Here is a 72089-nt window from a genome sequence, read left to right as displayed (position 1 = left end):
ATGAACAATTATGAAACGTGATAGCACTTGGATTATAGTCAATTTTATTAGCGTGAACCATCTGTAATTAGAAACTAATTAATTAGAACCCTGCCATGAGTCCAGTAGTGCCACTGTGGTGCAAGTTTGTTGATATTTTCACCCTTAACCCCACTTTCCAGGGGGTTAAAATAATGTAATTTGAAATGACTGAATTGAAATTAAACTTTTCACCAGGTGCATGGATTACTAGTTGTTCTCTTTAGAAAGACGTTTAAAAAAATTAACTAAAAAACAAAAAAACCCAGGCCATACTTTATTGAGAAACACAATAGAATGTAAAATGTCAGGTGTCAGATATTCTTTAGTGTAGCTCCAGAACAAAAGCAATTGATATGTGAAAAATAGTTCTTCAGGGAATAATAAATAAAAATAAAACCTTACACTTAGATAGTACACTTTATATGAGGCTCCCAAAATATTTTAGAAAGATAGTTAAGTATTATCTCTGTTTTAGAAATCATAGAGTAATAGAAGATAAGGGTTGGAAGAGACATCAGGAGGTCATCTAGTCCCAACCTCTGCTCAAAGCAGGACCAACACCAACTAAATCATCCTACCCAGGACTTTGTCAAGCCGGGCCTTAAAAACCTCAAAGGAAGGAGATTCCACCACCTCTCTAGGTAACCCATTCCACTGCTTCACCACTCTCCTAATAAAATAGTTTTTCCTAATATCCAATCTAGACCTCCTGAATTGCAACTTGAGACCACTGCTTCTTGTTCTGTCATCTGCCACCACTGAGAACCGTAGATCCATCCTCTTTGGAGCCACCCTTCAGGTAATTGAAGGTAGCTTTTAACTCCTCCCTCACTCTTCTCTTCTGCAGACTAAATAACCCCAGTTCCCTCAGCCTCTCCTCTTAAGTCGTATGCCCCTGCCCCCTAATCATTTTTGTTGTGCTGTGCTGGACTCTCTCCAATTTATCCATATCTTTTCTGAAGTGGGGGCCCAAACCTGGACACAATATTACAGATGTGGCCTCATCAGTACCGAATAGAAGAGAATCATCACTTCCGTCGATCTGCTGGAAATGCTCCTACAAATGCAGCCCAATATACCTTTAGCCTTCTTGGCAACAAGAGCACACTGTTGACTCATAGCCAGCTTCTCGTCCATTGTAATCCCCAGGTCCTTTTCTGCAGAACTACCGCTTAACCAGTCGGTCCGCAGGCTGTAGCACTATATGAGATTCTTTCATCCTAAGTGCAGGACTCTGCACTTGTCCTTGCTGAACCTCATCAGATTTCTTTTGCTCCAATCCTTCAATTTGTCTAGATCACTCTGGACTCTATCCCTGCCCTCTGGAATATCTACCTTTCCCCCCAGCATAGTGTTATCCGCAAACTTGATGAGGGTGCATTCCGTCCCATCATCCAAATCATTAATGAAGATGTTGAACAAAACCAGTCCCAGGAAAAACCCTTGGGGCACTCCGCTTGATACCAGCTCCCAACTAGACATCAAGCCATTGATCACTACCCATTGAGCCCGATGATCTAGCCAGCTTTCTATTCACCTTATAATCCATTCATCCAATCCATACTTTTTTAACTTGCAGGCAAGAATACTGTGGGAGACCATGTCAAAAGCTTTGCTAAAATCAAAATATTTCATGTCCACTGCTTTCTCCATATTCACAGAGCCTTATCTCCATAACTCATCATAGAAGGCAATCAGGTTGATCAGGTATGATTTAGCCTTGATGAATCCATGTTGACTGTTCCTGGTCACCTTCCTCTCCTCCAAGTGCTTCAAAATGGATTCCTTGACAACCTGCTGCATGATTTTTCCAGAGACTGAGGTGAGGCTGACTGGTCTGTAATTCCCTGGATTCTCTTTCTTCCCTTTTTTAAAGGTGGGCACTATCTTTTCTTTTTTTCCAATTGTCTGGGACCTCCCCCAGTTGCCACAAGTTTTCAAAGATAATGGCTAATGGCTCTGCAATCACATCAGCCAACTCCCTCAGCACCCTTGGACGCATTGCATCAGGCCCGATGGATTTGTGCATGTCCAGCTTTTCTAAATATTCCTTAATCTGTTCTTTCACCACTGAGGGCTGCTCACCTCCTCCCCATACTGTGCTGCCCAGTGCAGCAGTCTGGGAGATGATCTTGTTGGTGAAGAAATGGGGAAATATAATGCAGTATTCCTTAAAGGTTATTTATTAGTTGCATTTACTATTTACAAATAAATGGATTACACTTTAAAAGTATTTATTGCATCTGAAGAGGTTTTGTACTTTCCATGGTGTTTTTTTTTCCCAATAAGAATTCTGGGCGTGCTGTACATTGTAATATGCTTACTATGTAAGACTTTAAGTAGTAATATTGGCACTATTTCAGAGAATATTTAAACATGTGCATAAATTGAAACCTATCTCTATTCAGTAAAGTGCTTAAGAATTAGCTTTAACCCTATTTACTTCAGTGGGACGTAGCCAATACATAAGAATACATTTAAGTTCTTTACTAAATAGGGCTACATTAAAGTGAATTTAGCACATGCTTAAGTACTTTGCTGAAATCAGGGCCAGGTGAGGAATAGATCTTAGCAGCAGATTTACATTTGATGATGCCAAAATTACCAGAGTTTGGTCAAAAAATGGTAGAAACCTCAGGAGTTTAACTGAGTTAGAGATTTATGCATTTATGAATGATGTAAATCATAATAAAAGTATTAAGAGAAGTGTCACAGGAGTGGCTGTCTGTGACACTGAAATCGAAAATAGACATGGAACTGGAAAAATCCTAACTCCAACCAAAACTGTAGCTGGAATATTGTGTAGGAAATACCATGTTTTAAAAATTAAATTTAAGAAAAATGAAAAAGTACTTCTTAAAAACAATTTTATTTAAGAGGTCTGAATCTAAATAAGAAAATTCTACACTCAGGTTACCACTCAATCCTTATCTCATTTGGTTTATGTGATATAGTTTATGTAATATGGAACAGACACTACAGGATATGGCTAATAAAATCCTGAGGTTGGCCCATATCAGCCGACTTGAGTTTGTGGACCTCTCCCTGAGAGGCTATAAAATCACAATGTAGATGTACGGACTTGGACAGAAGCCTGGGCTCTGGAACCCTGGGATGGGGGAGAGTCCCAGAGCTCTGGTTCTGGCCCAAGCCCAAGCATCTACACTACAGTTCTATAGCCCCATATCCAAGAGTCTGAGTCATCTGGTTGTGTATGTTTTATTGCAATCTGACATTCCCTGTGTTCTACACAAGCATATAGTCTTTGGAGGCTTTTGCAGGCTTCGCAGACAAAAGGGGATGAGTTAACTTCCTTTTCTTGTGAGTGAAAGTTATTTCAGGTTTTGCCTGCATAGGGACTATAAGATGGAGCTCACAAGGTATCTTATTTCCTCAGTTGCTACATGTAAGAGGGGGGAGTCGGCTTCGCATCATTCTAGCATGTAGTAGTTTAATTAACCCTTAACACATTATTATTTTCTTCTGGAATAACAAAAAAAAACATAGTATTTTGAAATTATATGGTCTTTGAATATAACACACAGTCCACTGAAGTCTATGGAAAGACTTCCATTGTGTCAATGGGCTTTATATTAGGCCATTTACTTCTAGTAATGTTTGACTAACATAACAACAAAAAGTACAAAATTTACCATACCTCAAAATAACTTTGTTGCCCTTTGTCCTGTCATCTGACCAGTCCAAGCCATTTGCAGTTAGCAATCATAGCACATCAAGCAATCTCGTTATCAAGCTCCCACAAGCTGTTTGTGTCTCAGCCCAATGAGGATGCAGACCTTTTGGGTCCTGGGGGTCCTTCTCCTCTCTAGAGCCTCCAAAATAATAATAGAGCTACATTTTAACATTCTATCCCACTATCAAATGAGAATGGAAAACATGCGTTATCCCATCCCATCACCAAATTTCTTGCTTGAATAAAATGAAATGGAATTAAAAACACAGAATTTTATTTTTCTGTATTGTTTCATTAACAAAAATAACACTAATGTCAGCATTGCAGTAGTAAAAGTGGTGTGTATGAGAAAGAAAGACATGAATCATTCTCATTTTCCACATATATGTATAATGAGAAGGCTGATATTCATAGACATAAGTGGGACATTTCTTTAATGAATGGTTTTAATATGTTATTTTCTCTTATGAAATCTATTCTTATCTCTGAGTAACTGTTCAGTCCTTTGAAACAACTGGGCACAGACAGCAGCACGTGGGATAAAATAAAATATTAGATAAAGCACTTGCTGTTAAATGCTTGGTTTGGGAATTCCTCTTACTTTGCTGTCCTGCTTGTTCAGAGCATTTTGACAGTAACTTTTAACCAATTTAACAATTGCTTTGTCATTAAATCTTACTTTGGTGCTCATCATTTGGGCCAATTTAATAAGAACCTTGTTCCAAATTGAGGTACAGAACAGGTGTAACAATACAATCAATCCCAAACTTATACAAGGAAAAAATACAGTCACACAAGGAAAACCAAAATGAATTATTCCACCTTTTGTTTATTTGAGACTATTGAACCCTTATTGCATGGCTGTGAAGTATTTTCTTTTTTGGCAGTGGTAGATGATTTCAGATTCTTATGAGATTGATGCTTCCTAATTTTATGGGGAGAGTAAATGATAGACTGGCTTTGTAAATGAAATCCCATGCTGCTACTTTCTACAGTTCAGAATCATCATGTTAGATTAAACAGCATTGTGTTGTTGCCTTTTATTAATTATGATGCTGCCTGCAGCTTCTATGATTGTTTTGTTCCAAGGGTACTGTTATGTGGAAGAACAGCTTCTTTCAAAAAAAAGCCCATCATTCTGAAAGCAGCTCATTAACTTCAGCCTTTCTCTCAGTTTGCTATGACAGACTTCCCTAACTAACTTTAGATGTGAGGTAATAAAGTTTTATCACTTTTCACAGCAATTCGAGACAGTTCATCATGCACTCTACTTGCAGACAGCATTCTGAATAGGAGTGAACACATAAGCAACCCTTTGCATACTAGATGCCCACAAAACTCAAACCATAATGAGGAAACTAACTTCCATCAAGAGTCACAAATTCTGACATTATATGCAGATTACTTTTTTGAGTGTTCCTGGATTGGAAGGTCAGAAATCCCATCTCCTAGCCTAACCATTCCTCTCTGCAAATCTCTTCTTTAGAATTGGGATTCTTCACATCTCGTGCTGATGAAATCTCTGCAGGAGGTTTTATATGAAATAGTCCAGTAGACGTAATGATGCATTCATGTAGCTTCAGCAATAGATACTCTTCCCAAGGGTATAGAGTAGCAGAGGTTAATGTGTAATTAGCTGTGAATGTAGCAGCATTTACTGTGTGAGACCAAAACACTCCTCCACTCTTATTCATTTAGAATAGTCCATTACTACAGAAAGCCCATGGCAGAGGACTAGATTGTACCTGTTGTTAATTAAGTATCCCAACATGGATGTCTTAGGTTTCCCAAGATCCTTTGTCCAGGCATGAGGACATTGAGCAGTGGTTGTGTTTCTGGCATTCCTCCATCCCTGAAGAAGGGGGTAAGGATGGGGCAGGGAAGGTCAAGGAGTGGACAGAACCCTGACTTCACCACAATAAGTCAGCCAGCAGAGACAGCCAGTGCAAGATGGGGAATACTCCACTCCTGGGAAAGGTCTGTGGCCAATCATTCCCCTTATAGCAAGTAGTGGAGAAATTTGGGAAGAACTGTGGCTTTCTAATTTCTCAAGAGCATTACTTTGACAAATTTAGCACTTGTAATTTGATTTTGCTTCAGATATTTTCCCAAGGCTCTAAATCTGGTGCAGAAAAGAATCCAGAGAGTTTGGATTATTTTTGTAAATAACACATGGTGCAAATATTCCTTCCCTACCAAATTGGCATCACTACAAAATGCTGCTAGGTTTCCAAGTTATACGACAACTTTCTGGTGGTTGGAAATAGAGATCCTTACCCTCTAGGAATATAAAATATTCATTACTAATCAGGATAAGGGAAAGCCGTTATACTGAGTTTACAATGCATAGTGTAACTTGCTCAGGGTGCTAGTGTGTATGCCAGGAGGACAAAATGTATGATATAGTATTTTCAAATTGTTTGTGATCCCATTTAGTCTGGAATAGATCTGCATGCCCTATGCCTGTGTGAAATCCCTTTTTTATTTTCAATCTGTTCCTTTTAACAAAATGTGTACTCAGTAGGAAAACTAGCTTGATCATTCCTTACATGATCCTAATTTGAATAGATAGGAAACATCCCTTTGTAAGTCTTTTGAAGTGTGTTGGGTTTTTTCCCTCTTCATTAGTAGAATATTGTCAAACACTATAATTTTGCACCACATTATCTCCCTGGCCTTTTATCCTCTCTTCTCTTTGTTTAAAGATGTTTCTCCACGCTCTGAAACCAAAAATCATAAATAAAGATGTATCCGTAGGAAAACATTTTCTTTTGAACAAGTATATACAGCTGTCATATAATATATCAAAACTAAAATGTCTTGCAAGCATTATAGCACAACCACCATTCTCTCTATTACCAGGGTATACCTTGATTCTATATCTTTTCTAAATGAAGTTACTGCATTCAGGTTCATCTGCATGCTCTGTTGCTATGCATTATCTATCCCTCACTGTTACAGGGAAAAAAAAAACAACCTTGAAAATGTGAACTGTAAAAACATTCAAAAGCCAGAAGCTAAATAAAAAGAATCCTATATTTATTTTTAAAATCTCATGATTTTTAACCCAATCTCATGACTTTTGATGATCTGATTCTTGATTTTTGAACACTTGTAATTGGGAAAACTGCAATAATTGCTGGGTATAACCCCTGCAATTTGGGGGAAATCTTTTGTAATCACAACATTTCACATCCATTTATTGTGTGTACTTTATAACTCCCTTTAGCATGGTGTCTGAGTACCACAAATGACTGTCCAAGGTTACACAGATAGTCTCTGTCTCCATCTTGGCTCCCTGACACCTTCTCTTCCACCCCTCATCACTCACAGAGCCCTTTCAGCACAATCCAGAGTCTGCATGAGGATGGCAGGAGTTGAGCAGAGTGGAGCTGAGCTGCGACAGGGCAAAGTCAGATAGGGAAACAAACACATCATTCCCTTTCAGCCCCATTAAAGTAACTTGGAAAAGTCAACACAGCTCTAACCTCTATTAAGTGACCACCAAACACACCAGGATTCCTGAGAGCTGCTGCAGTTAAGGAAGATTCCACGATAAGGTGGCTCCAACAGAACCTATATACAAAGGAGCAAGGATGGGGGCTATTAGGGGGCTAGAATCAATATAGGGGTATATGACTTCCTTATGAAAGGATCTGGCTTCCCACATGGCTCATGGGATCCACCAGGTTTGGAAGCAGATTTTTCTCCAAGTAGGTTGATGACGGGACAAATGCTAGGGAGGTCATCTGTATAAAGGGATTCCTTGGTGAGGTTTTCATGTAAAAAGTCATCTTCTACCACTTTTCATGCAGGATTTGACAATCTGGTCATCTGAATTTATTCACTTTGCCCACTCTCTGCTTCATTGTGTCACTCTAATGCCCTGAATTTTCTGTCTCTCTCTCTTTATTTGGCAGATCCTCCTCCAAGCAGACCATAAACCCAACATGAGCTTGAGTGTTCTTTTGAACCCACCATATTTGAGGGATTTCAAGATTAAGCTAAATGTGTTTGCCCATTCTTCACTCATTCTGTTTGCCCATTGCTCATTTATTCCACTTGATGCCAGCTGTAATCATCTGAAGTAGTGTTCCTAAAGGTCTAATATAAACAGATCTATCCATTTCTTATAATTACATTAATTTTGCTGACAACTCCAGAAACATTATGTTGTGACTTTAAGATGCTTTGCCCTTTTCAGAACATTCCCATAAATGTGTTTTCTTTTTCCTACACAATTATCCATGCACCACATGGCTGCCTCCAGGCTGCTACAAGAATATGTAAATTAGTTCTTTCTTGAGTCATGCATACATGAGGCAGGCAAAATAAAAAAAAAAAAATCCTGGAACAATAAGATCTGATCAGATGTGCTAAAAGGGATGGGCCCAAACTGTAAAAATCAGATCTAGGTGTGAGTTTGAGAGTTGACACCTGCTTCCTTCCTCCCAAAGTTCAGGGATGATTGGATTTGGGGGTTCTAGTTTGGCCTTTTAGACAGCTTTGCCCTAATTACAAGGTTTGAGCACAGTTTGGTGCCTGGATTTTTAACACTCTGAAAAGTTTGAAGATATTTGGATTCAGGATTCTTTTTCTGACTCATCCTATAATTAATAAGGATCCAACCATGTCCTCAGTTACTTGATGCAACTTTTACTGACCTCAGCTGGAGTTGCACCTGTGTAAATGTGCTCTGAACTGGACCCTTTATAGCATTTATATTGGATATTTGATTTGTTTGTTATATATCACCAGCTGAATACTTTATGAGTTTCTCCCTCAGTTCTACTTTCTTGCCTTATCAATGTCTCACAGACAAAAAACAAAACAAGACAAGACCAGACCAGACCAAAGAATAGCAATATACATCCAAGCAGAAAAAAAAAATATTGTGAGATTTTCAGAAACAGATTCCTTAAATATGAAATCAGATTATATAATCTAAGTAATTTGCAACTGTAAATGTCAGCTAATGATCACACACATCAATCCTTCACTACTTCCTTCATCAGTTGCATGGGCTATATCATATAGTCATATAGGCTGACTTCGCCACTTATCTCCAAGTTGCTGCAATAATGAACAGCACTATCCTTCAAACCAACTCACTTCTTGTGGGGTAAGAAGGGAAGCTCTCAGTAAGTTTCTTCAGCCCCTGCTATACACTTAGCTAACACAGAGCTAAAGGAGGTTTTTGATATCTTTGAAATTCTTAGATTTTTCGTTATGAGGGTAAGTTTTTAGACTTCACATTTCTACAGAAAAATTAAATGGTATACCAGCGCGTGAATATAATCTAACTGGGACAGGTATTGTGTCTGTGTGTGTTTTTGTACAGCGCCTATTGGCTCAGACCCTTACTGGGGCCCAAGGGAAGTGCTGATTTAATAAAGAAAAGGAAATTTGCTGCAGAAGAAGTGTACATGTGTGTTTTCTTGTACATAAAGATCAGACTGATAAAGGTCATTCTGATTTGAAGTATTACATGTAAAAAAAACAATATAATAAGAATGAACAAAAGTAAAGTCTCCACAAGGAAGCACACAGTGTGAGACTCCTGTCTGATGGTTTGTCATGAATTGAACTCAGAATGGCCACTCATATTTACAGCCTCAAATTCAAAGGTGCAGTAAATAATTCACTGGCTTAACATTTCCATAACAAAATATGGCACATAATTCAGCTTCTAGTAGCATTTAGAAAGAAGCGGCTATTTAAACCTTTGCTTTTGAACCTAAGTACCTTTGCTTTTGAACACTATAGCTATGTGTGCACTACAGAGCTTATAGCAGTGCAGCTGCACCAATGCAGCTGCACTGCTGTAATATCTCTCATATAGCTGCTTTATGCAGACAGGAAAGAGCTCTCCCGTTGACACAATTAATCCACCCCCAACAAGCGGGGGTAGCTATGTCAGCAGGAAAAGCTCTCCCGCTAACATAAAGTGGTGCACACTACTGCTTATGCCAGAGTAATTTATGTTGCTTGGGGTGGTGGAATATTCACACCCCTTAGAAATATAAGCAGTAGTGTAGACATAGCCTAAGTCTCTTAAATTGGGCAAGGTGAATATAGCAAACAGCATTTGTGAGCATTCATTCTGTTAAAATCCAAGCATACACTCTGATGAGATTTGTGATTGTATATATATAATTTTTTGGTTTACAAGAATGTTCTTGGACAGCATAATTGGTGGAACTCTATCAGTGTAAAACTAGCGTAAATGAGATCAGATTCAGACCCTGTATATACCTACCCATGCTTACCATCCACACTTAGTCACACTCAGCTGTTTGCTCCCAGTCACTGAATCATCCAGCTACTCATGCACAGTCAGCATTCTCTTGGTCTGCTAGCGCTATTGCATCTGGGGCTGGAGGAAAGTATTGCATTGAAATGTAGGCTATACAGGGGGGTTAAGATGGGATCAGTGGGATTGTTTAAAAGCCGTTTCTGTGATGGATGGTGGTGTCAGCTGCTGAGAGGAAGACTGGGCATAAGGCCTGAAGAGAAGCTGTTGAAGACAAGCTCTGCAGATAGCATAGTAAGTGAGTCTGGGGGAACACTTACCATCAAAACTATTTTTCAGTAGAAATATGGGTTTAAATTTGTTTTCTGTTGAAAAAATGTCATTTTTTATCAATATATTTTGGCTAAAACCCAAAAGATCTTTTTCTGAAAGCCCATGGAAAATTTCAACAGAAACTAAAGTAATTTTTGTAAATTTTTGACAAAAACAACAACATGGAAAATTTGATTATGGATTCGTCCTAATCATCATTCGGTTTCCCCACAGCTGCCAAGCAGTAAGAGGAATAACTGCACTCACATACACAAAAAAACACCAACATAGAGGCTATGTGGCAGGATCTGCTCAAGTCCACACACAGGTGTCAGGCCTTTTCGTTGGCAAAACACCCGCTGCAGTTTATATACAACTTTAGTTTTCACCACCTTTGTACATTATATAGCCTTACATCTACCATCCTAGGAAGCCTTCAATTCCTGAGCAAGTGGGGAAGAGCAATAAAGAAATCACAATCAATTAATGAGGTCTGTTGTCGAGTAATTAATTAGAACTACAGTGACCAGAGTGCTGGCTGTTGCCCAGAACTCTGTCACAGGACACTTCTGTACAAAAGCTCACCACAACACCACTACAAGCACTGGAAGCCAGAATGTCTGGGCTGGAATGGAGCCTTTCCTTGTGCAGCCCTCACTCACACACTCCAATGAATCCTGCAGTAATTGGTTAAGATGAAAGTGAGATTAGGACTGGAATTACAATTGTGGAAATTAGTATCTTCTTACTACAGATCTGCTCTCAGTTTCATCTTTTGATATATTATATATAATCTGTTTACTTTTGATATTCTGTTACTTTTATTAGCATTAGCACTACCGAACCAGAGACACATTCAGCAAGAGCGCACTCTCTGCCCTTTAATTTTTGTGCATTAGCAAAATTATGTAAATTCCCAAGTTGCAACTCTTGCAGTTTTATTGTGAGTGTCACAATATTTACTTGGAGGGGTTAAGCCCCAGCTTCTGGGATCATGTTACTACTTGAGAATCTCAACTTTCTCTCTGTGAGTGTGAGTGTGTGTGTGTGTTGTGAATGCAGAGAAGAGTTTAAAAATGTGAACTCTAAAGGCTCCAAACACCAGAAAACAAATACACTATATATTGGGGGGAGGGGTATATAGGGGGGAAATCTTCTACATTTCATAATTTTTAAGCCACTCTCATGACTTTTTGGAGCCTGACTTATCACTTTTAAACACTTGGCTAGAGTGAAATTCCAGTTATGGAAGCTCCATTTCTGGTGAGAATGCATGAGTTACAAAGCCCACAGCTTGTCTTTCAGATGCCAAATTGAGCTTGGAGTGTCAGAGTTTAAAAGTAACCCGCATCTTAATACTTGTAAATTTAACAAGTTTGATATGAAAGCCACTGAGAAACAATAGAAACCTATAAAACTGTATTTACAAAATCATTTTTTCAGGGTATAGCTCCACACTGGAATACAATAAATAGAAGTCCATAAACCCTATTTCCATAACCCCATAAATCTTATTCTCAAGAGTTGCATTTAATAACAGATTTTGTTTGTATTATGTATGCACTATTGAAGCTAACAAACTATGAAACTGAAGTTTTGCATGCAGAAGCCAATTTTACTTAAATCTCCTCAGATAATAACTGATAGATGAACTCACTCCTTCCACAAAAAAATAATGATGATCCTTTTTTTTTCCTTCCATTTTTCTTCTGTTTGTGTATCTGACTAGGGGAAAAAAAAACATTCTAGTATTTTACCCAGGGTTTTTTTTGTCCTTAAACATTAAAGAATAAATGTTTTTTTTCTGTTTGTGCAGGGCATATATATTATATTATATGGTGCAGCTTCATTTTCAAGCTTATGAGTGTACTTCCCACACTCGGATCAATGTCCTAGAGGCTTATCACTTTTCTGTTGGGTATTGTAATGGTGTTGGATGTTCCCCTCACCAGTAAGGTACTTTGAAGGAAAGAAAAAAAATATCTGGCTTGCTCTAAAGAGAGTGTAAGAGGTCATGGCTGACTGCTGGGGCCTTGTTAGGGAAAAGGTATTTAAAGGAAATATTTCATCTATGAGTGAGACCTTTGGGCTCTGGGAGGAGTAAGCTTTGCCTTGGTAGAGAAGACCTCTCCGTCCATAGGGTCTCGGGGCTAACTGCACAAAGTGTTAGAGAGCCTGGATCTGATGCTGATCTTTGCTTACATCAGAGTAATTCAGCTCCACTGAAGTAACACTGCATTGGAATAAAAACTGGACCCTCTATGTTTAATGTGTTCGGAACTCAGAAGATTATTAATACAACATCCCAAGGGGAGCAAAGAGAGTTCTTTGGAAGGTAAATATTGTGGGAGGAAGGAATAAGTCTGTTTATTATCAACAAATGTGTTTGTCACTGTGTGAGGCAGTCCCACTAGGGCTGCCTCAGTGTGCAATCATTGCATAGTTCTTAAAATATTGTAGGACTACAAAATGAAATGCCCTAACCATTTATTTTGCATTTTGTTGCTAGTTAAAGAAACACATGACCAAGTATCTGTAAAATTTTCAGTTGTTTGACAAAGGTACTGTGTAATTAATAACTGCCATGGGTGAGTTGGTTTTCTTGGATATCCGCATTCTAAAAGGGAAGGAAAACACTTCTAGTGTCTCCTGCAATAGAATCACATGGAGCAAAATAAAGCCAATCAGCAATTGTTTCAACAGTATTGATTATTAAAATGCAGTTTGAAAATAATAACTAGATTTTTCAAGTCTAAATGCCTAACTAAGGAAATGGTTTGACTTAGAATACAAATTGATAAAACACTGGTCTCGACAACATCAAGTTTGAAAATATGTAGTCAGTTTTATTTTGGGGTGTTTTTTGTACCCTTTCTCAATCCTTGCAATTTATGTCCTTTTCCATGGGTAAATATTGAGGTTGAGAGGTCGTCTGTGTGTGTAGATTGACATAGCTGCCTTTTAAAAAGAGCATCAACTTATTTAGCTTCTCTTTATGCCAAAACAGCTTGATCAATGCCCCAGAATAAGGATATCATCAGAGATCTAGGAGATATAGACAGTAATTGCTACTATACTGGCAGGCTGTAGACTTAGCACCAATCACTGGTCCTGTAGAGTCCACAAAACTTTGGCTATTGTATTTTTTCCTTTTAAATTTCACAGTAATGAAAATGTAAATTTCACAGAAAATATCCTGAGATAGTTGGAATACAGAGCATTTCCCCCAGTCAGATTAAATCATTTTTAGAGCAAGGTAGGCTTTTGGCCAATATCCTTGAGTGTCACCTTTAGCATTTTCTAGTTGAGACCCCAGGCAGGCACTGTTGGCTTTGGATAACATCAAATACTATTAAAATGCTAAAAGGAAGCAAACAGAACATTTAACATTTTAGCAAAGCATTTCAATCCCCGCTCTGATTCAAAGAGATAAATAGTCTGTAGACTCTCATCCTGAGAAGTGCTATTGAGTACGGTCATATGAGAATTCCAGCACCTTAAGTTTTAAAGGCAATACAGAAAAGGTTCTAATCTCAGCATGACAGAAAAAGCTCTCTGTTATGGGTTTGCTTCAGTAGCACCAAAGCTTGCATAGGGATCAAGGGGAATTAAAGATGCAAATCAGCTTGTGTAGGAACTCACCTATAGACATGCACTCTCTCCATGTTACAAAGATGGCACCATTTTAAAACAAGAACACATGCTCCACCAGGCTGGTGCCATTAAATTTTCCCAAGGGAATTTTGTAAATAATTTCCACAGAGATAGAGTATATGTCTGCCTTTAGATTATGAATTTTTATAATTCAGCTGTTTAAAGAATTCCCAAGGTCCTCCTGCCTTTTTCCAGTCAGAAAACCAATGAGTTGGAAATTATGTGAGCAAACCTAGTTTTCAAACATTTCAACCATGTACTTTTTAGTGCTCCATGATAATTCTGGGAAATTTATCCTTTTTAGAAAGAGATTTTAGGGCCCTCGCCACATAAATCAAACCTTTAATCTTTCAAACTAATCTTTAAAATTATGGATACAAATTGATTGAATTTTGTGTTGTGTTGAGCAAATGAGTTTAACCTTTATTCCTTCAACTGAACCGAACGAAAAATTTCTGAGGTTCAGAAGTGAAGATACTAAGTTCTCCATTTCTTTTCATACTTTTGGTGGCAGGATTTATCTCCAGTGTTCCTGTTGCTGTCACTCTGTGCTCTTGAGATTTACCAAACAGAGATACCTGAGAGTATGTAGTACACCTGGAAAGTATCAAATATCTTGTGTTCCACTTTAAGCTGTGTGGGAACAGTTTTTTATTATTATTATTAATAATATTTCAAGGGAAGTTTCATAATGTCAAATGTCTTCTGTTCCAGAACAGAACAAAAAAAATGAAAATTTCCCATGATCCAAAAGTATGGGAATATTGCAATTTGCTTTGTTTAGGCAAAATTGACTCATTTTACAATTAAAAAAAAATGGAAAGTCATTTTTAAAGGGAAAATCAAAACATTCTATTCCAAAATGGTTGAAATGGAATATTGTTACACTATTGCAATGTTCCCCCGCCCCCATTTTTTAAACAAATGTTTATTAAAAGGTCACGCATTTCCATGAACTATTTAGCTTTTGAAGAATCTGCACTTTCTGATAGAAAAAGCATTCCATTCGAAAAATTTTCGACCAGCTGCAATTCTGTAGCTTCTCAAACATACTCGAACTGTAGGATGTTACTACAACGGATGCCCCCAAAATATAACAAAATATGATGGGCAGTACCACTGCCTACTACAAGGATGGGAAGGAACAAAGGAGCCTTCCGTGAAGACTTATGATAAAATTGCCATGGGAAGAACGAGAGGTTGAAGAAGCATGCAGGGGAAGTGGCATGGAAGGCCTCAGAGTATGACAGCATGCAAAGACATTGAAGCTGCTGTGCCTTTCAAACCAGTATGAGCAAATCAAGTTTTACAATACTGAAGAAGAGTCTGTGATGCAATTAATAAGCATTTGTGTGAAGATTTAATCAAAGTTTAAAGCTTCTGCATAATCTGAAGTACAATTCATGTTTAATTACAACCATTCTTCAGCAGCAGCAGTCACCAGCTGCACTTAATCTATATTTTTCATATCCAGTTGTTAGTAAAATTAGAATGTGAGACACTGATCTCAGATAATTTTGGCAGATGCAATAGGTAAATATGTCCTACTGGGATAGCTAATAACCAATGAGCAAGGCCTATCACAAATAGCTTGTTGGAAAGAGGGGAACACTTCAACATGAACAGTGGAACTATTGCCATGTATATAAAGGGAAATTTTAAGTGGCTTCTTATTTTAGTGTCGCAAAAAGGGTTAGGATGGTGGGACATTTTCATATGTGTCTGTGTGAAAAATACAAGTGATTTTAGCAAAATTCATTGAGGTTATAGTTGTTGCCCAAAGTTTTAATTCTACTCTTACCTAGGAAGACTAAAGGCTAAAAGAATGCCTCAAGAAACTAATCCATAGAGGACCAAGATGAGCAAACATATATCTCCATAGAGGCATTTTATTTTTCTTTTCATTGACTTAGGATTCAAGCCTACAAGAACTGTCCTATGTCTGATTTTCAGGTAAATGGATATATTTTAATGATAGACGTGCAATACAGAAACAGAACATTTCTCAAACTCTCTTTGCTGCTTCTTCCATCCTCATTCTTATCTTTCCCTTACTTCCCTCATTGCTAAATCCAGCAAACAAGAGGATCCTGGAATGAAGGAATTTTTTTTAGCTAGTTCTCCCTTCAGTTTCGCTTTCGTTGTATTATGTCTCATTGTTGGTAGTCATAGCAGTCAATATTAGTGTTTTTGTTCTGCCAAAGCTTCCTTTTTTGATTTTCTCTTTTCTGGAGAAAACTAAAAAGTGTCTCTCTCACACGTGGTTTTAATCCACCTAAATCTGTATAGTTAATACTAAAGTTAAATTTGTGATGCAGAGTTCAGTGATAAATTCTAAACATTGCAGAGGCTTGTGTACTGTCAGCCTTAGTCCTTTTCTGCACAACAGCTATCAAAAGAGTAAAATGATCAAAACAAAAGACATTCAGCAGAACTTCACAAATGAAACACATACTCTGGAGAAACTGGTAGAATAGGTGAAACATCAGCTAATAATCATCTGAGAATCTTGCTCTCATGCTTACCATGTCTCTAATATTCCTCCTCACACACTGTTTGGAAGTCCAAATCTCCATACATCTAGGTTCATTATAATCACTAGCATGTAGTTTAAATAAATGTAGGCAGTGCAGTCTGAGGCATCCTTTTCATAGATAACAATTACACACTACTTGTTGATATCTGAGCCACTAATTACCTACAGAAATCGCAGATCAAATATATGCTTCCTGAATCATTTTAATGTATGCTTTTAGCATGTTTCTGTCAACCAGCAAACAGCAACAAAACTTGAAGGTAACAACTTCCCAGGTGTTTGAGCTACCATTCAATAGTTATCTTTTGCATCAGGATAAGGAACCAACAAAACATAGCATGGAAAAGAGCCCAAAGGGACCAAAACAGAGAGACAGAGGTCTGTGTATATTATTAATGTCTTACAAAGACAGTCTTAGCAAACGACTTTATGTCACTGTAAAGAAGTATATTGCAGTGGACTCTTCTTATACATTCATTAACACTTATCTTCTTCTTTGGTCATACCCCTTCAAACAGCTCGCTTCTTTCAAACCTAGTGCTGCTCCTGGCAGCACCAGCATCAATTATCAACTTTATTAGTCACAAATTAACACTGATGCAGAGATCAAAGGTCTCTCCTAAAATCACTCTAAATCTAGGATGCCAGCTTGAACTAATAATAAACTTTTAGTTTGATGAAGTATCTTATTTGGGCAGCACAGTTTTGGTAAGATAACATGCCCATGGTTTCACAAAACACTGTATACCTGTTAGACCAAGGGATAGAAAATGAGGGAAATTTACATATAGAGAAAAAAGAAGGTTTCAAACATGCATAATTCAAGTACATATCATTTCACCTGGGTTCCATGTTTCTCTGAGATACACCAGTTATGTTGACCTGTGCACAAATGATCCACTAATGTGGACTACTTTCTAAGTATGAAGAAGTTGATCCTGAAAGATGATGAGCACGCTGCCCTGACTCCATAAAGAATTCAGGTAAATGCGATTACTCACTTGCTTAAACTTAAGCAAGTGCCCGGGTGTTTTGGAAGATCGGGGCAGAGTGGCCAGGACGTTGCAAGATTAAATGAAATTATTATTGGAATATAATTTAAAACTCAAGGGTCACAGCACAGTGAAGGGGCCACACAAAACCCACACACAAAACACAGGCTGTCTGCAGACATCAAAAACAACTGCAACACAGCTCAGCTGTGAGAAATTTAATTGATGGAGAGACACACCCCCAGCTATTGCAGCTATTAAAGGCAAGCCCAAGTATAAAGAGGGAGAAACAGAAAGAAAGAAGGTAGAAGAGTTTGGGACTTCAAAAAAGCAACAATTCTTTGCCAGAGGAACTAACAGCAGGGTTCCTTTAAGGGTACATCTACACTGTAGCTGGGAGTATGCTTCTTAATGGGGAAGACAGACACAGGCTAACTCTACTCCTTCTAGCATGTTAAAACTAGCAGTGTAGCTCAGGGGTAGCACAGGCAGTGGTTCAGACTGCCTGAATACATAGCCAAGGGGTCTGGGCAGGTTTGTACTCAGATAGCTAGCCTGAGTTGCTGCCTTGGTTACTCTGCTAGTTTTAGCATGATAGCTCAAGCACAGCCCCGCCTGTCTGTTTACGTGAGCTAGGAAACATGCTCCTAGCTGCAGTTGTAGATGTACCTCAGGGCACTTCTACACTGCTTTGTAGGCCTGGGCTCAGACTCAAGCCCTAACATTTTGGAATGTGGACACAGCCATGCCAGACTCAGGCCCTGGGAGCAGGACTGGATTTAGGGGCAGGCAACCCAGGTGACAAAGATGTCATTTACAGTAAGATTTGTTGACAATGAGGATGGCTGTATCCAAGTAAAGGAACACTATCTGTTTCTGGTCTGTGGATGACTACTGGAAAAGATGTATCAGAACTGTTTATGAATATTTTTAATGATAATAAAATAAAACTTTGGGACTACTGTGGCCAACGATATGAAAGTGGCATGAACATGAAGGGACAAAACTGTGGCATCCAGGGAAAGATTCTTGCACTGAATCCAAGAGCTTTCTTCATGTCTTGTGACTGCCATTCTCTCAACCTGGGTGTCAGATGCAGCAGCATCTTCTTTACATTCAGTATCTCTCTTCGGAGTACTGCAAAGGATATAGGCCCTCTTTTCAACATCAACTATCAAGTGCAAGATCCTCATGGACAGTGTTACCAATCTGACCATGAAGCCGCTAAGTGACATTAGCTGGGAAAACTGCGTTGAAAACGTAAGGCCAATGAGGTACCAAGTGGCTGAGTTTTATGACACCCTGATAGAACTGGTGCAGTAGAGTAAAGCTGAAGCTGGAATCAGTCATGATGCAGAAAGCCTGGCAAACCAGATCACTGACTTCAAATGTCTGCTCTCAACTGTGGTTTGGCACAATATTCTCTTCCAAGTAAATGTTGTAAGCAAGACACTACAAACTCAGGTCAATGGACATTACAACCACTACTACTTTGTAGGCCACAATGAAATCAAGGCAGCTTCTCATCAGAGACAACAGATTTGAAGATGCCATCACTGCTGCCAAAGAAATGGTGGAAGACTTAGGAATTGAGCCTGTCTTCAAGGAAACTCGTATTCACCAGAAGAAGAGACAGTTTGGATACCAGGGCAGAGTTGAGGTGATGGGAAGCTTGGAAGAAATATTCAAGAAGGAGATTTTTTGGCTCACTTGTTCACACTGCTCGAGTGTCTTCAGAGAAGAGTTTGGACAAATGAAGCACCATAAAAAGACCTGGTTTTATTGTATGACCTTAGTAAGCAGTAGGCAGACAGGGAAACATTCTTTAACAATTGTAAGGACCTTCACCAGATGCTGACACATGGAGAATATTCAGTAGTTAAAGATAAAGATCTCTATGCCAAATTGACCAACATCCATCCATTTTGCAACAAGAGAAGCACTCTCCCCTCTGTCATTGTCTCATTAGACTGACCCCCGACTTTTCATGTCCTATGTAAATATATACACCTGCTACTGTATTTTCCACTCCATGCATCTGACAAAGTGGTTTCTAGCCTACGAAAGCTTATGCCCAAATAAATTTGTTAGTCTCTAAGGTGCCACAAGGACTCCTTGTTGTCTTCACTCCAAGTTTTCCAATTCATTCATGATGCAGAGCTGAAGAACACTTTTTCTAATGTGTGGGTAGCTTTAAGCATTCTGCTCATGCTGCTGGTCACAGTCACAAGCGGTAAGCACAGCTTTTCAAAACTCAAGCTCATTAAAACATATCTTCAATTGATGATGGCAGATGAGAGACTGACATTGCTTGGTATTTTCTACCTTGAAAATACCATTGGTTAGTCTTTGGATATTTCTGATGCTGCGCTTCAGTTCACGAGGGCAAAGGCAAGAAAAGAGATATTTTGAACTAAAGGACTAGGGTTAACATTCTCAAGATGTTGGTGCACAGTTCAATTTCTTGATGTTAGTACATTTCAGTTATTCTTAAAATTAAAAAGTTTCTATAAGGGTAGAGGAAATTATTTTTTTCTCATTTGCTTATATATGGCACAACTAAATACAGAGTTACAGATCCTAGTGTGCAAATGTATCATCTTATATAACGGGGATAAATCTGATGCACAATTTGCATGCATAAGTTGTGAAATAGGCTATAAATGCAATAAAAATAAGGTATTCTAAAGTTTAACAAATGGAGAGGGGTGCCATTTGGTCTAGGGATGACCCTGAATAGGAGTCTGCCAATGTTATCCCACAATCCCATTGGACAGTGTTCTTTGTCTTCTCTTTCCCACAAGTCACCAATCAACTCCCAGAAAATAGAGGCAACTTGCTTTATTCAAGTACAGCTTGGTGTTTAACCCTTCCATTTAATTCAGAGTATGAGCTTCAACGAAGTGAACCTTCTCCTGCATGCAATGGCCACTGACTAGAAAAAATGTGTGGTTTCAAGACCACAGCCTGATTTAGGTGAATCTACTGTGTAAGGCAAGTGATTTTACTAATAATACCAGGAATGACTATGCCTACCAGCAAATAGCAAAGAAGCAGGCAGTATTGTAAATTTAGTGGACCAGTGACCAGTGCAGGGAGTGGATTAAGTGGCTCAAGACATACTACAGCAAAGCTAAGGACCAGAACCACACCTCTAAGAACTCATCATCATCATGTCCATTTTATGAGGACTTTGACAGTATATGGGGTAACATAACTAGCAAAGAATCAACAATGGTGTGTGATAACCCTGCTGATCCCAGTTCTAGCATGAGAATGATGGAAGTCAGCAGCAGGTGCCAGATGAGGCCACCAAAGTGACTGGTGATGAAACTGGATCCCTCCTGCCCCCCAGAACTACTTGCCAGCCAACTGGCAGCAGAAGTTGCCCAGAGCTGGGCAAATTTCTGGTTCCATGTTTGTGCTTATTAATATAGTTATGAGAAGGATTTCAAATTATGGAAGGGAGTAATTCAAAAAGTTATTACAAGGTCTATCTGTAAATGGTTGTTTGAACACCAGCATCTTGGCATCCTCCTGTCTGCTTTCTCCCCTCCTCCCCCCAACATTACCATGTGGAAATCAAAATGGAGAAGGGGAAGTACTAACAGTGAAACAAGCCTCTGAAAGTGAAGATTTACTAAGAAAGTAATTTATTTTTTTTGCTAGGACATGCCAGTTTGTTTAAAAAACAACAACTTTTATTGCCTTTCCTGTAAGTATGGTGCATCGTACCAATCCAACAGTATAATGAGTCACCTACAAACAGTCAGCTATGGAGGGGGAAGGTTCAAATTCAGTCCATTTCAGTTAAATGTAGTCCACAATGACGAAATCATGCATCTGAAATATGTCTGGGGGATTGAATGCAGTTGAGAAGCGTGCCAGGGAGAAGGAAAGGGGATGATGGTGGAGTTCTGTGTGTTCATATGCACTCATAACAGGCTGTATTAGAAGCTGTGGGAAGGCACCAATCCTTGTGGATACTAACACAGCATCCAGTTGATTCTCTCATGAATTTTGACCCAAACCCAGGTGCTGATAGCTGCAAACTCTTCCTGTAGCAGGAACTCCAGATAGATAGTCATATTTCAAGTAAGGACATATTTTAAGGCCCACCTCTGTAGCTGAACAGATACTCCACTCGTAAATCTGTTGTTCACTCACCATACAGATGAATACTTTGGTGGCGTACACAGAAGGTTGGAATAAAACCTCTCTTTGCCATTCGGGAACCACGAAAACTGTTATGTCCTCCAAAATGAAGAGTGCCTGAAATGACAGAGAAGCCTTCCAATTTCCATCACCAAAGTTGTTGGCAATGGACGTGTAGCAGTCTGCAGTAGCCAGCTTCCAGATGGTTATAACAACTGCTTCTGGACTGGCATGGCTGCTCTCATGCATGTTTCTTCATGCTAAAGGGCCAGGGCAAGCTGCTCACAAAGCTCCAGAAATATAGTTTTCCTTCTGTAAAGTTCTAGAGCCACTGCCTGCCTTCATAATAGTGGCCTCATTCCATTCCATAGAGGTCTGCATAATGATGTGGTCCCACCAGTTTGTGCTCGGTGTTTCTGGAGGAGGGCCACAGTTTATATAGGGGGCAACAGCAACTATACTGAGTGTCATGAGCAGCATCAACCTATTTGACTCTGCCACATCTGTGTCCTAATTCGTCATCCTCCTCCATCATTGGCTTTCTCAGGTGGCTCAGAACACTCCAGTGGAATGTCCACCAATACCTCACAGAAACAAGCCTATTTCCTTAAACAAGAGTAAAAAAAAACTAGAGAGAGAAGTTCTTCATATGGTCACATCTCTAAGTTGACGGGAGCATTTGAACCAAAATGACTGATCAGCAGGAAGTGTTTGCAGGCTGCTCAAACTTCTTGTCAGGCAAGAGGACGGACAATCATGTTTTCCCATGCTGCACCACTAACGAAGGGCTAGAATGGCCACATTTCTGGAGGGCAGCAAGTCTGGGATATGTTTGGTTGGATTTTGGCCTGCATACTGCAATGTCAATGTTGGAATACCAGACTCATACCCATCTTCAAAAATTCACAGCCTTGGATCAGCAATCAATGTAGATGTTCAAGCCCTCAGTTCTCAAACCTAAGGTTCTCTGACTTGAGTTTCAGTAACTCTGGGCTTCCATTGCTGTGTAGACACACTCTATAAGAGTTAGAATCTCCCAGAACACAGGGGAGTGAGATGCTGATGAAAGACCTAAGAGCCAAGGAGTTTTGTTGTGCATCTGAACTTTGCCTTTTATTGATTTGATTTAAGTGATGATTGCCCGGGTCAAGTCTGACCTAAGTCACATGAACTAGGACTTCGCACAATGTGGTGTCCATCACCTCTGACAAGCACTCATCACATGAGAGGTTTCCTCCTTATCCTAATTTTGAATATCAATTTTGCAACTCTAAATACGGTTAGATATTTTAATTTAAGGTTAAATCTTAAACTATTCTCTGCAGTCATGAAGGATCTGTACCAGTAGAAGGGTGGGGGAAAGGATTGGGGGATCCCAGTCAGAGAGCTCCCTCTACCCCAGATCTATTATATCTGCAATTAGAGCTTGACCCTGCACTGGTAAAACTCCCATTGATGTCAGTGGAGTCAGACTATGCACTTTTGCAGGTCCAGCAGTTATTCTCTTGTGTGCAGTAGCAAGGGGGCTATTGCAGTTTTAGGGCTTTGTCAAAGGTAAGGATTCACCTGGTCTGCAGTGGAACTTTGTGCTGATTCAGAGAGGTGGCACTTGAGAAATTTATATGGAAGGAAAACAGAAAAAAAATACTTTGTTACTATATAGTCTGTTACTTTGCAATTAATGATTGTGTTTAGCACTATTTTACGTTGCATTCTGTTGTGAATTGGATTATCTATACAAAGAAAATGGCCTCCCATCTTTTGATGTTAGATATTTTGGAGCCAAAGAAATTTAAATCATTTGTAAAAGCTTATTTGTTCCCATAAATGTTTGTAGAGGGAGATGTAATCTCATTACTATCTCATATTGGAGCTGACATAGGAATAAGAACTAAGACAAATTTTAGAGCCATGTATTACACCTGTCATGGATTTTGATAAGCAGATTAAAAGTAGGAGTGAGCATTTATGATTTTATGAATTTTACATATTTTCTTCATAGGTTTTTCTTCCATTCCAATTCTACTTATCCATGTGATTTTTTACAAAACTAGAATGTATTATTCAACAGCAGAATTAAAATTTCTAGGTTCCCTTTCCTTATTCCTTTATTCAGAGGTGTAAGGACAAGAACAGAGAAAGTGGTTCTTTAACAATTTTACTAGAAATTAAAACCAAAAACATGAATGGCTGGAGTAGCTTGAAAGGGTGGAAACTAAGATGGCATGTGTGAATTTGTCATTTTCAAGGATGTAAATCCAAATGGGGATGAACTGGACAGAACAGACTTAAAAGGGACCTGATCCTGAGAGATGCTGATGTTTCATTGATTTAACAGAAAAAAACATGCTGAAAATACATGAGGGCCTGATCTTCAAAGATGTTCAGAACCTACCACTCCCATTAAAGGCAGTTCTGTAAATGCTCAATGTCTCTGGGAAAAAAAATTAGACCTTCATCCTTTTATTTATAACCAGAACCCAACATTTTATAAATGAATGCCTAAAGATAGAAAACAGCTTAAGAGTCTGACTTCAGTAGGAGCTGCTGAGTGCTCAGCACTTTTGAAAATCAGGCCACTTATTCAAGTGTTTAATAAAGATTTAGAATCCTAAATTTAGGTACCCTTTTTATAAAATTGTGACTGTAGTTTGAATAATAGATCTCAAATATTCCATCATAAGCCTGATTTAAAATTTGTATATAATGATATAGGTATAATATTAATGCTTTGTTTACTGAAGAATCATCTACAAAATAATAGTATTACATCAGGCATTTGCATGAACAACACGGTATCAATGAATGTCATAACAAATACAGAATTATGAGTATGATTCCTACATTTACAATATATGCCACATATTTATCTGTTTCATAATATTCCAAACCTGTTTCTGACAGCAGACTTTCCCATAATACTGTGGGTTTTGTGTGGGAATTTGCCTGTGCTGCCAAGAATATTAAGGAAGTCTGTGGTGAAGTGGATGTAAATTCAAGTGAATGTGTGGGAAGAGGTGGAGGGCTTAATTCAATCTCTTCCTCCTAGTCACTTGACTGCTTTGCTTGCATCATTGTTGAATTACCTCCATGGGATTTCTCCCTTGATTCAAGCCTAGAATGCCATTATTTGGATTGATTACACACTCTTTTTCAGCTGCTGTTCTTAATCTATACAAACCCATGGGGCAGATCCTCAGCTCGTGTAACTTGTCATTTGACTTCAGTGGTGCTACAATAATTTACACTATCTGAGGATCTATCCCACTGTGACTAAGTGAAATTAGGGTGATTTTAGTACAAGCAATTATCTAAAGATTTGCACAATTTAGATTACTTTGGTGTTATACCTATTTCCTGATTAACTTAACCCCATCATGCAACTCCTATCACCCTTTACATCAGCTATGACTTTAGCCCCATGTTGGGATTATAAACTTTTTTCTCCTTTTCCAGAATGTGACACCACTTTCTTTCTGAGATTCTGTACAATATCATATCTGGAGGGTTTTCCTCCTGAAATCTATATGTTTGTTATAGACATCCACATATGTCTTTTCCATGGACATTAATTCCACTGATTTCATGGACTTCAGATCAAGTCCAGTTAGAAAAAGGAGAAGAATCAAGCAGAATGCACAAGTAGAAGCACATTTTTGTCTTGTTGCCTGAAACAACTACCTGAGAAAACTCTCTGTATATACACATATATTTTGAACAAGTACATATGAAACTCAAAGAACAGAGAAGGTGCATGTTCAGAAAAGCTTTTCAGTCTAAGAAAATTAGACAAAATTTGGGAGAAAAGGAAAAAAAATACATATGGACCAAATTTTATCCCATTGGCATCAAAGGGAGTTTAGCCATAAACATGGAAGAAGGATAAGAGCCATAAATTCTTAAGAGTATAAAGGTTTTATATTTTTAAGTGTCACAAAAAAAACCTCAAATTTTGTTTTCACCTTAATGATGAACATAAACATTAAAAAAGAATTCTGACCTTCAAGGCAGGCATCTGAAGTATTTCTGCAGTAGAGATGAAAGAACAAAAGAAGTATATTATGTACACATTTCTTTCTATTATAGTCATTCAAGATACTTTATTGCACTGCTTTGGACACAGTTCACAATACCATGCTAAAAGAGCAGGTTAAAGAGGTTATTAATTTCATTAACATAATGCCTGACATTCAAAACTCTCTTATAATTAGTTGATAGCTTTAGACTTCTTCACTGTGAGATGGCTTCCTATAAAATTAGGAATTTCAGTTTTCAAGTGTTAGCTGAAGTATTAATTCAATTAAAACCTAATGAAACCAAATTGCCAAAATAAATTGAAATGTGGCATGAATTTATGTCTGTGTATGATCACTGGGTTGTCTGTGTAATGTACATGTGTGAGACTTTCAAGGGATTCCAAACTTTCATTTTTCATAAATCTTGTAATGAAAAATGCAGGGCCAGAGTCTGAGCCCCAGTACATCAGCACAAAGCAGCTAGAAATCTGACTTAGCTGGCAACGTAGGGATTCCACTTACATAAGGTAAATGTGATGCAGAACCAATACAACAGCTCTCTACTAGTTCCTGACTCAGGTCCAAGCAAAGGGAGCGTTCCCAGGGCAAGAGAGTATGTCCTGCTCTCCTCCTATATGCCATCAACAGCCTCAGAAACCACCCTGACTTTATCATCAAAGAGGCTGATAAAGGAGGTGTTGTTGTCATCATGAACAGGTCTGACTACCAAAAGGAAGGCTGCCGAAACTTTCCAATATCCAAATTCTACAGGCCACTTCCTCAGATCCCACTGAGGAATACACTAGAAACTGACCATCTACTCAGGACGACTCCTACCTACACCAGAACAATTCAACATACCCTTCAGAGCCCTTGACCAGGCTTTTCTATATACTACCCAGATCACACCCGGAATCCTGGACGGCCCCTCATCTCGGGCATTGGCACCTCACTGAAGAGACTGTCTGGATTATGTGGACTCTCTACTCAGCCCTATGGCACCAGCACTTCCCCGCTATCTCCGTGACATTCATGATTGCTGAGGAAACTACAATGCATTTGGTCTTCACCTCCCAGAAACACTTCGTCTAGCACCATGGATGTAGAGGCTCTCTACACAAAATCCCCACACACATGGAATACAGAGCTGCAGGACAGATCCCTGATGGATGCCACAGCACAACTGATTGCTGAGCTCTGTGCCTTTTATACTCACAAAACTATTTAAAGTTTGATGACTAATATATACCTTCCAGATCAAGTGGGCACTTGCTATGGGCACCCGATTGGGCCCCACAAGTATGCCAAATTTTTATGGCTGACCTGGAACAACGCCTTCCCTCAGTCTCGTTCCACTCCGCCCTTTCTCTTACCTACGTACACTTGATGCTCTTCTCATCTGGCCCATGGGAAGGAGCTTGGAAAATTCACACGATTCAACGCTTCCACCCACCTCACTTCAGCGTGGACCAATCTTACAGGAAGGGGCCCTTCTAGACACCTGTGCAATAAGGGTGGTCACATTAAACCACTCTATATCGAAACCTACCGACGCTATCCCTACCTTCATGCTCCAGCTTCCATCGCGGGCATCCACGATCCATGTCTACAGCCAAGCACTGAGGATACACCGCATCTGCTCTACCCCTCGACAGAGACCACATCTACAAAATCTCACAGCATTTCTCAAATACTAATACCTGGCACGAGGAATATAGGAAACAGATCACAGAGCCAGATCGTGTACCAGGAGCTCCTACTGCAGGGACAAACCAAAGAAGACCAACGGCTCCACTGGCCATCACCTAACAGCCAGCTAAACCTCCAACCGCATCATCAGGGTCTACAACCCATCCTGGCAATGATCTTCCACTTTCACGGCCTTGATGGTGGCGGCTCCTTGTCCCACAGACAACTGCCAACCTGAAACGTTTCTCAACAGGCAACTGCACACCGTCCTACTAACTCTAGCTCAGGAACCATCCATGCAACTAAACCCCTGGATGCCAACTTTTTCTTGGGCCCCCCACCCATTTTTTTTTTATTTTTTTTTTTCTTTTTTTACCACCCAAGGCGGGGAAAAAACCCATCACGGGAGTCTAACCAGATCAGGGGGCACACCCATCACCGGTTTCATTCACCTGCACCGTTGTCACCAAATGTATATCTGCCATCATATGCCGCAATGCCCTCTGCATATACATCTTGCCAAACTGGCCGTCATACGGAATAAGGGAAATGGACACCCCACAATCGATATTTGGAATGGCAATATACAACACCTGTAGGAGAGCACTTCAACTCCGGCCACACTATAGCAGCCTTAAGGTGGCCAGCCTTGCACAAACAAACTTTCAGGACCAGACTTCAGAAAGAACTGCTTGAAGCTTCGATTCATCTGCGAATTTTGCACCATCAGCTCTAGGGTTGAACACAGGACTGTGAATGGCTTGCCAACTACAGAAGTAGTTTCCCTCCCTGGTTTTACAACCTCAACTGCTAGAACAGTGGCCATCTCCTCTGATTGAACTAACTCGTTTCTCTAGCCTGCTTGCTGGACTTATATATATATATATATACCTCCCCCTGGAAATTTCCACTACATTCATCTCACAAAGTGGGTATTCACCCACGAAAGCTCATGATCCAAAACGTCTGTTAGTCTATAAGGTGCCACAGGATTCTCTGCTGCTTTTACTGGAGCTGTTATAATAGCCCTTAGTGGCCTATGATAACCAGGTGCTAGAAGAAACAGTCTGAGGGCTGCTCTGACTTATGCTGGGAACTGGGATAGTTCTTGTCTGGCTTCAAAACCAAACCTTTGCCTGATCCTTCAATGAGCACAGCTCAGCAGGGCCAGATAATGTCTGTTGTATCTAAATATTTACCAGCTGCAAATCCATTGACTTCTTGACACTTGTGATGGCAGAGGAGTGTGATATTTTGGGGAATCATCTATGTACAACTTAGAGATAAGGTGGGTGAGGTAATAGCTTTTATTGGACCAAATTCTGTTTGTAGAAGATAGACGTTTTAAAGGTTTAAATTCTCAAAAGAATTGCAGGGGGGACAGATAGCTCAATGGTTTGAGCATTGGCCTACTAAACCTAGGGTTATGAGTTGAATCCTTGAGGGGGCCATTTGGGGGATTGGTCCTGCTTTGAGCATGGAGTTGGACTAGATGATCTCTTGAGGTCCCTTCCAACCTTAATAATCTATGATTCAATGATAAAATATCACTCTGGACATTTTATTATTAGAAATTCAAATCACCTGCCTGCTGTATAGGATTCTTTTCTGCCATAAAATACTATTGTTGGAAATAATTTACATTTTAAATATGGAATACTTAGTGTCCATTTGAAATAAGCAAATAATGGTCAATAACAGAACATCCTGAATCTCATAGACACTGATTTCCTAGGTTTTGGCACAGACGGTAGTATGAGGACCAAATTTAGCAGATTTGAATAATTTCTTTTTCTGCTTGTTGCACACAACCTTTTAAGGTACATGGAGTACAGATATAGGTTTCTATATGAATTGCAAATGACCTTCAAAGACTTTAAGCTATCTGTAGTATACCTGCTGCAGTCTTTGAAAGATTTATTACTTTTGAGCCTGTTTCATCAACTTGAGTAGTTTATTCTCTTTTAACTGTTTGCTGTTCCTTTTAAAATAGCAAATTTACCAAGCTTGTATATTTTAGAATGTTCAGATTTACTTTCAGAAAAAAATGCAAGTTCACAAGAAATACCAAGTCTAACCTGCAGTATCATTCCATATTTTGAGGTCACTCCAAAGCATCTCATGCAGAAATGAATATCCCTAAAAATATGACCAAAGATGCTGGCACTGTGCATTAAAGAAGGATGCCATATTTTAGCAACCCCCACATATACACATAATAATTTCATCACTGGATAGCAGTAGGCCAGAAAACAGTATTACAGCAGTGTCAATAAATGTACATGTTCAACACTGAACCCATTAATAACTCTACTACTCAGAGGTGATATTTTACATTAGAGAATGACCTAAGCAACTGACTTCTACCTTTAGCATCTATTAGGGAGAGTCTTGAATTCATATCATAAAATCATAGAATATCAGGGTTGGAAGGGACCTCAGGAGGTCATCTAGTCAATCCCCCTGCTCAAAGCAGGACCAATCCCCAACTAAATCACTTTTTTTTGAAGAAGAAGAAGATTATATCCCTTCTTCTAGATTCCCTGGAGACAAAGAAATCTAAATAATTTTGAGGCAAGTTTAACTGCAAAAACAGTAAACAAATAAAAAACAAAAACAAACATTGCTTGTACAAACTTGGGGATAAAAATGTATTTCCCCAGTTGCTCTTTGTTGTTACTTCACTATTATAGTTGAGAGTTTAAACACAAAATCAAACGTTTCAAAATTCACCAGCAATGATTTGACTATAAAATCTGAATGTGCACCCAGCTGAACAGAAGCACAGGGGAGAGAGACCCTCCCTAGGCCAGAGAGTGTCTAAGGAACCAGTGTGTGGGGGCTTCTTCAGTCAATTGGCTGGTGTGGTCTTTATTGACCTTTACATGGTCTTGCAAGGAGAAGAGGACCATAGGACCCATGATAACTGTATTTTCTGGCCCCATCTCTCCTCCTGCCAGTGACTGAACGATCCCCACATGTCTGCTAGTATGTAGGTACCCACCACTGATTGTTGCTCCATGGCATAAAAGTTATGCCTTTCCTTTTGCAGCAGAACCACACTAGTTCTGCTGCTTAGGATTCTTCATAGAGCAGGATTTTCCCCTAAGTTCATGACAAATTAATTCATGGTAAGTCTGAAGTTGCTTTTGAGCTGACTAATAAAAACAGTGGGAGAATACTTGAAAAATAGAAACTTATAAATTTTTAATAGTGACATGCCTCAAAATAGAGTCACTCCATTTTCATGAAAGTTTCTCAAAAATAGCACTCTTGGGATGGATTTAAGCATGAGAACTACCAGCCTCAAAGGATTTCCTGAAACAAAATATGAGTTAGAACTGAATGCTTCTGGCAAAGTTAATCGTGAAGCTATTACCTACACTTCACATATTCTGAAAGTTAATCGTGAAGCTATTACCTACACTTCACATATTCTGAAAGGACTTTACTAACAATATAACAGTAAGATCCTGTGATGGCTGTACAACCATGCACTAGGCAGGGAAGAGTTAAAGAGCACTTGGGCCTCAGGCAGCTCTGCCATGTGGCTCCTGTGACTGGGATGGCAATCTTGGAGAAGGAAGAGCCTTGAAAAGGGAGCTCAGTCCACAAGAGGGACAGACCTCTGATTCGCAGCACCCAGAAAGGAGAACAGAAAAAAAGCTAAACTACCTTAGATTTACTGTGAATGCAGAGTAGTAAGACAGATGGCAGGAGGATCTGGTTAAGACAAGGAAACTGGAGCCTCTCTCTCTCTCTTTTTAAATTTAATTTCTCTTCCTTTGTTACCTCGAGGATTGAGTCTAGGGTCTAGGCCCCAGGACAGACCCCTGCTGAGAATATGAGCACCCTGAAGTGATGATAGACACATTGTAGGTAGTCATCCAGGGAAGAAACAAGAGGTCTCACCCGACAAACCTTAACCGCTTGCGGCAAGGGTGTCTGGATTGGTACACAGGGTAGAAAGAGGGACTGGGTTCCCCTACAGCCTCACCAGGAGAAGTAGCCAGAAGACTATAGGCACAAGGGGCCAGAAGGACTATTAGGCCTGGCCCAGAACTGTCAATAGAGTATGAGGTTGGCAGTCCAAACCTAATCAGCTATGTGACCTTTGTGCCAGGTCACAATGCTACTCATTGAAATTTGGTCCAGCTGCCCCTTCATCAAGGGGGAGAGAGAAGAAAGATACAGGACTTTCATTTTGGTACCTCCACCCGCAAACAAATCTGGACCCGGGGGGAGGGAGTCACAAAAAAAGACAAAATACTGTTGGTGGGTTGGCTTACTAAAATGTTTGGGACCTCCACTACATTAGCAGACCTGGGTGACAGGACTACAGAGGTTGAAACCCTATAATTCCATTCCTAGCCACAAGGCAACGTAGTGGCTGGGGAGTCACTTTGCCAAAGAAGCTGTTAATCCTATTCATAGGTTTTGTGGGTATACGTTATCTCCAGTTAACTACTCACATAACTGGAGAGTTTCAATACATAACAGTAAATGTGAAAAGAAAAGATAAAAACAGTCATTCTCAGCTCAGGTTCTGGAAATCATTACATTATTACGTATAGCAAGAAGCAATCAAGATCTTGGACAGCACTGAGCACAATATGGACAATAACAAGATACTTTCAGCGGGAAGAGATCCTACGAAATAGGAAGAAAACTGAACTTCAACATATCTTCAACCATCTAGCACTAACAACTCTTGATCAAATCAATTTATCTCCCATCTCTCGTTGATAAATAATGACAGACATATCACAGCTCTTCATTTTATATCACATGAAATACAGTACATTTTATCAAGAAGATATAAAATAATATGTGTGTGGAATAAAAAAGTACAACAGTTCAATAAATGTCTATAGTGTTTGCTAGGGAGGGGAGGAGAGAAGTTGAGCTAAAAATTGTGTGTGTTTGTAGTGCAGTCCATGAAGACCTTTCTCCATCAATTATAGATGCATTTGGGACAGTGAAAGCTGCCACTCACCCACTCTCCCCTAGGAACCATAGAATTCAAGCCAGCTCTTATAGAAATAAAACTATGATGAGTAACCGCATTATAAATAGGGATAATGCTGATGTTTTCAGATCTTTTATACCATCCCACTAGCACATTGTAGTTCATCTGACCACATGAATAATTTGACTATCAAATAGTCCACTAAAACCTGCCCTTTAGTTTAGCCTTTTATGTTTCCACAAGATTATAATTAGCACCCTTAAATCGCTGCCTCCTGTTTAGTTTATTTAAGCACGGAAATAAGGAAATGCTTGAAGTCTATATTCATTATCCATTTTAGCAGTTGTAGGAAATTACATAATCCTGTTTATAAAGACTGAAAACCAAACTGTTATTTCTAATGTTCAGCTTCCAAAAATAGCATCTGTGCATAAGACACTATTCACAGATTGTTAGCACAAGAGCTAACGATTGCAGAAAATCTGATCTCCTGATGAATTTACCATGGTCAAGTTTGAGGGTTTTATCCCCTTTTTCTTCCTAATATTTAGTCGAAATCATTATCTGGTTTTCCTAAAACTGCACAGCAAAGTATATTTAGACAAAATAAAGGAAAGATCATTTTATTACCACCATCTTTTGGTTACAATTAAAAAAAGAAGGAATTGGTCATCAGTGGTTTTCTCTTCCTTTTGGATCTTTATTTCTTTTTCTCCATCCACAGCTTTCTAAAGAATGGTTGTTGGGGTTTTTTGGGGGGAGGGACAGGTGATGAAGAGTGGCATGTGATATAAATATTATGATTTCTGCTATAGACTTTACAGGGGGGTTGTTTTCATTTGTCTTTACGTGACATTCTCCACTTTCAGCATTTTTCTCTTTCTTAAATTATTTAAGTCAGAATTATAGGTCTCGTTTCTTTTTTCAAAGATCTTGTTCTACTCATCAATAAAAGTCATATTGGTTTAGTTAATAAAGCCCTAAGTGGATTGCATTATGTTCAGTTTCAACTCCAATGTAAAATATACAGTACTTAACAGTACAAATTTCCATTATTAAAAACAAAACAAAAATAACCCCCTCACCCCAACCCTGAAGGAAGAGCCAAATTGTTTCCTAGATTCATCAAAATTAGAGATTGCAAAATTTGGCTAGATCATCTGGCCAATTTCCCTGCCACTGCAGGATTGTGCAGTGTATTTTCTAGTGTATTTGCTAGTATCTTGTAAAGTATAGTGCCTTACTACACAATCCCTCAGATGCCTTACAGGGATTCACTGTTCATCCAAAAGGCTTATAGACCAGGTGGGTGGCACAGCCTCTGAGGCTGAAATGTATGGGGAAGGAAGAAATAACTTGCAGTGTGATAATTTCTCTACAGTGTTGTCTGCCCTTTCCCTCCACTACAGTGGTTCCTATGTTTGTAGTTTCCCATGCTACATAATCCCCTTTGTGTGACTAGCCATTCTGATAGGAAAGAAGAATTGTCTGTGGCATTCAGGTCTCTTTGTATCCCTACATGCTCCTTCTGGAAAACTTTCCTTCCCCTCCATGGAAGAAAGCATGCTGTGCAACTGCTATTCCCCACCCCTTTCCGTGCTCTGTCCCCAGTTTTCACTGAGCTTTGCTCCAATCCTCTTGCATTTCTGGAGGGGAAGTTCATAAACTACGGTTTAATTCAATAGATTCTACAAAAGGACTGCAGTTTTTCATGCCATTTTAATATCCATCAAAACAAGAATTTTTCAAACTATGTAATATTACCCATGCTCAAGTGATACATTTTCCCTTGCAGGCAGAATGGCATATTGAAAGAATTAGCATGAACAAACAACATGGGGTTTGGACTGTTTTAGCATGACTGGAATTGCTTTTGTAATTCATTTATCACCTCACTGGATATTGATAGCTCATGGGGGAAGCACAGTTGTTTCATTTCTTGAATTTTAACCTTTTAAAAACAAAATCTAGAGGCAAAAGGACCATGACACTGTCCAGGGGCCTGACTGGAAAGTTCCATCTTTCACATCAGCCATAACTACCAGGTGTCTAACATATATGAAGTTTCCACCATTATCCCAACAGTTTTGGGGAGGAAAAAAGAAATAGCCCTCTCTCTTTATTTCCCTCTCTGCTTCTGGATGATATAAGAAAGGACTTCTCCTCCCGCCCACAGCCCTCTTCCCATGATTGGAAGTGTCCGCCACCCTCTTTCTGACTATTTTCTGACAGCTGGGAGAGATGGGCTCCACAATTTCTCTTTCTCACTCCAGTTAGCCTGATCTTTTTAAAGCCATAAAATAAGATCTCAACCAGGAGGTCATTGACATTAGTCAACAGGTTGCAATTAACTCTGCCTTTCCCATAATGCTAAATTAGAAGGGAGGAGGAATCCTAGCAAAATCTCACCTGGATGGGAAGTGGGTCCTGGTGTAGAAAAAGGATCCTGATTTGGAAAAGGATGAGAAGCACTGAGATAAGGGAAATAATAAAAGTAATTGCAAAGAAGGAACTATGATACATTAAACTACATCTTTAAAAGGTAAGCTCTGGAATTCTCTGAAGCTGTTATCCTTTATAAGCAGCTAAAGGAAATCATTTAATTCTATTTATGCTAGCCTGGCTTACCTAAGGAGAGGTTGAATTTATGCAAGACTCTTTATACAGAGTACTTTAAAAATATATCTTAATTGAGGTCTGGTAACATTAGTGATATGAAAATAAGTCTCACCCATGTGTGCACACACTTACACACACACAAAATAAATCTCACTCTTTAAAACACATTAAAAACAAATTATGCCCTCAAAATAGGTAATATGCACTCGTCTCTTTTTAAGGACATAATTTGTTTTTAATGTTTGATGCTGGTTTTTAACACAGCCATTTGTTTTTATATTTGTAATAACTTGTAGGATGAAAATGTCTCTCCAAAATGGAAAGCAGAGACAAAAAGAGGTCAAGTCTAGCTTTGATTAGAGCAAAATTCCCATTAATGCTAATGGGAGTTGAATGAGCACATTAAGGGGGAGATATGATCCTGATAATTTCCCCCACCCTACATACCCAGATTAAAGACTTCTGAAACTGAGTATTTCTGACAGGAGTATTTGAAAGGACGTGATAAATCTGTTCAAAAAAGTTCAAACCCTACAATGTCCAAATCCTATAAATAGGAAGGAACCATGTACCTTTCGGTATCTGCCCACCTTAGTAATAGAATGTTTCAATCTCTTATGACACTCTCCATCCAGAATCTCAAAATGTATGATGAACGGGTTAAGCCTCACAAAACTCCCATCAGATAAATCTTATTGTCCTCATTTTACAGAGGAGAAAATTGCAGCACAGGCAGCTTCGGATCATCATTTAAAAAAATAAAAGGCCATTAGTTTGGGGTACCTCAAGCTGGGCACCCATAAATTGAGGCATTCAAAATTAGAGCCACTTTTGAAAATTTAGCCCTAGGCAACTTTCCCAGAAATACAAAGTAGTTGTGTATAAAGATCCATGGCAGAGCCATGAATAAAGATCACTTGTTTCATAGTCCTCTGATATGCACACAATAGCATCCTTCTGCTCCACTAAAAGAGGGTATTGATCAGACTGAACTGAACTTTCTTTAGGCACTGTATTCAGGTACCAATGGATAAACCACAAATGTATAACAAAATTATTTGTACCTTACACATACACTATCTTCATTTTTAACTAAAGTGGATGCTTTGTATATCAGTTATATATATAATATCTTTTATTTTTTTTCCCTGAGATAGAAAATTGGAAAACAAGATTACAACTGATACATTTCTAATGGATCCTCTACACTGTAGTTCATGCAGTAATTAGCAGAGTGTAGTTTTATCATATGTTATCTAATTTAGCTCCTCTTTCAAGTCAACAATCCATATCTTTTCAATCTCTCTTCATATGAGAGTTTTTCCATACACCTAATCCTTCTTGTCATCCATACCTGAACCACTTTGAATTCTGCAGTATCCTTTTTTGAGTTAGGGTGTGAAGAACTATACACAGTAATTCAGGTGAGGGTGAATTCAATTGATATAATGGGATAATAATATTTTCTGAATTATTCTCCACTCCATTCCATATTCATTTTGTTTGCTTTTTTCACTGCTGCTGCACATTGAACAGATGTTTTCAATGACCTGACCTAATATTTTGATCCCTGTGTTACCTGACTAAATACCTTCTCCCAAATCAACATGTTTCAGTTTATTACTCTTTGTTGATGTTTCTTCAGTCAGTGTTCAGTCCACATGTCAGTGTTCCTCTCCAAGGCAATATGAATTATTTTTAAGAGTAAGATTTCATGAAGTGCTTTGCTAAATTCCGCTACCACTTGCTATTCTAATTTTGTAATCCTCTTTGAAAAAAAGCAATCAAGCTTGTCTGGCAAGATTTCTCTCTTATGTACCCACGCTGTTTTTTTCTCAGAGTTCCACTTTACTTTGGATGTTTAGTGATTGATAGGAAAAGTGCTTTGTCTAGTAGGTTGTATTTGTAAAAGGATGAGTCCTAGAAGTTCCTTTTTGTTTTGTATTCATTTGAATAGGACTGATGTGGATCAGGGAAAAATACAGGCTCTTGCAGTATAAAGCTATTCTCTGCAGGCTAACTTTCAGTGGGATGTAAACTGGTTGTGTTCACTGGTCTAGCGTTTTGGGTTTTATTTTGTGTACTTTTGAAGACCTTTTGCTCCAATCCTGCAACTGATGGTGTCAAGGTGCACCAATCCATCCACCCATGCCTTAAAAGGAACATGCTAGTCTCAACCTAGTCCTTGCACATGAAAAAATGACAGTCACCAAACAGTTGGACATGAGTCTCAACTTCATTTTCACATAGGTACTGGCATAAGTGTTACCCATCAGTGTAGAGCTGCATTGTCCAACCTGCACAAAGGATCTTGCCTGCATTTTGTTTATCCATTTCTCAGGGTTAAATTCTGCCCTTGGAAGTCAATGGCAAATCTCCCATTGTCTTCAATACTGCCAGAAGTTCACCCTTAATCTCATTTTATTAAAATTACACTCACACTCTAAATTAAAAAAGAAACTTCTAGACAGTGGTGTCTTACTTTAAAAATTTCTTCACGGAAACAAACCCCACATTTTGTTCCCTTTGCACCTATATCCAAATTACACTTCTTCTCAGATCCTTCTTGGATCTCTTCCTCATGGGCCTGTGGAGATAACTGAAGATGAAGCAGCCAATCATCAGTTGACTGCAAAATAAATTAATTTAATAAACAAACCATATCTGAAGCCAGTGAAGCATATTGATGCTACAGTCTTGCCTCTACCGTCCCACTGGCAATGCTTCAGTAAAATACATGCACTGAAATGAAAGACTCAGCATCTTCCTACACACTGAAAAGAGACATGACACCGCTTCTGCTGTTGCCATCCACAGAGCATCCAGTATTATAAATACAAGTTGCCAAAATCACTGAAGGCTTTGGCAACTCAAAGCAACATTTTGCATATTTGCACTATGCACAGAGCAGTGACAGCTGCTCAGACAGATTTCTGAGTCTTTTGCACCATCAGTTTCCCACGTAGCTCTATCCTTGGCATTCCTTTCAAGGATAAAAAATACCAGCTGTTACTCCTGGCCAGCAAGGCAGCAAATAACATTTTTGCCCCACCTCCTCAAAATAAATAACTGAGACAATCAACAAAATCTGGGCTGAGGAATGGCTTCCATTTCCAAATCAAACCAATAAAACAGTATTGGCTTAATTCTGTCTCTCCAGCGAAGACTGTGAATCTTCTGTGAAAACAAAAACAAAAATAAAAAGGCTGAAAATGGTGGCCTTTAGTTTTCGTGGCTTTTCAAAGTACCATTAGAAGGCAGGCTAGCTTTCTTTGCTGTCAGGCCATTTACTCATACAAGTTTATGGCACAATGGTACCCAGTTCCAGTAAAATAGATATAGAATGGGTGAGTCAGTCCAGATCAGATAGGAATCATCTAAAATCTTTACCTCAAATGCCAAACCAAATAGTTTCAGAGATCTGAAAAAGATCTGTATTCTATCTTCATCTTATTTATAGGCAGAACATAGATGCAATAGTTTCTCAATACCTTATTTTTATTTTTCATCAAACTCCATATATCCTATCTATATCTGTGCCCATTGACATATCCTTTGTGAGCATTCAGTATATTATAAAACAAACATATAAGTGAATGTATTAGACCATAATAATAGCCAGTCATATTGTTCATCAGCGATGATATATTCGGTTCTGTAACAGCATGGGTATATAAAAGCAAAATCTTGCCAAACTTGATTGTTTTTTGTGACAGGAAGCAAAAACTTAGATTCCAAATTTTCATTTAGAAACAGTACATATCAGAGAGAGAGAAGGAAAGGAGAGCAAATTAAAATCCACAAAGCCTTGACGTCTCCCGTAATAACTACAGGTCAGTGAATAATGGCCAGGGATAAGGTGAACTGTGGTTACTTACTGAATAGCTGATTGCACCTATGAACTGTACACACAGCTAGTCTACAGTAAGTCACCTTATTATTCTATCCTCTCTCCCACCCCTTCTGCCTGGCTTGTTCCACACTGGTTCTGCCTTCTTTTTTGGACTGTAAGGTCTCTGAGGCGGGGCCTGTCATTTCCTGCATAATTGTGCAGTGTCTAGCTCAACAGGACCTGACTTGGCTGAGGCCTCTAGGTGCTACCACAATATAATAATCATTCATAATCTGAGTGTTCTTTTTCCCCAATGCAATTTAGGCTTTTCTAATGCTGTCGTCTTCCATGTAAGTGTGTGTGGATCACAATAAGAACAAATGAAAGTAACATCACTGGGATTTTATAAACAGGTTCTGATGGATAATGGAAAGGATGAAATTAGAGAGAGTGGACCAGTCCCCAGCCTGTGGAGTAGTGGGAATCTGTGAACCAGTCCCAGTATTTACAATTAGTAGTAATGTAAAAAAAAATAGTTCCTGATGGGGCATAAACAACAAGGATTAACTGGTGTCCTACATATGCAAAACTGGCAATAAGCAGGTCCTCTCTGAAAGAGACTAAAGGCCAGTTTCTAATCTTAGATGTGCAGACATCCTGTGCCTCAAAAAAAAAGAAAAAAAGAAAAATCTGCTTATGCACGCAAGTGGAATAGCAGGTTCTCTAGCTTGCTGTACTTCTGGGATTAGAAACTGGCTTTTAAACAGAGCATGTCAAAAGTTTGAGTTTCACTTCAACCGCTTCACACATGAACAAACAATTCTTGTCTTCTTCCTTCATATTCTTTTCTCACAGTGCTTTAGAGTTCAAATGTTAAAGCTAGCTCCTCACCCTGGATGCTTTTCAGATTTCAATTTTAAACCATTTACTGCTAAAAAATCCAGTACTTGCTACATCTAAAATGTTATTTGAATCCCATATTCTGCTCCATGAATAGTTTGCTTAGCAAAATATCCACCTGCTTTTCTTATGTTATTAGTGATAAAAAAGGGTGGTACCCTACAATGAAACAGACACTTTTTATTCATCGGAGCTCAGCATTTTTATTATGTTTCCATTCAATTCTGACTTTTATATAAACATAGTATTGACAAACCTTGCACGATATCTATCACATTACACACTTTGCAAAACTAAATAGTTATGGCCCATTGTTGAAGATTAAGAATGGCTTTATATCATTTTCAAGACTGAAGCTGAAGGATATTAAACCATAAACTATGTGAGTTCAAGTTAATGCTGAGATAAGAGGAAAGATACTCTCATGGATCACTAACTGGTTAAAAAACAGGACACAAAGGTTAGGAATAAATGATAACTTTTCAGAATGGAGAGAGGTACATAGCAGGTTGCCCAAATGATCTGTATTTTGACCAGTACTTTACATATATTCATAAATGATCTGGAAAAAGGACTAAACGGTGAGGTGGCAAAATTTCTCAAGATAGTTATGTCCAAACCAGACCATGAAAAGTTACAAAGGGATCTCACAAAACTCAGTGATTGGGCAAAAAAAACAGCAGATGAAATTCAATGTTGATAAATAAAAAGTAATGCACATTAGAAAACATAACCCCAATTATACATACAAAATGATGGGGTTCAAGTTAACTGTTACCACTCAAGTCACTGTGGACAGTCCTCTGAAACCATCTGCTCAATGTGTGGCAGCAGTCAAAAACACAAACAATATTAGGATCCATTAGGAAAGGGATAGATAATAAGACAGAAAATATCATAATGCCACTATGTAAATCCATTATATGCCCCACACCTTGAATACTGTGTGCAGTTTTAGTCACCCCATCTGAAAAAAGAAAATATGTTAGAGCTGGAAAAAGTACTGAGAAGGACATCAAAAATGATTGCAGATATGGAATAGCTTCTATATAAGAATAGATTAGAAAGAATGAGACTGTTCAGCTTGGAAAAGGGATGACTAAAGGACAATATGATAGAGATCTATAAAGTCATGAATACTATGGAGAAAGTGTTATTTAACCCTTCACATAACACAAGACTCAGGGGTCACCCAATGAAATTAATAGACAGCAGGTTTAACATTAAAAAAAAGGAAGTACTTTTCAGAAAACACAATCAATCCATGGAATTCATTGTCAGGGGATGTTGTGAAAGCCAAAACTGTAACTGGGTTAAAAAAAAATTGATAAGTTCATAGAGGATAGGTCCATCAATGGCTATTAACCAAAATGGTCAGGGATGCAACCCCATGTTCTGGCTGACTACTAGATGCTGGGACTGGATGATAAAGGATGGATCATTCAATAATTGCCCTCTTCTGTTCATTCTATCTGAAGCATCTGGCATTGGCCACTGTAAGAAGACAGGATATTGGGCTACATGGACCATTGGTCTGACCCAGTATGGACATTCTTATATTGACCAACAGTAGCTTCAGAATTTCCAGATAAAGAAAGAGCTTTGTGGAGCTTTCGAAGAGCTTGCACAAAACCTCCAGCAACAGAATACTTGATTCAGGGAAGCTATACTGCTTCAGAAGCTGGTTGCTGTTGCCCTGTGGATGCTGGAAACATCAGACAACTATAAATCCATTGCAAACCTCTTTGGAGTTGGAAATTCTACTGTTGGGGTCATAGTTGTGCACATTACTGAGGCTACTAACACTGTGATCTACCCACAGGAGATTACCATAAGAAGAGTTCCAGAAGTAATAATTGGATATCAGAGGATGTAGTTCCTGAACTGTGCAGGGGTCATCAGTAGCCCCATCACAAGAGGCAAGTGAGTATGTGAACTATTCAATCATTCTGAAAGGCTTAGTGGACCACAGAGGCAGATTCATGAATACAAACATGGGAAACACCGGAAACATTCATGATGCTAGGGTCAGAGCCATACTTGAAGGGAGAAGAAGGTACTTTACAGAACAATATTTTTTTCTAGGGAATACAGTATATGTGCCAACTGTTATTTTGGGAGATCCCACATATCCACATCTAAATTGTCTCATGAAACTCTACCCTTACATCAATGACCCTGGAAAAAGGAAAATCAATTACAAGCTCAGTAGCTGCAGAATGGTTGTTGAGTGCACATTCAGTAGGCTGAAAGCTGATTAGCACTGTGTATTCACCCGTCTAAATGCTAATGTGACTAACGCCATTTGTATAACTTGCTGCATAGCCCATAATGTTTGTGAGGGGAGTGATTCATCCTAAGTAGGCTCAGGACAAGTGTGGTTTACAAATTCTGTACTTGCAGCCTGATATCATCCAAGTGCATACTGGCCCTGGTAGCCAGCAAGCAAGGTACATGGGACTACATAGCTTTGTGAGGGTTTTCGTCCCCTCTAGCCAAAGGTCATTGTCTAGTTGCTCATGTGACATTACACACATTAAAGATAATTATAACATGGCATGTCCACTGGATAATCACCTTACGGTTGGGTTTGTGCTGTGGAGTGGAGTGGCCAACTCATAATACACTCATTGTGCAATGTTTTTATCTTCACTATTCACGCTTGCTTATGAACCTCTCTAATCGGGAGCACTCAATCTCTCAACAACTGTAGGAAGACTTGCTGGAGGGAAGAGCTATTCAGTTATTTGTTTTTTTGAATGTCGGCCATGCTACTTGTACTTAGATGCTGTTATAAAGTGGTAACGGTTTAAAAGGGAAAGGAGGGATTGTTTATATACACAGTAGTGGTAGATGTTGTCATTGTCTCTATTGTTATTGTGTTTTGATTTTTCTGCATGTGAACTAAACCATAAAGATGTTTGTGCTTTACCATGGTTACCACAGGCAAAGAGGAAGAGATGCAGATCAGGATAAGTAAAGAACACAGATCTTCTGACCAATTTGAATTACCCTATATACTTGTTCATAAGCTGAATATTTTTGGTAAAAAAGTGAAGCATCAAAGAGTAGGGGTCTGCTTACAAACAGGTCTACACTGAAATCTGATGATTTTAAACTTTATGGAATCATTGAATATCTAATACATTGCCATTTTGTTTACTTGGAGGCCCTCAGCTCCCTGTGGCTGCGGTTTGCTGTTCCCAGCCAATGGGAGCTGCGGGAAGTGGCGCCACTTCCTGCAGCTCCCATTGGCTGGGAAAGGCAAACTGCAGCCACAGGGAGCTGAGGGGCTCCATGCCTGCAGATGATCCAGGTGAATAAAATGCCCCAACTCGCCAGCAGCTTACTGTGATGGCTGGGAGCCAAACTTTGCCAACCCCTTAGATATAGGGTCGGCTTATAAAAGGGTCATACAGTTTTTGCTATTTTTACCTAACCATCTTGGGGAGGTCAACTTATAAACAAACAGGCTAATAAACGAGTATATAAGGTGATTCAAATCCAGGGGCCCAGATGCTATTCACCTGAGGGTACCGAAAGAAGTAGCTAAAGAAAATCTCAGAGCAACTGGCAATACTATTCACAAACTCCTGGATGACAGGAGAGGTCCCAGCAGACTGGCCAAGGGCTATCATAGTACCGATCTTTAAAAAAAAGGAGGTGCTGGGAACTATAGGCCAGTCAGCCTGATTCAATACCTGGGAAACTACTAGAGCAATGTACAAAATATTCAATTTGTGAATACCTGGAGGATGAAAGGGTAATCACTAGCAGTCAGCACAGATATACCAAAAACAAATCATGTAAAACCTTCAAAAATGCAGATAGATTAAACACAATAAGATAAACAGGAGCACTAAATGAAAAAAACAACCTTTATTGTCTCATAAAAATGAAGCGGAAACCTAAGAGGAACAACAAAATGACTTATTCAGAGATTTGGCAATGTATATGAAAACTAGCAGCCCTGTCTTACTTACCCAGCATTGTGTTCTATCCTGTGAAAGTGTTTTCACAGTTTTTAAATTGCTTAATATTTATGTGACATTACTAGATGCTTTGGCGTTTTGTTTGAAGCAGTATGCTGTGCACTCTTGACCTATTTGTGCAGTTCAGTTTCCTTATTTCTCAAATATGAATATAAGAAAACATTGTAAGACTATAAAAGGCTAAGACTAGTTCCTGAAATCATGTATCTACAGAAATTTAAATGGAAAGATCTGATTTACAAGAAAGACAATTGCAATTTAAGAGACTTCACAGGAATGACAAATTTTATCAAATCATAATCTCAATGGATTTAAGAAAGGAAGGTATTTCAGTAAAAAAATAGTATTTCTAGAAGATATAAACAATTGGAATCTCCCTCTAGAATGTTAAAAAATAGAACATATATTCCACATGTGAAAGACTTTGTATCATTCTGCTTTCTCTTTGCTAAATTTATCAGTTAAATGATTTGTTGCTTTCATTTTAAAGTGTACTTCTCACATTTGAAAAAAAAAATCATGGCTTTGTTTCATCTGTCATCACCACCACCACTTAGATCACTAAAAACCACTTCAGTTTCCACGATTAATGTCGTTCATGATGTAGGAAGAAGGCAGCTTGATTTTCTAAGCTGTAGTGTTGAGTAGCAAAAAGAGGCTTTGAGTGGCAATCTGAGCAGAGTTAGTACAAATGGAAAAGTCAGACAGGAATTATTTGTACAGACTTCTCTCCAAAACCGGCACCTTTGCGTACCCCTAGAGTGGCAATTTCTGTGATGTTCATGTCATCATGAAACCTTGAAAGGAGCAAGTGTAAGGCCTCATTAGTTAGACTGATACCCTTGGCTGTTGCAAAGACAATAATCACCTCAGCTTCAATAAGTTCCTGAAATGTAGACATAAAAGGTTCATGTTCAGAAAGTAGGGTGACTCTAGAAACATAAGACTATGTAACTAAAAACTGGAGCTTGCCTCAGAAAAGGAAAAAAAAAAACAAGTAATTTTGTTACTTACAATTGTGTCAGAAATGATCACTGCTAGGTTCATATGCTAATAGAAGACCAGTACATTGTAATAAACTGGCTTTCCAAGGTGTGATGAAGAATTTACTAATGACCATCTGGGCACTTATTTATATTTGATAACAAAAAACATGTGGCCCTGAATTTCAACTCACAAAACAGGATGTTAATGGAGTCTTTCCATTGACTTCAATGAGTTTTGGATCAGGCATTAGATATCATGATCAAAGCTAGTTCAAACTGAATTTGTTTCATGAGACATTGACATTTTGAAGTTTGTTTTCATTCTACTTCACAAATGTTTTCAAAATTTACTATGAAATGGAAACTCTGAAAATTTCTGAAATTAAAATGACTGATATGAATGAAAGTAAAAATAATAAAAATATTAATAAAATTTCAAAATGAAAAGTTCTAAAATGGAAGATTTTCCAATTAAAATATTCTGCATGGAGTGTGGGAATTCTTGGTCAAAAATCCCCACAAACAATAAAATGTGAGAAATTGCATTTTCATCAGAACTATATTTTCCAACAGAGATTTTTTGATGAAAATTCTCCAACAATTCACCTTAGATTAGATCAGGGGTCGGCAACCTTTCAGGAGTGCCGTGCCGAGTCTTCATTTATTCACTCCAATTTAAGGTTTCGCATGCCAGTAATAATTTTAATGTTTTTAGAAGGTCTCTTTCTATAAGTCTACAATATATAACTAAACTATTGTTGTATGTAAAGTAAATAAGGTTTTTACAATGTTTAAGAAGCTTCATTTAAAATTAAATTAAAATGCAGAGCCGCTGGACAGGTGGCCAGGACCCAGGCAGTGTGAGTGCTGCTGAAAATCAACTCGCATGCCACCTTCGGCACTCGTGCCATACGTTGCCTACCCCTGGATTAGATAGACAGCAATTTAAAATGTGTGCAGAAAAGCAGCTAGCATTGTTTCATTTAAAGGCTCCATTGACCATATATGAAAAACTCATGTTTGTTTTTTACTTTGCTTTAGAGAAACTGACTTTGCTAAGAACAGCCAAACTAGAGCTGTGAGGTTTAGAGAAATCCCACTTCATGAGCAATCATTTCTTTAGAAAGGGGAAAAACAGTTTGTCAAATGTGGCTGTCTAGGGAAAGCTTAATTAGTCATCAATGCATTCTCTATGATGCTCAAAACCAAAAGTAAAAAAGAAAAACCAAAACTGAAGAAATGAAAGTAGTCTTTTAACACTTAATTCAGTATTTCACCTTCTTCCCTCTGACTTGCTCCTGTTTTTTGAGTTAAGCAAGTAGTTAGCAAAGGAATCATCTATGATTTACAAATTTAGATTCCTCCCTCCCATCCCATCACAGGGCACCTGCTGCTACTTGGAGAAGTGTACTACCTGACCAGCTGAGGCAATTTCATAGTCACAAACACACACAAAACTGTTTATCTTTCACCAAGGTGTGCATTTAGCCCCCTCTTACATAGAGCATCAGGCTTACAGCAAGGGCACACTTCCCTATAGCCCTCACTCACTGAACTTTCTGTCAACCCTCCATCTGAGCCTCTCCTGAACTACCCCTTACTTCCTGTTTCCTACATTTATGTTCTCCTCAATTACTTTGCTAGCCCAGTGATTATCATAGAGTGTGCATCAGCAGATTGTGAAAAAACAACATTTTTGTTTGGTAGAGCACTTCCACCCAGCAGTAATTCCAGCCTCTGGCAGGTATTGCAGCTCCCCAGTACCACTTCCTGTTCCTCCTCTTATTAGGATTATCCAGTTAACGTGCAGTTTTTTTTCCCCAGGTGCAGTGGGCAGAGCTAATCAGCCCACAGCTACTGGCCTCTGATCTAAGTCAAATGTTATCCTTATACCTTCACAGGCCTTATTTCAGTTCCCTGTGTAGGTCAGAGTTCAAGCACATCTAGCAGAAATACTTGTATGTACTGATTTCAAATTTGGTTTCTGCAAGAAAGAATACATGGGATTTTGAAATATGTTTTGCATGGAATATTAGTGCCAGTAAAACCTGATTACTCTAGCCATGCTCACCACTACTTCTGTGCTTGCTTGCCACAAACAATTAAACAAATTAATTTAAACATTCAAATGGATAGTCCTGAAAATATTTTACATCATTCACTTATTTCTACATAATGGAACCTTCAAATCCACCCAAGGACCAGCCTGTTATGAGAAGAAGAAGAAGGAGTATTTTTTTTTCATATTCTTATTTCTAACATAACTGCTCCTAAGTCACAGTCACACAATGGACTAATGAAAAATATACACACTAGATTGTAAGTGCTTTGAGATAAGGATCATGTCTTACTAAGTGTTTGTATAGCACCCAATCCTGGCTGGGGACTTCAGGGTAATATAAAGTAAATATAAATGATAAATAATAATAAAAGTGTTCACTATGATTTATGGGGTCATATTATTCATTATTTGCACACATATTCCTGACAAAATTTATAATTTAAAAATGTCATATTGGCTGCTTCAGTTATAAACTTATTTGGAAGGAGAAAGAAAGAAAGGCATTTTACTCATTCAGCCCTTGTTGAGTAAACACAATGGATATGATGTACTGGTTGACAGGCACAGGATGATTTCACGCTATAAATGAGTTTTTACTTGGGTTTTGCCAGATTATCTACAGCCAACTAATGTTGAAAATTGTGTAGTGACTTTGTGCATGAAAGGGGTGTAAGAGTATCTTTGCAGCCACTCTGGGAGTAGATGGCAGGAATCTAATGACAATTCATAAAATAATAATAAATAATTAAAATATTGTTACTAGTGAGGAGAAATATTTATATCAAGCTATTATATAAACAGAACAAAAGGAAGAATAGATGGCACTACAGATCCTATCTGCGCTGTGGACAAGCCAATATTACTGTAGGAACTTTTAGCTTTTTCATTTCCTGATTTATTTTCTTTTCAGCAGGTGAAACTGTAACATTAAATGAACACTGAGCTTTTCATGTACTAGATTGTCTGGGTTTTTGAAGCACAAGACTATTTCTTTTAGCATGACACTTGCACCTGTATGGAAAGCACACTCCTTCAGCTGTATGCTCACTTTAAGGAGTGCACATTCAGCTGAAGTACTGGTGTGCATTCTTTGCAAGAGCTGCACCAGTGGCTCCATTAAAATCAGCAGAGTGCACTGGGCATCCCAAGACTGGGCACTTGGTTCCCAGCAGCAATCCCAGAGAAGCCAGGAAGGGCTCTGTTTAACATAAAGAAAAAAAACAACAAAAAACGGTGCTGGTTTCAAGTTTTATATCCCAACTAGGGAGAAGAACACCAAAATGTCACCAGGCCAAAAGAAGTCCCAACTAGTCTGGGGATCCACTTCTCAGCTGTCTATTTAAAATTTCCTAGGTTGTGGAGTATATTTTGCATCTCAGGACCAGAGTGTTCAGGATTATAAAACATTCAAATAAACATTATTTGGGGGAGAATAAAGGAGTCAGAAAGGGCCCATATGAAGAGGCAACAATCAAAGCCTGACAGCTTTTTCTAAATCTCTATATAAAAAATGAACACTTCCATAACAATCCTGGCATGTGCAATGCATGTATCTTTCTGAAATCACTTGCTTCATCGACTCAGATGTGCCTGTTTCAAATGGTCAGAAAATCAAAATCAATACTATTTTCAAATGTAGCAAATAAGTAAGTGAATAAATTTCAATAGGATTTGGTTCTGACTTCCTTAATTGCCTTTGAAAAGCCCAACTAGAATTTTTGGAAATGGGAAAAGTATATTTTTTTCATTGCCATCCTATTAACCTATGCATGAAGGAATTTTGCTCAAACACAAAACAAATTATATTTGGACAGTGACTGTGCCTGGAAAATTTCCTCTGATAAGAAATTTGTTAAAAGTTAGTATAAAAACTTGTTCACACAAGATTCTCTTTTATAATCTTAGCCATAGTATGAATCCACAATCAGAAGAAATAATTCTGAGTATCCTGAAAAATCCACCTGTCTCTGTTTATACATTAGTGTCATCAAGGATTCATAGATAGTATAAGTTTAGAAGGCCCTGATACGGTGGGCCTGGCAACTTATGTATCACCTTATTCAAAGTTCACTGGAATTCAGTAGAAAGATTCAAAAGACTTTGGATCAAGTCCTTATGCCCTATTTACACCAGTATAACTCAATTCACTTTGGTGAGCCTGCTTCCTATTTACACTATTTTAAGTGATCCTAGAATCAGGTCCAGTGTTTTCCAAACTATTGGTTTTAGATCTACTGGTTAGTTACAGATGATCATCTAGTAAGACATTGTCCCCACAAAACTCATGTATCAGATTGCACATAATAAGAGGGATTCTCAAAAGCCTTTAGGAATGGCCTATCTGTGCTTTCATTAAAGTCATTTAATAAAACTCACTTTAAACTCAATAGGAGCAGAGTTAGGCCTATGCTTTATAAAATGCTACCTAAAGTATACTATAATTGACTACTTACAAAATCCCCACTATTGTTCCATGCCCTCTGGCTATGTGGACAGCTAATGGCATTACTCATTAATCAGGAAAAAGTTACAAAAGAAACCTTCATAACTGTTCTCCTCTATTCCAGCCAGGCCTTCAGATGTTGTCCCTAAGAATTCCTGTGTCCTGCTAGCTACAGGGAGGAAGGAACAGGAAAGGGAAATAACCCCACACCATCTACCTAGTAGATAAAAGCACTGATGGGAAAGTCCAGCATGTTTCTACAGCAGATCTGCTGACTCCTGTGCTTAGGAAATTCCCTGGTGTCTTGGTGCGTGATAGGCTCATAACTTACCTCTGTTTTTATTGTGAACTTAGATGACAAACTGCACTGTGTTTACAAACATCTGAAGCTTGTGGGCTTGGAGCTGCTAGTTTAGCAGAGATCAGAGGGCTGGTAAAAACCTTGGTGTAGCTCTAGGGAAAAATAGAAAAGCAAATATCTGTTTGACAATGCAATAATACCAACTAAACCTTGAATACCCAGGATAATGAATGAGGACAGTGCTGAAGCTTTAGCTGGAAGTTCAAGATTCTGTTGTGAAGTATACAATTTGTCCTCATAACTTGTTTATATCGCCTGAAGTGCTGTCTGGTAAAACAGAATATAATAGTCTTGTACACTCATTGTATTGATATACAGCCCCTGACTTTAAGTTACTACAGCTTCCTCTCAGTCAACAAAGAGCTCAGTAACAATGGCTGTCTAAGTTCCTTATTGTAAAGAAATCAAAGAAAAAGTTATTTATTTAAAACAACAGCAAATTCCGGTAGGAATTGCTTGTGTTATATTATCATATTCTCTAGCAGCTGGGGGGAGCATTCTTATTCTAAATGTTTATTCATTGGTCTATCTTAAAAAATGTTTTTCTTAGTTTATATTGTTTTTTACCAAACATAGAAGCGCTCAGAGATTTTTTTCACTCTATTCCTCAAGATGTCTTCTGTAAGAGAACGTATTGATTCCAACTGTTTGTAACATTTGCTTAACTTAATTTTCAGAAAGAACTTTCTAATTTCTGTAAAGAACCTATGGGGACAAATTGTAAAACCTATGTTAGATGAAAAAAACAAACCCTAAATTAGTAAGTAGAGAAGATTGTAATATTTTAGGCTCATGTTCACATAATTACACAGACTGCCATAATACTTTTCATCAGATAAAAAAATCTTTAGTCATGACCTTTATTTCTTTCTCACCTTTTTCACAAAGAGATTTTGACAGGCTGCAAATAAGTTTATGTCTACAATATCAAGCCCAGATTCTACAAACACCTGAATACATTTTCACATTTTAGTAGTCCCATTAAACTCATTGGGTGAAATCCTAGCCCCACAGAAGTCATTGAGAGTTTTGCCTTTGATTTCAATAGCACTATCAGTGTGAATGTGTGTAAAGCTAAGCAGGTGCATGAGTGTATGCAGGATGGAAGCCATGGTCTGAGTTTGAACCAGGTCTTGTTATGCAGATAGGCCCTTACACCTGCACTGAGTCCAAATTAAGCCAGATGGATTCTATTCAGGCATAACAGGATCACTTTTCAGGTCTGGAGGACTATTAGTATAAGCATTGTTGACAAAGTTATACAATATTAATAATAGTAAATTACAAGTCAGCAAATGGTGAAAAAGAAATGGCCTATGCAGTTGAAAAATCCTGTGATTTCCATGTCATTTCTCCCTTCAGCTCTCACTTCTGCTTTGGTGACAAATGTTTACCCTTTGCTTGCTTGCAAATCAAAGAAGAAAAAGGGACTTACTGAATAAACAAAACTAATAATGTTTAAAATAAAAAAGTTTAAAACAATCTCCAGTCAGGAAGAGTGAGGGAGGGCAGCATGATGACTCATCTGATTAGAGTAAGAGTTAAGCTTTTGACCTTCCTCAGCAGGTTCACTTCTCAGAGTTGATCATGAAGTTTGGAAGGAATGAAATGATCAGATGTGACTTTATGATGTCAGGAAGGGGAGGTGGTTTTCTTTGGTAATCAGGAACAAGGACACTAGTCAGCCCCAAGGAGATGCCAAAAACAGATCACCTGCCTGGATTTCATACCAGGAACCTTGTAATGTCAGGCTTCTGACTCAGAGATGACAGCGCTTAGTATTGCTTAGCTCTCACAGGATATTTAATTGCATGGAAGGTTAGAGGCAAGAGAGATATTGAGAGAGACATATACCCAAATGTTTGTTTAAAATGTAAACAACAGTGACACTGTTCACAAGAAAATTACCTATTTTTCTAGACACGGGGTGGGTGAGATAATATCTTTTATTGAGCCAAATTCTTTTGGTGACATAGGCAAACTTTTGAGCTCTACAGACCTGAAGGAAGTCTCTGTGTAGCTTGAAAGCTTGTCTCTTTCACCAATTAAAGTTATTTCAGTAAAAGATATTACTTCACCCACCGTGTCCCCTAATATCTGGGAACCAACATGGCTACAACAATGCTGAAAACAACTTATTTTCTGACAAATTTCTACAGTGGAATTAATCAAGATAGCTTCCTCGTATGTTAAAGTTTCAAGGCAAGCCTGGTCTGAACTAAAAAGACTAAAAATGAATTATCCACACAGACCACATTTTTTTTATTTTATATTGTTTAATTCTGTTCCCCTCAACATAATTTGGAGTGAATTTTAGTGTCGAAGAGAGTGAATAGCTGATAGCACTGGGTACAGCTGAATGCAGTTCAGGCAAATGAGATGTGTGATAAATGATGTGTACATTTACGCCAATGAAAGTGAAACTCAGGTGTGAAAACATGCAATACCCCATCTGTTCCAGTCTGAATCCTTTCCTGAGAAGAAATTACCAGTCCAGCTATATTGTGCTATATTGTGTTGCAGTTTTATGAGGAGTGTGGTAAACAGATATTTTATTTAGAAACATTTGAAATTACATATGATAAGCCTGCGCTTCAAAATTCTGATTGGAATTCAGATTCCCCCTTATCTGGGCTTGTTCGGATCTGGGATTCTGGTTCAGTGCATTATGGGCTACATTTCCAGAATAGCTCTCACCCAGAAGCTCCCATTGTTCTCAGTGAGGAAAGTAGGGTGCTGACTGAGCACTTTGGAAAACCTTGCTATAGGGAGGTAGAGGCTGCGTTAAGTGCAGAGTAGAACAGTGATTAGTCTATATTGCACTGAGCTATGCAATGCCTGCTCACTCCTTACTTCTCTGTTATTGCTAGCCAAAAAGTATGTGCGTCACTCCATTCATTCCATATCCTGAACACACAGAATGGCTTTATAGCAGCCGCCCCACCCCCGGCCCAGGAACTAACATCATTCTCACAGGAGGGAGCAGAAAGAACACTGCTCAGGGTGGCTCTTCTCTCTTCTCTGTTTTCTCCTTTGCTATGTGCCTCCCTCCTTTCCCCAAGCAACAACCAGCCTGGAAAAGAAGAGAGGGGACCCCACTACAGTCCCACCTCAGCCTAGGAAAGAGAGGTGAAGAACCTCAGAAGCTGCTGGAGGAGCAGAGGTGAGGTTGGAGGAAAATAGATTTGGTGTCAGAATTACTTGGAGGGAGAAATGAGGGGAGAGAATTGATTTGGGGGTTGGAGAGGAAAATTAAGCAGGGCAGGGAGGCAGGCCGACGAAGGGATGATGAGAGATCCCCTCCACTTTTTTCGGATGACTTTAAGCATTGTTGAGAGAATAGGGATTGCACTCCTGGACCTAAGTTCTAGAGAGATTGTACTCAGCTAAGTAAAGTAATGGTGCAGAGCTCATTTACACCTGAGCAAAAGAAAAGCACAAGCCAGGCCTAAATTACCATAAGTAATTTTCAGATGAAACATCATCGTGTTCTCAATACGAGGGTTTGCTCCTCTCAGGTCACTGAAAGATATTGAGAAGTTTTTAATAATTGCATTTGTGGTAAAGGTATCATTTCTAAAGTACGCTCGCTGCTAATTAATATTTTTATCCCTAAGCCAAATACCAAATTAGAGTAGGAAAGAAATTGATTCTGAAAACCGTGAAGGTAAGTTTAAATTTGCTCCTCTTAAGCACAACAGCACAATTTCTGCTTACATCTCCCCTCTCAGGCACTATAGAGGTCTTATTTTATCCTCTATTAAGGTTGATATAAGAATTTTATAATCAGTTTGTGATTTTCTATGTTTTTAATATTGGGCGGATTAGTATGGTATGTCTTGTTTTGAATTAAACTTGTTTCAGCAAAAGGTGCTAATACCACATGTATATGTGAGTTATCAACATCTATAAACCCTCAGGATGAGACAGAGGGCTTACCCACGATCTATGGTGAGAACCATAGTGTAATTTAGAGGACAGCCTATAATCCTTGGCATTATGGGGGAGGGTAGTGTAAAGCTGGTCATGCCAGCACTGTGCACGCTGGGGATTATCCCACTCTGAGACATTTTCCAGCAGGTGAGATAGGGCCAGGTTGTGTCCCCTTAGCATTGCTGGATTTCTCTATAAACTAGCTAAATTTATAATCCAGGGGTAGGCAACCTATGGCATGCGTGTCAAACGTGGCACGTGAGCTGATTTTCACTGGCACTCACACTGCCTGGATCCTGGCCACCGATCCAGGGGGCTCTGCATTTTAATTTAATTTTAAATGAAGCTTCTTAAACATTTTAAAAATCTTATTTACTTTACATACCACAATAGTTGAGTTATATGTTATAGACTTATAGAAAGAGACCTTCTAAAAACGTTAATGTATTACTGGCACGCAAAACCTTAAATTAGAGTGTATAAATGAAGACTCGGCACACCACTTCTGAAAGGTTGCCGACCCCTGTTATAATCCATTGGATCCTCAATACCACTCCCAGAGAGTCATCAAAGAAAGACATATTTGCATGAAGGCCTGTTACCTGGGCATTTTCAGAATTTGCTTACCATGTTACCTGTTCATAAATGTGTCCCACATATTCTGTATTTCCATTTAAGGTAATGATGGGTACAACTGTTCAAGGCATATTGTACTTATAGAGGTAGGGAGCAGAAGTTGCAACAAATACATGACTGGCCCTTGATTTGTGTCTTACGTATTCCTTTTATTAACAATAGGTAATTACTAAGTTTCCATCTTACTAATAAAGTGGTCACTTATAACATTGCCTCCTGTTATTGTGAATCCCACCCTGCAAAAAGTAAACATCTCCCAAATTACCAGTTCCTTCTGGTGTACATAAATGGAGCAACTATAATGTTATAGCAAATGGACATCTCTGTGATAGGGAACAATTACTTGGCAGCATAATTTTAACAGATACATCACTTTAAATGAAGACTTCACCATCTGTTCTGTCTTCTAATTATGAATGAAAAAATAATGCAATTCAAAATTACATCATAAAAATAAAATATAAGAGATTTAAATCCATGTGTGTTGTTTATACAGTACAAGATGCATCTGTTATATTTTTTGCTCACGTTTCAAAATCAAAGGAGAGTTGCTTTCCCCTAATATGGTACTATATTTTATGGGTACAAGAATTCATATTAAGAGGGTATCCTTTCCTGTTGGATTTGCAGACAGCTATGCTGGCAGTAGAAATCTCTATTTAGGTGGGGTTTTTTTCTAATGCAAAAAGCCTGTCCAGTGCCCCCAGCCCTTAATCTTCATAAGAGCGCAGTGAGAAACAATTTGCTGTAATTGAACATCTTCAGAAGTGTTAAAAGAGAAATGATAGCAGAAGCTACAGTAAATCCTGACTTTGACAGCCAGAGCTTTGAGTGGAGTGGCCGCAGAGTAATTGTAATCAGAGGCATTCAGCTTGCAGAAGGCAGGGTCAGTAAGAATGGCACCACAGACATGAAGTGAGTATGGTCAATTGTGGTAACCACCAAGGCTTTAAATAAGGACAGTATGCACTCCCCCTCAGAACCAGCCTATGTTTAATAGTCAATCTTTAGTTAATAGAGAGTCCTGACCATACCCTAACCTTTACTCCAGCTATTCCCAGCAGTGCAATAGTTTCTAATGGGTCATTACAAGTTGGTACAACTTAAAATGTTGCTTTAGATAAATTCTATTCCTACTGGAAGACTCAAAAATATATCACTGTGGCAACAATTATCACTTAGCAAGTCATAACTTCATCAGCTCTACTAAGACTTACATACCAGTTTGTATCAGAGGGGTAGCCGTGTTAATCTGGATCTGTAAAAGCAGCAGAGAATCCTGTGGCACTTATAGACTAACAGACGTTTGGAACGTGAGCTTTCGTGGGTGAATTAATACCCACTTCGTCAGAACGCAGGTAGTGGAAATTTCCAGGGGTAGGTATATATATGCTAGCAAGCAAGCTAGAGATAACGAGGTTAGTTCAATCAGGGAGGGATGGGGCCCTGTTCTAAGCAGTAGAGGTGTGAAAACCAAGGGAGGAGAAACTGGTTCTGTAATTGGCAAGCCATTCAAGTCTTTGTTTAGTCCAGAGCTGATGGTGTCAAACTTGCAGATGAACTGAAGCTCAGCAGTTTCTCTTGAAGTCTGGTCCTGAGAAGTTTTTTTACTGCAGGATGGCCACCTTAAGTCTGCTATAGTGTGGCCAGGGAGGTTGAAGTGCTCTCCTACAGGTTTTTGTATATTGCCATTCCTGATATCTGATTTGTGCCCATTTATCCTTTTCCGTAGAGACTGTCCAGTTTGGCCGATGTACATAGCAGAGGGCATTGCTGGCATATATGATGGCGTTATATTACATTGATGGAACGTGCAGGTGAATGAACCAGTGATGGTGTGGCTGATCTGGTTAGGTCCTGTGATGGTGTCGCTGGTGTAGTATGTTGGGCAGAGTTGGCATCGAGGTTTGTTGCATGTATTGGTTCCTGAGGTAGAGTTACTATGGTACCTACCAACGCTATGCCTACCTTCATGCCTCCAGCTTCCATCCGGGCACATCACACGATCCATTGTCTCAGCAAGCACTGAGTACAACCGCATCTGCTCTAACCCCGCAGACAGAGACAAACAACTACATAATCTCCACCAAGCATTCTCAAAACTACAATACCGCACGAGGAAATTAGGAAATAGATCAACAGAGCAGACGTGTACCCAGAAGCTCCTACTGCAAGACAACCAAGAAAAGAAACAACAGGACTCCACGGCCATCACATACAGCCCCAGCTAAAACCCCTCCAACGCATCATCAGGGATCTACACCCATCCGGACAATGATCCAAACTTTCACAGGTCTTGGGTGGCACGCAATCTCTTCCCACAGACAACCTGCCAACCTGAAGCATATTTCTCACCAGCAACTGCACACGTACCATAGTAACTCTAGCTCAGAACCAATCCATGCAACAAAACTCGATGCCAACTCTGCCCACATATCTACACCAGCGACGACCATCCCAGGACCTACCCAGATCAGCCATACCATCACTGGTTCATTCACCTGCACGTCCACCACTGTAATATATGCCATACATATGCCAGCAATGCCCTCTGCTATGTACATCGCCAAACTGGACAGTCACTACTGGAAAAGGATAAATGGAACACAAATCAGATATCAGGAATGGCAATATACAAAAACCTGTAGGAGAGACACTTCAACCTCCCTAGCCACACTATAGCAGACCTTAAGGTGGCCATCCCTGCAGTAAAAAAACTTCAGGACCAGACTTCAAGAGAAACTGCTGAGCTTCAGTTCATCTGCAAGTTTGACACCATCAGCTTGGACGTAACAAAGACTTAGTGAATGGCTTGCCAATTACAGAACCAGTTTCTCCTCCCTTGGTTTTCACACCTCTACTGCTAGAACAGGGCCCCATCCTCCCTGATTGAACTAACCTCGTTATCTCTAGCTTGCTTGCTAGCATATATATATATACCTACCCCTGGAAATGTCCACTACCTGCGTCTGATGAAGTGGGTATTCATTCACCCACGAAAGCTCATGCTCCAAAATGTCTGTTAGTCTGTAAGGTGCCACAGGATTCTCTGCTGCCTATACCAGTTTGTATCTGCTGCTATCCTATATCTTTCTGTTTTCTCCTATTTTTTCTCTCTTCTTTCTACCTACTTCTATTGTTCTTATTTAAACCTCAAAAATCTCTTTTAGTAACTCACCAGACATGAGTAAGGAACAGAGGGTAGACATTTCAAAAGCACTAAATTGACTTTCAGTGGGACTTGTGCTCCTAAGTGACATGGCTTCTTTTTGAATATCCCACTCAGATGTAACAATATGGATACATAATCACCTTATCTTTTGTGTTAATGTCAGTTATCCTTTGCTTATGTACATGACAGTCTTTATCCTGCTAGTATGTTAGTTTGTTTGCAATTGACTTTTGTAAGTTCCTGGGAACATGATTTATTAAATTAACATTTCTTTATTTAAAAATAAGCTTTTCACTGTATTACCAGTCAGCTCACATCAATTGCAGAGCTGGCATTTGCTGTAACATGAAAATAAAAAGAGCATGGAATACAGGAAAGATTTGTTCATATATGTTCTTCACCAAAGTAGCTAGTCATAAGATATATTTATAGATATGTATTAAAATAATTTCATAGTGCACCTTATTTTTTAGATCAGAGGTTGGCAACCTGCGGCACGCGTGCCAAATGTGGCATACGAGCTGATTTTTAGTGGCACACTGCTGCCAGCCAGGGTCCCGACCACCGGCCCTGCTCAGCCCACAGCCAGCCTGGATTATGGAACCACAGACCAGCAGTGGGATGAGCCGCTCAGTCTGCTGGTGATCTGAGGTTCCGGCCACCAGCCCCTTGCCAGTTGGGGTCCTGCTTAGCCCACTGCTGGCCTGTATAGGCAGAACCTGGGCCGGCAGTGGACTGAGCAGGGTCAGTGATCAGGAACCTGGCTGGCAGGGGCCCCAGATGGAACCCCAGACCGGCAGCGGGCTGAGCGGCTCAGCCCACTGCTGGTCTGGGGTTCCGTCTGCTGCCTGCGCTGCAATGTCTGGCATGCTAAACCTTTTACTGGTATGCAAAACCTCAAATTAATGACGAGTGGCACACTGCTTCTCAAAGGTTGCTGACCCCTGTTTTAGGCAGTCATTAGTTCAGGTCATTAGAAGTGTTGCCCTATTAAAATTAGATACATTATGGTCAAACATTTTCAAAGTTAACAAGGAGTCCGGTGGCACCTAAAAGACTAACAGATTTATTTGAATGCCTGCCTCTGTAACTTTCACTCCATGCATCTGAAGAAGTGAAGTTTTTTTACCCATGAAAACTTATGCCCAAATAAATCTGTTAGTCTTCAAGGTGCCACGGGACTCCATGTTTTTGTGGATACAGACTAACATGGCTACTCCCTGATACTTGATTTTCAAAGTTGGGTGTCTCTACGCTTAGTCTCTTAAATCCATATTCAGATACCTGAATAAATGTGGTCTGATTTTCAAAAGTGCCTAGCATCTGCATTTCCTATTGACTTCTTTAAAAGTGATGGATGCTGAGGCCACTTTTATTTAGATGCCTAAATATCTTACTTTGGGTACTCAGATTTGAAATTTATGGCCTGTGTGTGGGGAGGGTGTTGTGGATTATGCTTTCCCCAAAGCACTGTGAATTGACCAGAGACCATAGGCTACCAGACAGTAATTGATCATTAAAACAATAATAATTGGAGATACACCTATCTCCTAGAACTGAAAGGGACCTCAAAAAGTTATCAATTCCAGCCCCCTGCCTTCACTAGCAGAACCAAGTACTGATTTTTGCCCAAGATCCCTAAGTGGTCCCCTCAAGGATTGAATTTACAACCTTGGATTTAGGAGGCCAATGCTCAAACCACTGAGCTATCCCTGCCCCCTCATTGGTAGACCTGGTAGGGCAGTTCTTATGTTCCTGTTTTATTAATCTGTTGTACACATCCAGTGCTTAAACTGTGTGTGTGTTTCTGTTGGGGGAGAGGATTTTCAAGAAGTCATCGATGCAGAACAAATAAAATAAAAATCAAGCTCTGTGGCTGAGGGGCACACACTAAGGACTCTTTTAGCTCCAAGATTATGAGAGAACCCACCCACCCACACCTTTTTTTTCAGATCATTGTAAACAGTGTACACCTCCTATAGATCTGAAGGCTTCCACTATCAGTAGATTTTTCTGCTAAAACAGGATTTTTGAAATTGCCATATAATAGAGGATTCATTCACTATGTTTTTATTGCAATGTTAAAATATATTTAGCAAGCATGAACAATTTTTATCTAGCTAATCTGTCTATCTAACCATCCTGATTTTAACACCATAACAGTAGGAGACAATAGAGATTGTGACTGGTGATTAAGTGACTAAGATGTTGATATAACCAGAGTGTCAACATTTAAAGGACAGAAATCATTTAAATCAATGTACTTTCATGAGATCCAGATCCAGATTTGGTTACAATTATTTCCTTTCCATAAAAATTCATTTTAACTTGAGAAGCAACTTCTGTTAATCTTTCTTGGTTAAACTCCAAGCACACATTGCCCCTGGAAATAACAATGAAAATTTGTCCCTGTCTGGAAGGTCTATTGATTGATGTCACAAAGTTAAAACAGAAACACTTGATAATAAATGGCAAATCATTATTGGCTTCTAGTATTCATTAGAACAACATTAATCATAATGAATACTGCTTGGAATATTTTGTGCATGGATTCTATTGTAATCAAGGACATTGCTGTGGTAATGTAAGAGGCCATTGCTGATACTTCTCTATGGTAACATCCAAACAGAATATCACAGATCTCAGTGCCTTGAAGATCCCACTTCACTGTTGTCTGAAATGTGCTGTACTGGCATGAAGTAGAATCTTCAGTTCTTCATGGGGAACATGATACTACTTCTTTCTAGTTTTGGAAGGCCCTCTTGCTATGGAACCAGTGTGTTTGTGCTGCACAAGGGATGGGCCAGGATTTCAGGAGCCATCACCAAGATTCATGGTTAGATGTAAATCAGTTTAGATCCATTGCAGACACCAGCTGAGGACCTAGCCCTTCATGGGTGAGGGAGACTAGTTATACAAGGACTTCCTCAACACTGCTACTCAATGCGATATTTGGGACTCTCACTACCGAGTTGCAGGTTTTGGCTAATGGCATCAGAGACAGACATGAATGATAAATTCCATGCTGATACTGAATATCCTTTGCTATAGTTGCACCAGAAAGGTCTCAGGCTGCTGGAAAGGCCATCATCATACCCACCAGGCATTTAGTAATTCCAGAATTATAGGAGTGAAAATGATTTATCAGAGTACAGCTGGTCCCAGAGAAGCAAGAGAATATATTCATTGTGCAGACAGAGGCATGTGGCATCATTCTCACAATTGGAGCTTCATATCCCTCTGCTACTTCCTTTATTTCTAAAGCAGCACACTACCTGGACACTTAAACATGGGCTGTTCTAGTCCACAACATGATAGTGAGATGATCAAATTCTCTCCACCTTTCCCAGGAAGAGTACCACCCTATCAAAGTAGATGCAGAGGGAATGAGCTAACTGACGCTTTGGCTAAGGTTGCCAGTTCAAGCAATGACCCAGATCCTCAAAGGTATTTAAGTGCCTAACTCCCATTGTCGGGAGTTGTTTATGGTCAACTTTTCTAGGGGTTCCTGACTGGGTTTGTGGTCCAAGAATATTCGGCTGTGTTTACTGGGTTAGGCTATAAGAAAAACCACAGGAACTGTTTGCTAAACTGTTTTGCTCCTGTTTTTCTTTTTGGTGGTGGTGGGGGGACGTTATTTTGTTTTATTTTCTCTTCTCCTTTATAAGAAAGTTGCAATTTTCTACCATTTAAAATGCTCAACCCATAGCATCCTTAACTCAGATGTCTCATTCATTAGCAAAGAGGCTGAAAGGGACAATCAGAAATGGAGCAAGGGAGAAAGTACGTTAAAGAACATAAAGGAACACAGTGGGGATTATGTTGAAATTCAGGAGGAGAACAGAGTGGAGAATAATGTGAGACAGAGCAGACCAGTGGAGTAAGAAAAAAACAGAGAGAAATGCAAAGAGAAGGAAGAAAGAAAATGCAAGATACTTCCAGAGCTACAAATCATGGTAAAAGACTTGTAAGATTTTGCAGACTTCATACACTGACTGCAAATATGAAAGATGAAATAATGAGTTTCTTGTATATGTGATGAGATTTCATTGTATTCAAACATTGCAATAACAAAATTGTTGTAGGTAATAAAAAAAATCGCTTCAAAAAAGCAAAAGCAACAAGCTGGGTAGAATCTAATCCCTACAGACTTCATCCTACAACTATATATAGTATAATATGAAAGAGGGATGCTGACATCTCTATTGAGGAGATCAAAACAGTCATTTTTTCATAAAGGGTAGAGGAAAGATGGAAAATTTACTGCAAGTTTCTCACTGCTGTAAGCTGATTTCAGTGAAGCTATGCCAATGTACACACCTAAGGATCTGAACAACAGTATCAGTGGCAGCAGATCATTTATTTATGAGCCTAAATATAGATTTAGGCACCAAATTGTAGGCTCATACTTTTGAGTATCTGACCTAAGTGACTTGTCCTAAGGCTACAGAAATCCCCAGTTCTTTAATGGTCTAAGAACCTAGGTCTTTCAATACACTGACCTATACTTTAGCAACTAGATAAGCTACCTCTGACTATACAGGTTTGGGTAAATGTACAGCAGCCTGTAGAGTGCAGACTCTGCATTCCCAGCTAGCACAGGTATAAATAGTGCAGAGGATGAGGCAAAACCTGAACCCCCAAGATACATGCCCTACACAGCTCTCTCTATACACTTAAGCAGTGCTATTTTTAGCTGTGTAGTGTCCCACTGCCTTCTAGCTGCCGGAGCCTTTCCTGCTGTAGGGAAAGGCACAGACAGCAGGGAAAAAGTCTGGCGGTGGGAAGTAGTGGGGAAAAGTTCTGGCAGGTGGGAGGCAGCAAAGAAAGGCTTCAGCAGCTCCCCAGTACCAGAGCCTTTCCATGCTGCTAGAGTGTTTCACTCTCATCTGTACTGTAGCTAACACCACAGTGCCCGTTTCTCACTGTGGTAGCTAGGGCAGGTAGCTACACCTTTACTCTAGACATCACTGAAAGTGTACACACAGGATGAACTACTTCATGTTTATTTGATATAAAAAGAATGAGTACTATAGAATCATAGAATATCAGGGTTGGAAGGGACCTCAGGAAGTCATCTAGTCCAACCTCCTGTTCAAAGCAGGACCAATACCAACTAAATCAAGCCAGCCAGGGCTTTGTCAAGCTGGGCCTTAAAAACCACTAAGGAAGGAGATTCCACCACCTCCCTAGGTAACCCATTCCAGGGCTTCATCACCCTCCTAGTGAAAATGCTTTTTCCTAATATCCAACCTAAACCTCCCCCAGTGCAACTTGAGACCATTACTCCTTGTTCTGTCATCTGATACCACTGAAAACAGTTTAGATCCATCCTCTTTGGAACCCCCTTTCAGGTAGTTGAAAGCAGCTATCATTCTTCTCTTCTGCAGATTAAACAAGCCCAGTTCCCTCAGCCTTTCCTCATAAGTCATGTGCTCCAGACTCCTAATCATTTTTGTTGCCCTCCACTGGACTCTTTCCAGTTTTTCCACATCCTTCTCGTAGCATGGGGCCCAAAACTGGACACAGTACTCCAAATGAGGCCTCACCAATGCCGAATAGAGGGGAATGATCATATCCCTCAATCTGTAACACTGTTACTTATACGCCAAAATGCCATTACCTTCTTGCAACAAGCACACATGTTGACTCATATACAGCTTCTTGTCCACTGTAATCCTAGGTCCTTTCCCAGGAACTGCTGCCTAGCCACTCGTCCTAGTCTGTAGCGTGTATTATTCTTCTGTCCGAAGTGCGATCTCACTTCTTCTGTTGAACCTCATCAGATTTCTTTTGGCCCAATCTTCTAATTTGTCTAGTCGTCGTATCATCCTACCCTCCAGCAATCTAAATTCTCCCAGTTTAGTGTCATCAGCAGACTTGCTGAGGGTGTAATCCATGCCATCTTCCAGATCATTATGAAATAGTGAAAAACTGTACCCAGGACTCCCTTGGGCACTCTGTGATAATACATATAGAGGAACTACAATGCATTGGTCACCTCCAGAAAACACCACCTAGCCACACTGGATGTAGAGGCTCTCTACACAACATCCACACCATGAATACAAGCTGTCAGACCATATCCTGATGATGCCACACCGAAACTGCTGCTGACTCTTGCTTATACCACACACAAACTATTTCAAATTTGATGACAATATATATCTCCAGCAGTGGCACTCGCTATGGGCACCCGCATGCCCCACAATATCAATATTTTTATGGCTGACTGCAACGCTCTCAGCTTTGTCCACTCACGCCCCTCTTCTCTACCCACATTTGATGCATCTTCATCTCTGGACCATGGAAGGAGACTCTGGAAAATTCCACACGATTTCAACAGCTTCCACCCACTATCAACTCAGCCTGGACCAATCTACACGGGAGGCCATTTCTAGACACCATGGTGCAATAAGGGATGGTCACATTAAACCACCCTATATCGAAAACCTACGACCGTATGCCTACCTTCATGCCTCAGCTTCCATCCCGCACATCAACACATCCATTGTCTACAGCCAAGCACTGAGGTACAACCGCATCTGCTTAACCCGCAGACGAGACCAACACCTACAAAATCTCCACCAAGCATCTCAAACTACAATACCTGCCGAGGAAATAAGAAACAGATCACGAGCCAGACTGTACCCAGAAGCTCCTACTGCAAGACAAACCCAGAAGAAACCAACAGGACTACACGCATCACATAGAGCCCCAGCTAAACCCTCCAACGCATCATCGGGATTACAACCATCCTGGACAATGATCCACACTTCACAGGCCTTGGGTGCAGACCAGTCCTTGCCCACAGACAACCTGCCACCTGAAACGTATTCTCAACAGCAAACTGCACACCGCACCATTAGCTCTAGCTCAGGAACCAATCCATGCAACAACCCCGATGCACTCTGCCCACATATCTACACGCGACACCCATCACAGGACCTAACCAATCAGCCATACCATCGCCGTTCATTCACCTGCACGTCCACCAATGTAATAGACGCATCATATGCCAGCAATGCCCTCTGCTGTTTACATCGGCCAACATGATAGTCTTACGGAAAAGGAGAAATGGACACAAACAGATATTAGGAATGGCAATATACAAAACTGTAGAGAGCACTCAACCTCCCTGGCCACACTATAGCAACTTTAAGGTGGCATCCTGCAGCAAAAAAAACTTCAGGACCAGACTTCAAAGAGAAACTGCTGAGCTTCAATTCATCTGCAAATTGACACCATCAGCTCAGGGTTGAACAAGACTGTGAATGCTTGCCAACACAGAACCAGTTTCTCCTCCTTGGTTTTCACACTCTCAACTGCTAGAACAGGCCTCATCCTCCTGATTGAACTAACCTCCTCGTTATCTCTAGCTTGCTTGCTAGCATATATATACCTGCCCCTGGAACTTTCCACTACATTCATCTGTCGAAGTGGGTATTCACCCACGAAAGCTCATGATCCAAAATGTCTGTTAGTCTATACGGTGCCACAGGATTCTCTGCTGCTTTGATATATACATGGTTTCCTTAATGTACAGGCTGGCATTAGTATAGCAAGATTGTTGTTATTATTTTGAAGAAACCTGTTTAATTCATCAGTATCCTTTTCTGCTTTGCTCAAAAATATATCTTGCATATTTTCATACTGACAAAAGCAATTTTATGTGATCTATTCTAACCTATGCATTTTCACTAAAAACATCCTGGATGGAAAAAAAATGACAAGAAGCATTTGAGAGTTCGGACTACTGCAGATAACCTTAAATGACACCCCCACCATTTTTGTGTGTTTCTTCAGACAATTTACTTGTCAATTCAATGACAACATTATAGTTACTATGTCATCTTAAGCAACATGATGCATATATGCTGTCTCTGAGATAAGGGTCCCATTCTAGCAGAAAGACACTAATATAAAATTAAATGCATGTTCAGTTTAACTTTGTCTCAAGGAAGAAAATATCAGGAAACCTCTCTCTTTCCTCCTCTTTCCCTTTCTCTCTCCCCTCCTACCCCTATTTTCCAGTATTCTATTCCATTTAAGAATTTTGTTTGATGTAATAGGAAATGTTTATTTCCTCTCTTTTTCTTAAATTGGCCATTCTCGTAAGGAAAAAACATATGGTGAAATATAAAAGGCAGTTCAGAGGAGAAATGAATGGAAGTTGAAAGAGACAGATAGAGTGTTCCTGCTTTTTTCATTACCATTATTTTAGACTACAGTGTTAACATAGGAAAATGTACTTGCTGTTTTTTTTTTTAATTGAACATTATAACGCTGATCTTTATTCCTCAGAACTGAAGAAGAAGTCTGTGTAGCTCAAAAGCTTGTAGCTTCTACCAACAGAAGTTGGTCCAATAAAAGATATTACCACTCCTATTCTGTCTCTCTCATGTCTAGGTAGACACACCTATGACCATGTGACCAGTCTGACTGTGAGTTTGCTTCTCCAAATCTAATTTTTATATATGAAACTCAGTATATTAGTCTGAGTACCTGCTTGTTTGCTGACTCTTTGGGGAGACCTGTGTGAAGGAGGATCTCAATGCAGTGATGGAAAGAGCCATTGCTTGTACACAGTTCTGGAAGAAAAATCTAGTTTGTGTCAAGGACAAGGAGAAGAAGTCATCTGAGGTTTCCTGCAACACAATGATAGGTGACTAAATGAACAGCAGACTCCAAGTAACACCTCGAGGCATCCATGAATATGGAGATTACAGTACAAGAAGAAGAATGGAACAACATCACGCTAGGTATATATCCTTCAGAGTGATGAAAGACCAATACCACATAGATGAATGAGAGGGTGTAAGAAACCCCATTATAATACCTATCAGGTTACCCAGACCTTGGATCCATGTGCATTTGGGGTGCTTGCATACTTGCTCCCCAAAGCAGGTAGGTGGGAAGTGGACAGACGTTGAGGTAAATGGTACAGTACTAGCTCAATTCCTGCTTACTCACTGCCTAGAGTAGCACAAGGGGTTGGAGACAGGAATATGCTGTTGTTCTAGGAGGTTATATGCAACATTTCAACTTCCATTCACTTCTAAAAACTTCACTGAATTTCATTGAACTTGATACACCTATAGTCCTGTACCATAGGCTATCGCTTATGGGAAAGATGAAGAAAGAAGGAAAATTCAGAGTTTAAGGCCTGAAAGGGTCATTAGATCATTTACTTTAACTGTATATCACAGTCCATAACTTTTCACCTATTCACCTGTATATTAATCCATAATTTGTCTGACTAAAGCATAGTTTGTGTTTGGCTAAAGCATACCTTCCAGGAGGCTTAATGCAGTACATCATAAACCTAATTATTTACCAACGACTTTCCTGTAAGCCTTTTGTGCAGGACAGAATAGATGGTCTATACATAAGTTTCTAAAAAAAAAACAAAACATATTTGTATGAATGTGGATTTTCAGTTGAGTGAGGTTTATACTCAGGAAACACTGAAAAAAAGTAGGAGTTCAACGGTTTGTTGATATTCAATGACTTTTTCTTAAGGTTGATATAGTACCGTGGGATTTCCTAGGGTAAACATGCATTGCTATTGAATAAAATAGTAAATAAGCACATAAAATCTACATAACCCTGTCGCAAAATAATCATTGCTAATGACAAAGATACCTTACATATCCATCTTGAAATATTTCATTTCCTTCTAATTTAATAGATTAATTTTAAATGCCAAAGCTGGAAGCACATCTCTTTCAGTTACCTCCATTTCCTACAGAACATGTGCAAATTTTTATTAGCCTGAGAGAAGTTTGTTAAACAATGGAAGAGAAGGAAGGATAATCTTGTGGCTTAGGCACTAGACTGGGACTCAGGAGAACTGGATAAATTCATGGTGGTTAAGTCCATAAATGGCTGTTAGCCAGAATGGGTAAGGAGTGGTGGCCCTAGCCTCTGTTTGTCAGAGGATGGAGATGGATGGCAGAAGAGAGATTACTTGATCATTGCCTGCTAGGTTCACTCCCTCTGGGGCACTTGGCACTGGCCACTGTCGGTAGACAGATACTGGGCTAGATGGACCTTTGGTCTGACCCGGTACAGCCGTTCTTATGTTAACTGGGTTCAGTTTTTGACTCTGCTACAGACTTTCTCTGTGGACCTTGTGCAAGTCACTTAGGGCCAGATTCACAAAGAGACTTAGATGCCTTACTGTAATTTTAGATGCCTAAGTCCAGCAATTAGGGACAGACTCACAAAGGGACTTGGACATTGAAATGCTCAGCATTTTTAGTGTCTATAAAATCATTGGGATTCACAAAGCCAGGTTAGGCTTCCAGGCTCTCGATACAATGAATGGAGAGAGACAGGTGCCTAAGAATAGGGTTCACAAAAGCCAGCATGCTAGGCAGGAAGCCACTTAAACTACCCAACTGAAGATGGTGATGAGAGGGACGTGTTATAAGCCCCACTTCTCTCCTGGAATCAGGCACCTGAGCTGGGGATTTTTTTAAAGAAGCAGTAGAGGAGGAAGAGATTCTGCTGTTCCCCATCTTGTGGCCAGATAGTTCAATTTCCCCACTCCACCATTCCCACTTGATTAGGGAAAAGGGATTTGGACATGGGTATCCTACCTCTCAAGGCAAGTGCTCTGTGGGATATTCTAATGTGAGATTTTCTCAATCTCTCCTGGTGAAGCTGTTCCACTTTGCATAAATGCTTAACTGGTCCTTGGGAGATGGTAGCATAAAAATGAATCTATAGTCTGGTGGGTAAAATACTTCCCCTAGAAGGTGAGAGACCCAGGATCCAGTCCCTCTGCTCCTACGACTTCACTTATTTACCCATAGCAGAACAGCTTCAATAGGAGAGATTGAGAAAAACCAACATCAAAACATCCTATAATAGAGGGGAATTGTCCAGGGTCTCTCACAGCATTCCCCATACTTCATATAGGGAGCCTAGGCTGTGTGAATTGCAACAATTTTCTAAGCACCTAGGCACTGCAGTATTGACCCTTGCAGTACCTAAGTCCTTTTATGAAATTGGCCCTTACTGCTTTGTGCCTCAGTTCCTTATCTGTTAAATGGTAATAAAAATACTACCTTTATTCCGATTGTAAGCTGTTCAGGGCTAGGACTGTTATTTACTGTGTTTGTACAGTGCCTGGCAGAATGAAAACTTGATTTCGGGTGGAAGATTCTAGATAATTAGGGTGACCAGACATCCTGTTTTTAAAGGGACAGTACCGTATTTAAGCCCTCCTGCAGGTGTCCTGACTTTTTCTTAAAAACAAGAAAATGGTCCGATATTTTCTGTCTCCCTCCATCAGTACTGGCAGGTCCTGCTGCTGGCCGGATCCCTGCTCGCCAGTCACCTGCCCACCAATGGTGAGTGCTGGCGTCCAGTGGCCGACGATGGGGATGAGGGTGCAAGGCTTGTGGCAGGGCAAAGCTGTAGTGCTTGGGGCTGGCCTGTTGGTCCATCAATGCAGCCCCCACTGTGTGCCAGCTCTCAGCCAGTAGGGCTCTTCCCCCACATCCCATTTCCAGACAGCACTGGCTGCGCGCTGCTGTGATTGGTGATTGCAGGCAGGCACCAGTGAGCGGCTGGTTATATGTCTTCTCTGCTGCCCACCCATCGGACATTTATGTGCTCCTCCTTTCACTGTCCTCTCCTTGCTTTGCCCCTTCACCCCCACATCTAGCTTCACTCCTCCTCCGAGTGGAGTGCATCCTGCTCCCATGCTGTGCAAAGAACCATCCCCTGGTGTGAATGCTTAGCTCACCAACAGCCTGGCTGGGAGGCTCCTTCCTTCCCCCACTGCCTTTGGTTGGGCTGGCACCCCAGGAAAGCTCAAGACCCTCCGGCCCAGGACGCTGGCCAGGAGGAGTGAAGCCCTTTGTGTGCCAAAGCCCTGCACAGCACTGGTATGGGGAAGCCTCTCCACCCTTCAGCTAAGATCTGCAGTGGTGGGAGGGAAACCATTTCCAGCCTGTTTGCTCCCTGACCCTGCATGCTCCACAGCAGGCTCCTGGGCAGCAGCTTAGCATCCTCTTCACTATCCCTACCCCCACCCCGCCCTCTGTCCTGCCCCAGGGAGTGCAGGGCTGCTCTATCCCCTAGGCACCGTCCCCTGCTGAGCCACCTCTCTGGCCAGGTACCAGGAGATGCAGGTCCATCCCAGGGCCCCAGCCAGGCATGGAGGGTGGAGAGTGCCAGGCAGTGAGGGGAGGGTCTGTCGGTCACCCCCCATGTGAGAGAGGTGTGTCACCTCTCCATGTGTGTGTCACTTCTACCCATGTGAACCCTAAAGCCTTGAAAAGATAAGAAGGTAAATAAAACGACTTCAGCTATGTCGTATTTCTTTTTAACAGGAGCTCATTCAACTTGATGTTAATTCTAATGTTTGTACTGCATAATTCTGACTGATTGCCATTGAACTCGCTTGAATATGAGTAATTTTATCAGCATAGGGAAATATGGTCACCATATAGATAATACTGTAGTAAAAATTATAAGGGGAAGAAGGTGGTTTTAGGAGAATTAGCAAAGAGAATGCACAAGTTTGGTTAGGTTCTTCTATCTATTCACTCTGTTAACAGGTTTTGGGAATGCGCTGGAAGATACTGATTGGTTTCTGCCAACTCATTGTGAAAGCACGGCTCGTCAACTTCAGCATGGTATTAGTAAGGTGAGTTCCTGTTTATAGAGTATAAAAGTTGCAAGGAAAGAGGTCAGTATATACCATACTATATGTGAATATAGCTATCTGTATGTAATTATGCTGGGGGGACAGATTTTTTTCACACAAGTTAAATGAGAGCAGTAGCCATCCCTAATTTATTAGGTAGCTCTTAAATTGGTCCTAAAGGGTGATAATAGGATATTTGTATAAAGAAACAAAACTACTAACTTTTTATTAAACTCTATTTGATAGTTAGAAATAATATATGTGCTCATATACTAAAAGAATTAGAATGATCATTATGATTATGCTGGCCAAGAAAATATATATATAGTCTTTGAATAAGTAGTGGGAAAACCTAAAATTTACTTAAGCATGAGTATTTGAACAGGGGAATAAAACAGGAAGCTTGGTAATTTAAGAATGCAAAATATATTTTGGATCTGACCCTAAGACTACCCAAATGCTTGGGAACATTTCCACTGACTTCACTTGGTTTTGGATCAGGCCCTTAATGAGCTACTAGGATGAAGCAGAGAAATCAGTAACACAGCCACCAAAACTTACAAAAGTTTTGAAAGGCTTTATGGTACACACCAGACACATCTATAGAGCAAGCATCTATAACAGAAACACAGACCATTTAGGGTACCTCTACGCTGCAATAAAAGACCCATAGCTGGCCCAGGTTACCTGACTTGGGCTCACAGGTCTTGGGCTGAAGGGCTAAAAATAGCAGTGTAGATGTTCAGACTTGGGCTGGAGCCTGGGATCTGAAACCCTGTAATGGGGATAGGTCTCAGAGTTCAGGCTTCAGTCTGAGCCAGAATGTCTATACTTCTATTTTTAGCCTTGTAGCCCAAGCCAATTGTCCTGGACACTGAAACTCAGTGCCAGGGTTTTTTTATTGCAGTGCAGATGTACCCTAAGATGTTCACCCTTACAGAAAAAGAGAAACTGGAGCGAGTTTAGGGTGCCTGCTATGGATCTTCGGAGTTTCAAGTAACTTTTAAAACCTAGGTACCAGTAATGTAGCTATAAACTTTGTGACCTTTGAGGCAAATAAAAAGGCTAAGTAACCTGAATCATATGACTGTCACTTTTAAAGTACCACAAAAAAATGCCTTATTACTTGAAGGGTCATACAATGCAAAGGAAACTAACACAATGACTATAAATAGAGCAAAGTGGTCAGCTTCATATTTGGCCCCAGAGGGAAGCTACAGTCTACTCTGAAAAGAGACAGACTTAAAATGTGCAGCAATAAAAAATGGGATGAGCACATAATGCTGTAGAAAGAACTGATTTGCAGCTCACCACTCCAAATATACATGTGGTGCTTCTCCATTAAACTGCTCTGGTTAAATAATCTTATCCACTCATAAAAACATTGCAGCTACCAATCCTAAAGTTTCTTAAGTGATTTCATAATTTTTAACTCCAGCTTTCCCCCAGCCTCTCCAAAAAACAAAACAAAACAAAACAAACAAACAAACAAAAAACCAGACACCAGTGGTTATCATTAAAAATAATACTATTAGCCCACCTTTACTTATTTCCTTTTCTAAATGTGAGGAGGGAAGACTTTTGCTTCTCAGTTACCATTTTGTACATAATGTTGACTTTGTAATGGCTACTGTTGTAGCTATTGTTTTCAATTCTGTCTCTAACCATTTGGTTTCCTATATACCTGTTCTCCTTACCACCAAACTATAGCTGCCAAATACTTAAGAAGTCTTACCCAGTTTGTGGAGATCCCTTATCCAGTGTCACTCCTTGATATGAACATCCATCCTCTGCTTTCCTGCAAATGAAACAAGCTTGGTAATGCAAAGATAATGGTTCTGTCAGTTGAACTGACAGCAAAACTGGCCTGACTGGAGCTGTGCTAACTTTCTCTCAGCCTGAAATTGTTCTTTGTGTCTTCAAAATATGCTCTATGCCATATTGCACTATAGCGACAAGGTGAGTATGGTAATATCTTTTATTGGACCAACTTTTGTTGGTGAACGAGACAAGCTTTTGAGCTACACAGAGCTCTTGTTCAGGTCTAGGAAACATACTCAGGGCTTGTCTACACTTGAAAAGCAACAGCAGCACCACTGTAGTGCTTCAGTATAGATATTGCATACACCAGTGGAAGAACCCCTCCCGTTGCTGTAGGTAATCCACCTCCCAGGAGGTAGTAGCTAGGTTGATGGAAG

Source organism: Chelonoidis abingdonii, chromosome 6 (genome assembly GCF_003597395.2).
Source record: "Chelonoidis abingdonii isolate Lonesome George chromosome 6, CheloAbing_2.0, whole genome shotgun sequence".
Taxonomy (NCBI): Eukaryota; Metazoa; Chordata; order Testudines; family Testudinidae; genus Chelonoidis; species Chelonoidis abingdonii.
The sequence above is the reverse complement of the archived record's forward strand: the minus strand, read 5'-3'. Positions refer to the sequence as shown.